The 72,089-nt window shown below is 39.9% G+C and overlaps 1 protein-coding gene across 1 annotated transcript; it reads right to left on the reverse strand.

The window, feature by feature from the left end:
• Positions 1-14,473: 14,473 nt before the first annotated feature.
• On the reverse strand, positions 14,474-37,932 carry KLHL31 (kelch like family member 31). The gene is made up of 3 exons (XM_003404424.4): positions 37,745-37,932; positions 17,163-18,367; positions 14,474-15,363 (listed from the first exon to the last, which is right to left on the reverse strand). Exons 2-3 carry the CDS (start codon positions 18,332-18,334, stop codon positions 14,631-14,633), a joined length of 1,905 nt encoding a protein of 634 aa, XP_003404472.1. The 5' UTR covers positions 18,335-18,367; positions 37,745-37,932; the 3' UTR covers positions 14,474-14,630.
• Between the last annotated feature and the right edge of the window lie 34,157 nt (positions 37,933-72,089).

Raw genomic sequence — 72,089 nt, forward strand, 5'->3', positions numbered from 1 at the left:
TTCTCCTTCAAGCCCTTTCAGGGAATCGTTTAAGATAGCAGCATCAATGAATTTCTTCACATTGCCTTCTTACTGACAGCCTAGGTGGCCTCCATTTTCTATTTTGTCTAATTCCACCATGCCATCAACCATGTGTTGTTAGTTGCTGTCAAGTCGATTCTGACTCACGATGACCCCATGTGTGCAGAGTAGAATTGCTCCATAGGGTTTTCAAGGCTGTGAACTTTCAGAACCAGATTGCCAGGCCTGTCTTGCGAGGAGCATCGAGTTGGTTCAAACTGCCAACCTTTCGGCTAGTAGTTGAGTGTTTAACTCATTCTCCACTCAGGGACGCCCACCATCCATGTAATCTTCTCTAAATAGAGCAAGCAAATTTATCATCTTCAGCATCATTTCAGTCAGAGACTTTAACTGGCTCCCTTTATCATGTTACAACTTGTTTCACTCATGTGTTTGATTTTGCAAGCATTTTCATCTGTTCTTCAGTTTCTGCACTTTTCTCCTTCCATCCCGGTGTTTCTTGGGAAAATAGCGATAGGCTTTCTTGAAGTGAGCATTTTCATCCAAACCATCCATTATTTCTCTCTGATGTTCTACATTTTTCTGAGATGCTTTTAAGATGATTTTAGTGTCATTTACTTGGAATTGGAGGGGTTTTGATGCGTCTTCAAGTAGCTGTGTCTGTACTTGAGGACAAAAGATCATCACTCCTGAAATGTTAAGCTTAGGAGTCTCGCTTCTCTGTGCTTTGCTGAGAAGGTCCACTGTGTCTTCCAGTGAAGAGGTAGACTTGTTCAGATTTTTTTTTAAGTGCTGTGAAACACAGCGTCTGTGACTTCAGAAGCCTGGTCTCCCCTGGAGCTGATTTGAGAGCTTCATAGTCTTGTGTAAGCAGCCTAAACTTATCACTGACTTTACCACATTCTTCAACCCAGGCAGCAAATCTTTTGGGTAGATTATCCCCCGTATGTATGTCATCTCTTTTTTATAAAAGCAAGCATACTAGCAGATACTGGAATCTCCAGGAAACTTACGGAGGCATGGGCCTTGACTCTAGCACTCAGAAAATAGCAGCAGAGCACTGCACAGCTGCTCCAGGGCTGCTGGAGAGACAGCCAGCCTTCCAAGTCTCCAAAGAGCACCACAGCCCTTACTCTGGTTTCCTGTATCCTGTGGGCCACACCAATCTGTGGAGTGTTCCGTTTCCAGCCCAGACAAGTGCCCAGCAACCAGGATAACCATCAGTGGGCTGGGGGGAGGAGGAACCAGGTTCTACAAAACAGTGCTCTCTAACTTTGCTGTGCTTGCTGTTCAAATAGATAAGTGGGACAGTGCACTGGGGAAAAATGGAGAAGGCTGACTGCAGCTGGAGAAGACCAGCCCATGAGCTCTGGCCATTCTAGGCCCTATATGGTCCTACAGCAAAAGTGTTTTTGTTGTTGTTAGTTGTTAAGTCAGTTCCTACTAATGACAGCTCCATGTGTGCAGAGTGGAATTACTCCATAGGGCTTTCAAGTCTGTAACCTTTTGGAAGCAGATTGCCAGGCCTGTCTTCTGAAATGTCCCTGAATAGGTTTGAAGCACCAACCTTTTGGCTGATAGTTGAGTGCTTAATCATTTTATACTACCTGGAGACTCCTATAGCAACTAGGAGGGATCAAAGCAGTGCGGTGCCATAACCCATCCTTTGCACACCAACATGTCAGGGTATCATGGTTGGACCCACTTCAGTGAGGAGTTCCATGCCTACATACCTGAGGGAGGCTTATTCTTTTCCTAAAGTTTCCTTCTGCAGTCTGTAAGCCTGACCTGCCTACAAAGATCACACACACACACGCACACACACACACACAAAACCAAACCCATTGCTGCTGAGTCAATTCTGACTCGTAGTGACCCTATAGGACAGAGTAGAACCCCATAGGGTTTCCAAGGAGTGGCAGGTGGATTCGAACTGCTGACCTTTCAGTTAGCAGCCATGGCTGTTGACCACTGCGCCACCAGGGCTTCAACAAAGGTCACAAGGATCTCATTTCCCTGAAGACTTCCTCCTTGTTTGTGTTTGGTCCAAGCAGGCAGGCGGGGCAGAGTAGCGAATGGCTTCACCAAAGACATTAATTTCTTAACCTGAATTTCAAGCGTAAGAGTTCAGGAGAAGTCAATAGGGAGTGAAAATTTCATGGATTTTTCAGTGGAGCCAGCTTGTCCCCATTCGATCCAAGTGTTCCAAGATGGGGGACACTCTTCTCCAGCAGTGACACAGTGACCCAGCTCTCTTCCACCACATGGCCTTGCCATCTTCACCATATGGCTCCCCAGGTTGCCACGGGGCAGGTCTGCAGTCCACCAAGTCGTCTTCAGGACTGTGCCTCTGCAGAGCATCCTTAAGGAGGGAGCAGGTCCTTCTTTCAGCTGAATTTGCCACCTTTAATTTCTTCATACAGTGTCTCAGTCTCCTAGTATCTCTAGCAGACCCAGGCCCGGAGCCTTCTTGTCCATCATCTGGAACTGTGCCATGAGTGACTTGTTCCCAGTATCTTTACCTCTGAGGGACATGAAAGAGAGAACGACCAGTGGAGGCTGGTCTGGGGGTTTTGAAGGTCACCATGGTTTGGGCCTCAGGCACCCCACTACTAGGAGTCCCATCAGACTCTAATGTCCGTGTATTAAGTTTGACCCAAAAGGGGTCTGTGGGTATCTGGGATGGTCTGTCAGGTGAAGCGTGAAGAAGTGAGACTCATGTAGGAAGGCCAAAAAACAAGATTTAGTACTCACAGGTACCAGAGAGAAAGCTACAGCATGCTTCAGCACAGGGCCACATGGGGGTTGCACCCAGGACAAGACAACAACAAACTGGAATTGTAGGAGAGGGTGGAGTCTAGGGGTTAACACGTGCTGAAGTCTTTTTGGTCAATTTAAAGGCTTTGGGGGTACTAATGTGGGAAAAGGGGAGAAATTTAAGCATGGGAAGCCAGATGGAGCATGGCTGGGAGGGCAGTAAGGAGTGATCACAATGTTAAGACGCTGGGTGACAAGACAGGAATGGTCATGACAGAAAATGTCTGAAAGGACGACTAGGAGGAATTAATAAATGTGGAGGCAGCAAACTATGTAAGCCACAAATTGGCCTTGTGGTTGTCTATGGGTAGGCTCCACCTTCTCAGGTTTCTTTATATGGCCAGCAACATGGCTTCCCTCAAGAAGTAATTTAAAGAAACAAATGTTATCTATTAACTCATTTAGCTCTCAAATAAGGTAAGGGATGGAACCAGAATAGCCATTAATCTCCAAATGCAAACGTAGCAACATGATGCTGAATATATGTGTGTGTAACCATATGTATTCTATCAAATAATATGTGTGTGTAGGTATACATAGAGTCTTGGCACAGTAGTTAAATGCTCGGCTGCTAGCCAAAAACGTTGGCAGTTCGAACCCACTGGCTCCTCTGTGGGAGAAACATGTGGCAGTTTGCTTTCTTAGAGATTTCAGCCTTGGAACCCCTGTGAGATAGTTCTGGTCTGTCCTATAGGGCTACTATGAATTGGAATCAACTCGATGGCAGTGGATTTGGTTTTTTGGTTTGGTATGTATTCATAGACACAGACATGTATGATGTATTTAGTAAGCAGTAAAGGCTTGTTAGCAAAATACTGAAACTAGTGCTAACCTGTATTTGGAGATTTGAGAGAGAATTATACAGAGAAAGCATGCAATTTTTAAAAAATTTAATGGGGAAATAGCTGTAGAGATATTACCAGTATTCTGAGAGTTATTTTTTTTAAAGAAGTGGACAGTAAAGGCTTGATTGCATAATTCCTTTCAACTGTAATGTTTCTTAGGAATTAATTTTTGGCTTCTGGCTAGTTTGGAGAAATCCCAGTTATCATAGCTGTGTACTTTATTGTGCTCATCTCTAGTGACTCATGGAGTAAGGTAAGGTACTCTGAATATAGTAGATATTCAATAATTATTTGTTGATTAAACAAATGATAATGCTGGAAAATGTCTGTAGCAAGCGATAAGTCATGATGATTTTGTTATTTCATTTATTCATTTGCTCATTTACTCAACAAAAGTATATTGAATCCCTCAAACTCACCAGCCATTCCTCAGGAGAAAGATGTGGCAATTTGCTTTGGTAAGGATTTACAGCCTTGGAAAACCTATGGGGCAGTTCTACTCTGTTGCTATGATTTGGAATAGACTCAGTGGCAATGGGTTTGGGTTTTTTTTTTTTTTTGGCTATGTACCAGGCAGGAAACCTTAGTGGCATAGTGGTTAACAGCTATGGCTGCTAACCAAAAGATTGGCAGTTTGAATCCACTGGGTGCTCCTTGAAAACTGTATAGGGTAGTTCTACTCTGTCCTATAGGGTCGCTATGAGTCGGCATCGACTTGACAGCAACAGATTTGATTTTGGTTTATGTGCCAGGCAAGGAGCCCTGGTGGCACAGTGGTTAAAAGTGCTGAGCTGCTAACCAAAAGGTTGGCAGTTCAAGCTCACTAGCTGCTCCTCGGGGAAGGATGTGGTAGTCTGCTTCTGTGATGATTACGGCTTTAGGAATGCTATGGGGCAGTTCTAATCTGTCCTGTAGGGTTGCTATGAGTCAGAATTGAATCGATGGCCGTGGGTGTTGGGTATGTGCCAGGCATCGTTCTGGGTACTGGAAGTGTAGCAGTAAACAAGACAGTGTCCTTGCTCTTAAGGAACATATTCTAAAAGGGAAGGCAGAGCATAAACAAACCAACAGGAAATATCTGGAAGTAGAAAGTGCTACGATGTGAGTAGAAGCCCACAAACATGGAGAGAAGCCCACAAACATCATGGAGGTGCTGTCTGGGTGAGAAGTCTCTGGTTGTGTGGGGTGGGAACAAAAGGAGAATACCCTCCAAACAGAATCAACTAGAAAACTTTTTACCTCTTTTAATTTCCTGGAGGGCAGGCACTAAGTTGGATTTACCTCTCTTCTCCACAGAACCTAGGGAGCACAGAGCTTGAAAAAATCCTGGTGCTCAGTAAATGCTTGTTAATTTAATGGCATTTTGTAAGGTTGACTCTGCCTGATCTAAATGAGTGTGTCTTGGGCATAAGAGTCACCCATGAGGATTGTAGTTTTTCATTGTGCGTAGGAAACACAGTGTCTTATTCATGATGGCTTCCCACAGGATGCTTGCTTCTGGTAGGTGTCCAATTAATATTTGTTAAAGAAGGAAAAGATCCATATTTATGCCTATTCCCAAGAAAGGCGATCCAACCAAATGTGGAAATTATGGAATGATATAATTAATATCACACGCAAGCAAAATTTTGTTGAAGATCATTCAAAAATGGCTGCAGCAGTATATCGACAGGGAACTGCCAGAAATTCAGGCCAGTTTCAGAAGAGGATGTGGAACCAGGGATATCATTCCTGATGTCAGATGAATCTTGGCTGAAAGCAAAGAATACCAGAAGGATGTTTACCTGTGTTTTATTGACTATGCAAAGCCATTCGACGGTGTGGGTCATAACAAACTATGGATAACACCGTGAAGAATGGGAATTCCAGAACACTTAATTGTGCTCATGAGGAACCTTTACATAGATCAAGAGGCAGTTGTTCAGACAGAACAAGGGGATACTGATTGGTTTAAAGTCAGGGAAGGTGTGTGTCAGGGTTATATTCTTTCACCATACCTATTCAATCTGTATGCTGAGCAAATAATCCAAGAAACTGGACTATATGAAGAAGAACAGGGCATAAGAATTGGAGGAAGACTCATTAACAACCTGCGTTATGCAGATGACACAAGCTTGCTTGCTGAAAGTGAAGAGGACTTAGCACTTACTAATGAAGATCAAAGACCACAGCCTTCAGTATGGATTTCACCTCAACATAAAGAAAACAAAAATCCTCACAACTGGACCAATGAGCAACATCATGATAAATGGAGAAAAGCTTGAAGTTGTCAAGGATTACATTTTATTTGGATCCACAATCAACAGCCATGGAAGCAGCAGTCAAGAAATCAAAAGATACATTGCATTGGGTAAATCTGCTGCAAAGGATCTCTTTAAGCTGTTGAAGAACAAAGATGTCACCTTGAAGACTAAGGTGCGCCTGACCCAAGCCTTGGTATTTTCGATTGTATCATATGCATGTGAAAGCTGGACAATGAATAAGGAAGACCGAAGAAGAATTGATGCCTTTGAATTGTGGTGTTGGTGAAGAATACTGAATATACCATGACTACCAAAAGAATGAATAAATCTGTCTTGGAAGAAGTACAGCCAGAATGCTCCTAGAGGTAAGGGTGGCGAGACTGCGTTTTACATACTTTGGACATGTTGTCAGGAGGGATCGGTCCCTGGAGAAGGACATCATGCTTGGCAGAGTACAGGGTCAGTGGAAAAGAGGAAGACCCTCAACGAGGTGGATTGACACAGTGGCTGCAACAATGAGCTCAAGCACAGCAACGATTGTAAGGACAGCTCAGGACCGGGCAGTGTTTCGTTCTGTTGTGCATAGGGTCGCTGAGTCGGAACCGACTCGACGGCACCTAACAACAATGACAACAACAACAAAGAAGGAGGAGATTCTTTTTGCATACAGAATTTCCTTTGGTACCTATATGCAGAATTGGGGTAGAGTAAAATATTTCTCAACTTAGAACCCTGCAGTAAATGGAAAGGTTTCATAAAGGTTAGGAATGAAGGCTCAAGTTTCCCTCCCTTCTGCCCCCGTATTTCTCTCCCTGAGGGATCTTGCAGAGTGATTAAGAATAGCTGCATGGATGTCACCTTTTAAATTCTGCATAATGGTGTTCTCCTCAAAGCATCATGTATTGGGAACTCCATGTATGGCTGAAGTGAGAGGAATTAAGTCACAGACGTACAATTTACAGCCAATAGTGTTCTAGAAGAGGTAAAATCAAGAAGGCTTTAGAGAATTTTAGGGGTAAAGGGTCAGGGAGACTCAGGATAGAAGGGGTGAAGAGGGTGATTCCTGATATTAGATGGTTGTCCTTGATGGTCTGTGGAAACCAGATTTATGAATACACTCAAGATTTACAGAATACATGTAATGCATGGTGAAGGCCTATAAGGGCAAAGAATTGAGAAAAGGCTGAGCGAATTGTCTGGGCTTGTGCTTCTGAAAGGGAAAGGCGAGGTATAATGGGGGGCTCAGCGCAAGGCTTACCACCCAGGAAAGGGCGAGGGGAAAGCACTGTTAGGGTGTGAACGATCCAGAGTGGGGTGGTTGAGGAGGCAGTCTGACTGAAAAGGTACTTGCCCCATTGATAACCAGGAAGGAAGATGAGAGCAATGGTTTCCAAAATGTAGTCATTCATTGTAAAGACACAATGCTATATGAAAACTTTTGTTTTTCCTCCTGGGCTTACAGGAACACTTCTTTTTCTAGTACTGTAGCATCTAAATGGGGCCATGAGACTGGTTCTGGCCAAATGAATGTGGGTGGAAATGTCATAGAACACTTCCATGCCTGGCCCATCAACTCTAGATCTTGTCAGTTTACCCTCTGATTGAGAGTGGAGTTAGCCCTAAGATGGAAGGAGACAGAATCCCTGAGTGTAGAGCCTAAGTGGCAAAGGCCTAAATGTGACTACTAAGCAAAAACAGGCAAAGAAAAAGGCCTAAGTCCTCCATGCATTTCACTGAATTCTGTCTCAATGGTGGGGACAGGAATGGTGTGATGGCTAAGATTGTGTGTCAACTTGGCTGGGCCATGATTCTCAGTGTTTATATGTGATCACCCCCATGATGGGATCTGCTGTGAGTAGCTGATCAGTTGAAAGGGAGTTTCCTTGGGCATGTGGCCTGCATCTGAATATAAGTAGACGGTCTGGCTTTTGCCCTCTCTGGATCCTGCAGCTGTCTTCTGTTTGTCTGACCTCCAATTCTTGGGACTTGAGCTAGCAGCTTACCTGCCAATCTTGGGATTCCTCAATCTTCACAGCCTGCGAGCAAGAGTCCTGCTCTCCGACCTGCCAATCTTGGGTTCGCCGGACCCGGTGGCTATGAGAATCAGGATAAGCCTCTATCCTGATTCACGGACTTGGGACGTTTCAGCCTCTACAATTACGTGAGCTGTTTCCTTCATATTAATCTCTCTCTCTGTGTATGTATTTATACACTTGACTGGTTTTGCTTCTCTAGAGAACCCAGCCTAAGACAGATGGGGAGGAGAGAAGTGTTTGTCACTATAATTAAGGTCTTACTTCTTCCTTTGTGGTATATCACCCCTTCTGGGCCAAAAAACAGCAATGAAAAAAGTTTTTCCCTTTGAATCTTGTAATCGCTTTGATAACTATGATTGGGTATCAAGGCAAAGTCTGAAGCAGGACTTTGAACTTGCTTGTTCTGGTTCAAACCCAGCTGAGAACTTGCATTTCTAACAAGTTCCCTGCTGAGAATTTGCATTTCCACCCCAGATATACTGAATCAGAATCTATATTTTAACAAGATCCCACAGGTGATTCTTATGTGTAACTTCCTGGGAATTTGTTAGAAATGAGCCAGCCTGACTTGAAAAGATGTTTCTTTAAAACCGACAAGAAAAGGAGCTGTATAAGATCATTAGGTGAATCAGAGGCTACTGCATCAGTCCAGAGGTTAGTGCCTTCCCTTCCTCACCGTTCTCTAAGGAGCATGTCTGGTCTGAAGCTAGGTGGGAATTTGGTGTTGACATAAGAAGGAGTACAGCTCAGCTTTCACCTGGGAACGTGGCTAGAAAGGAAAACAAAGGGGCTTAGTAGGGTACTATTAGGGACACTTCAAGGTCTGTTCCCTTTCCTGAAATGGACCTTCTAATGCACTTCCATACCACCCTTGTAAGAGAAAAGACTAGAGGTGGGTTTGAGTATCTTTTAAAAAGTCTCTAGTCTTTCTACCAAGCTTGCCAAATACAGTATGTGCCAAATGGTTATTCCGTTGATACATAGTTGAGTATCTTAGACTTAATTAATGTCACTAATTGGTTTCACGTGTGTCGTGAATTGGTTAGGTGGATTGATGTGTCAGTGTGGGAGGGAATACAAAACTATAAGGAAGCTGGGAGTTACATGGGAGTTCAAAGAAAACTAAAAACAAAAACAAAAACAAAAAAACTGGGGCACCTAGCTGTACACTCAAGAGCGGGAATGTGGCACCAGCTGGTTTTTGTTTTGCTGCTAATCTGGTCTCTTTACATGATTATGGGGCTTGGAGAAGTTTAAGAAAAAGTATTGCTGCTATTAAGGATTTTCTAGAAATGACCACCCATCTGCCAGTTTGTCATGCTATGGTGGTCTGCATGTTGCTGTGATGCTGGAAGCTATGCCATTGATATTTCAAATACCAGCAGAGTTACCCATGGACAAGTTTCAGTGGGCTTCCAGACTAACACTAGGAAGAAAGGCCTGGTGGTCTGCTTACAAAAATTAGCCAGCAAATACCTTATTGATCACAACAGAACATTCTCCAACTTGCCTGTTTTGGACGTGGTATCAGGATTAATTACTGGAGGAGGACATCCTGTTTGGTGAAGTAGAGGGCAAGAGAGACCCTAAGTAAGATGAGGTTTGCTTGACATAATAGCTACAAAATGCAAAATGCTACAAAGATAGACTCAAATATGCCTATGACTTTGACGATGACACAGGACCAGGTGTTTTATTCTGTTACGTGTAACATCTCCATGAATCAGAGTCAACTTGACAGCAGCTGTCTGTCTATCTAGAAATGACTCAAATAGCCTCATCTGAAAGTTATTTAACTACTAACTCAGATTAAAGGTCGAGCATCTTATGTTGCTTATACTTTATTTGCTCACTTGGGAAGGTGAGGTGGGAAAGAAAGGCTGTGAGGATTTGCCTGTAAAGGACTGCAATATCATTTCCTAAAAAGTTGTTTCCTTGCAAATGAGGATGCACTTGACTCTGTGCCAGGTTTGCTGTGACCAGAGTGGAAACAAGACCAAAAACTACACTGAATTTATGATGTCCAGTTGGTCAGGGCTGAGATATTCCAGAGTCGGACTTTCGCTGGAGTTACAAAGCAAGTCACTAACAACGTTTTATACCGTTTAATCCTGCTAGTCTACTTTGCACTATTAGAACACTTTTTCATTTATTTCTTTTTGTTGTTGTTTTAGGTAAATCGTCATGGAAACTAAGTAGAGAAGAAAAAAAAAGCCTCATTCATCACAGTAAGGACACTTCAGAACTGCCCATGTTTTATTATTGGGTAAGGTCTTATTGAATGCAGCTTTATTGACAGTGATGAGGTTACAAAATAACACTACATACAATTTAGTTTGTTGTTCCATATATAGTACCAGAATGTGTTCAGCAAAGAAAATTTTTGCCAAAATCTGCTAAATTTGTAGTTTTTAAAGAGTATCCAAGACAAGTACTATATTTCAAATGCCCTGAGAGGGAAATTTAAATGGTCTTTACCCTGTGAATGTGCTGGAGGGTAAAACTTTAATACTTTAGTGTCTTCACTTCTTGTAATTACCATGGAAGAGGGTTAGGGAAACTATGTTGTTTATTGGTATGAAGAGAAAGACTGGAAAACAATTCCTTTTCATTCTGCTTTGTGCTAGAGAATATATTTATCAAGTGGCTGCGATGGGAATCTGGCTGATTCAAAGAGATTACATACATTCGCCCACTTTGATGAGGGGAAAAGATAAATGAAATGATTCTAGTTTTTTCTGTCTAGTAACTTGGATGAATTGTGAAGACAGCTGGCTAGCATAACAAGAAAATTGACCTTTTAACGTCCATATTTTCAGGGAAACCTCTATTTATATGCATGTTTATAAAATATGCTTACATGTACTATAATTGCTGCTCTGTCTTAAATTGTAGAACCATTCAGTGCATTCTCACTTCCTTATTACCTCACTTATTATACCTCCTCACTCATAACACTCCACTACTATTCATTGTTTAGAATTATATTAATCTGTACCATTACCAACCTCCTATTCATAACCATTCTTACAACATAGGAAGTAAAAAAAACTCAATGCCACTGCTTATCCAAAATAGCAATTAGTACATCAGGGGTGTCAACCTGGCACCAGGAGCCGGACTAGAAATGTAAAGATGACGTTAAATTCTAGCTTCCTTGAGGTTTTCTCTTCAGGTCTCTGGCCTGTTCAGAAAAAGAGAGCTTAGGTTTTATTATTTCAGCTGCTGGGTAACGCGCTATTTCTCTGACACATTGAACTGATGCTTTTATTTAATCACACGACTCTGACATTACAAAAATAACAAGTTCTTTGCCTTCAAAAATATAAAAGGAAATACATGGTTGGCTCGGAGGACTTAGGAGTGTAATTAAATGTAAGCTTAAAATAAAATCAAGATGAAGTAAATTTTCCAGTTGGGAAACATGGAGAAATTGTCAAGTTTTCTAGGAGCAACTGCTTCTATAGTTGGGTTAAGGAGTATGTTTCACTTATTACATGAAAAGTGACACACATCATGTTGATTTTTTCTTTTTTTTTAAACATACTTTTGTGTCTTTCAATTAGCAGTGCAGGTCGTTCCAGGATATAAAGCTTTCACAAACCCTGATGTTCCATGCTCTCTACCAATGTGTTTTGTCAGAAGTCACTGCATTCCAAATTCATATTTGTCTTCATTTCTTGACTTAACTGTTGAAGCAGAAGAAAGAACAGCAGTGAACCCAGAAAACTGGTAAGCTAAGTTATATGTATTTTCTGAGTCTTCATATTAATAATTTAGAAAATTCAATAAATGGTCATTTCAAATGATTTATCCAGCTCTAACACATCTCCAGTTTCATTTCTAGAAAGTCACCGCCAAGTTTTTGCACACCTGTTATCTTACCAAGCTCTGACAGGTGAAAAGTCCTCTAGTTTCAGCAGCTCTCCTCATTCTTTCATGAGAAAATGTTACAGCTGGCTCTTATTTCATTCCAAACCCTAGGTCTTCCTCTTCACACAATGTTTCTAGGATCTCACTGGGAGGCACATCTATTAGTGTGCATCAAGGAGTTACATCTGTTTGCTCACTTGTGATATGTAATCCATAATCACTTTTTTTTTTTTTTTAGCGAAATCCATAATCGCTATTTAAAGGGGCAGGTGCCATTAGAAATTGTAGTTGGTGAAGCTCCTTATGCTCTGTGTGGGATGTGGAAACAGCCCAGTATTTTTACATTAGTAACGTCTTGTTCTTGACTTATATTGTTGATAGCCTTTACAAACTGAGTGTTACCGTTAAACACCGAGAGATTGAGATTTTCGTAAGGGGCAGATATAAAATTGTTCCACAAGTGTACTATATGAACCACTTTTCACAGTTCTAATAAAATATTTTTGATATAAATATTGTAACTCTAGCAATAACTTATCTATCTACATGGTGGGAGAGGAAAGGATTAATGAAAACCCAGTTGTATTTCCATATCGCTCATGTTTAATCCTTTAAATAGCTTTGTATTTTTTAAAATCCAATTGCACATAACCCATAATTGATAGGCCACTTTCTCTTCAAAATAAATAAATTATCAAAGAATAAGTGATTAATATAAGAAAGGAAAATACGTATCATTTACTACAATCATTCCCTTCCCCCCAAACTTGGCAAACATGTAAAAAAAAAAAAAAAATTATAGATATCAGGCAGATACACTTTAATTTTCAAAACTAACTGGGGGCTGTTGTTTGCTGCTGTTGAGTTTATTCCAACTCATGGCGACCCAGTGTGTGCAGAGTAGAACTGCTCAATAGGGTATTCAAGGCTGTGACCTTTCAGAAGCAGACCGCCAGGCCCGTCTTCTGAGGCACTTCTGGGTGGGTTTGAATAGCCAATCTTTTGGCTAGAAGTCAAGTGCTTAACTGTTTGAGCCACCCAGGGACTCATTTGGGACAGATGAGATTAATAAAAATATAACAGAATGAGCATATATTATTTTAATACCTTTATGTGAAATGAATGTTATATTTTTAATTAAGAAATCAGGAGGATTGATGTGAAATGGGAAACAGTGACATTTATAAAGAGAATCCACTCATCCCAGTTAATGGCAGATCCAAGAATCCTGAATGTTTCCTTCATTTTCATCCATATAAAAGAGTGGGAGAAAACAAATTATTGTTATTGGTTGTACAAGCTTCATGTTATATAAGCTTTAAAGTAATTAACATCCTTAAGGACATTATTGGATGCTCTTCCTGGGCTTACATGAGGGTCAGAGTTGCCTTTAACCATGTAGGTGTGGTTTTTAGGGTGAGGGCAAGGCTCCTGTGAGACTTGGATTTCCTTTAATAGGAGCCAAGTGTTAAATTGCAAATACTTCTAAGAGAAAAAACAAAATAATTTAAATTTGCACTATAAATTAGATGACTGATGTTAGTACCTTCTTTGAGAGCAGGGTTTTATGATGGAAAATACACTGGGGCCTGGGGCCTGGTAGAAGAATGAAGGAAATTGGTTCTAAGTCAAATGTACCAACTTGCCAGTTCTTGGGTGGAGTCTGTTCCTTTCCAGTAAGACTTGGTTTTAAGCTTTATAGCTTTGTCATAGATGTCTCTCAAAATCCTTTACTCAGTTTTGTGTAGGGAAAGAAACTGCGTGAAATCAGGGCTTTAAACTGGTTCAGCCAGTTCAGTCATGGCTGATGAAGCCACACCTGAACGGAGCTGAATTTTTAAAATGTCAGTGAACCAGTACACTAACCAGGAACAGGAAAAATTACCAGTCAAGTGCTGCTAGAAACTTGATCTACTGCTTGGAAAACAGGGGCAGCATGTGTGTTGCATAGCAACCAAATCTCTCTCTGTCTGAGTCAAAAACATCAGTGGTGGCTGAAAGATGGTGGCCTAGCTCAAAGTTGGCAGCCTACAGAGCTGCACTGAATGTGTGTCACTCTCCACAGCTCTAGCAGTAATCCATTGTCACACATCAGGCTCCTGAAAGGGCTCACTACGCCTCTTCTGAGTCTCCCGTTCCAGGGCTGCAACCTGTAATTTTTCCCGTTCCGGTTATTGTTCCAGATCACCCAAATTGTAAAAATTCGGGCCCGCACCAGGTTCGCCTTGTCTGCCATGACTGAACGAGTTCAAATCACTTCAAAGCCTTGGCTGAAATACAGAATTAAATCTTCTCCAGGCTTTACTGACACGGATGGACTTCCATTCTTAAATAAATAAAACTTATAAATATTTTCAACTTCCTAATGAAAAAGAGGGGAAGAGAAATTTTTGCACGTGAAACCGCTTACATAAGCTCCACGAGTACTAAAACATAGAAGAAGAATCTCCAGTGGGGGTGTAACTGCTATACGTTTAGGAAGCCTGCCACATTGGAAGAGAGCCTACATTGAATTCCGTCTGCCACCCAGTGGCTGCTGAAGTAAAGCTTCTCTCCTTTGTTGGCTATGGCCCTGTATTTTGCTCAAAAAAAAAAAAAAAAGAAAGAAAGAAAAAGACCCAGAGGTAGATTATGCCATACCAGGAATTTAAAACCATCAAGACATATGCTCATAAACTTTAAAATATAATCATTGTAGTAAATGTTATATATTTCCTTTTCGCTAACTCAGAGGTTAACCACGTGGCTCTACGAATAAATACTACTGCTTCCAGCGTTCCCGCATCTACCTGGGTTCAGATACTGACTGGTACAGAAGACACTGAGCTGGCCCGGGATTCCCGGGTCACACTATTGGGCATGGAGAGGGTACAGCAGGACACACCCACGGTGGCCTCGGGCAGCTCGTCCTCCTCCGTCCACTCGTTGAGCTCAGGTTGGAAGCACTGAATGCACTTCTTGTACTTCTTTTCGCCCTCGTTCCAGCCCCCCACCAGGTAGGCGCGGCCGTGCAGCGCTGAGGCTCCGGCTGTGCTCACGCCCACCTGCAGCGGCGCAGCGTAGCTCCACTGGCCGGTCACTGGGCTGTAGCACTCCACAGTCAGCACATCCACGCGCTCCCCACGCGGCCCCAGCTGACCACCCCCCATCACATATACCCTGTCGCCCAGCGTGACGGCGCAGTGCCAGCCCCGGGGCGTGCTTAGGGCCGGCAGCTCCTGCCACGCATCGCTGGCCGGGTCGTACGCGCACACTGAGCGCGAGTACGCGTTGCTGATGTAGCCACCAGTCACCAGCACGCGGCCGTCGGTGACCGCGCTGGCGTGGCAGCAGCGTGCCACCTCCAGGGGCGCCTTCGGCTGCCACTGATTGGTGGAGGGCACGTAGCACTCCAGCGAGACCAGGCTGCCTTCCGAGTTGCGGCCGCCCACTGCGTAGAGGAGCCCGTTGAACACGCTCAGGCTGAAGTGCGTGCGCTTCTGGTTCATGCTGGCCAGATGTATCCAGGTGTTGAAGCGGGGGTCGTATCTGGAAATGGCAGAGAAAGTGTGACAGCCCTGGACGGTGACAGCCAGGGAACCCAAATTACTCTGTAAACCATAACTATCCCTGGAAAAAGACTAGGGATCTTGGGCATGTTCTCACCTGGAAGCCAGTGTTTCTCTCTTAAAAAGTGAAAAATATGTGACACTTGTAAAGGCAAAGCAGGCACTTGGTGATGTCCCCCCATCCCTCATCCCACTCTCCATAAGACCACTTCCTTTATTAAGCTACTTGGAGAAGAGCCCACAGAGCTGGACCGCCCTGTTCCAGGTCCTCCATATTCAACTATCCATCACCCCAGTACGATTTATGAGCTATGCATGTGGACGCTGGGTATTTGTGGCAACAAAAATAGGAAACACCACCACGTTAAGGTCAATTCTACCTATCTTCAGACCCCAGCCATCCCGAGCTGATTCTCACTGCTTAATTAAGGTAGGAATTGACTGCCTGGATGTCACCGCTTTCTCAATAACCCCTTCTTATTTGTCCTGGCCATTGTAGCAGTAAAAGCTAAACCACTCAACCAGGTCTTCTTTCTTCTATTTAGAATGAGACAGTGGAACTCATGCCCAAAAGCATCAACAAAGGGCTTAACTTTTCATGGCTTCTTTATTTTCTAGAATGTGTTAGTAGGTAAGACTTTTTAGTTTAGGAATATGTAAGTTTTTCAGCGCTCAGTACTACAGTTATTGTACCATAAGCACTGAAATCAACACTGCAAAAACAGCAACTTGACTACTACTAAGTGAGTTATCAGCAGGAGAAAAATAAGCTGTCACAGTAAACTGATGCTTTTCTGTTTTCATAGTTCAGAAGTTTTGTAAACACAGAGCTTACTCCTTCCATCTGATGTTCATCTTTGTCCCGTTTAACCCTCAAATCAAAACTTAACTATACAGTTACAAAGAGTAAAAACCAACTAATTATTGGGAACCTTTTAAATAATATATATATACACACACAGAAACCAAACCAAAACCCATTGCTGTCAGGTCAATTCCAACTTGCACACACACATATACACACAAAATGAAATAATACTTTTTAATGGTATTTAAGTTCCCAGATCTTGCTAAGTAGTTATGTTTGACTTTGTGCTACTACCATGATATAAACATGACTTTCTAAATATTTCATTTGTATGGAAGTTTAATTTTATATCCTAAATACAAAATAATGATATTTGAGTTCATTTTATGAAGGGTTTATTATGCTTTTACTCTTTTTAGTTGCATCAATAATATTGATGTTTTCTTTGCTATTCAGTTTTCAAATAAATTTTAAAATTAGTTGATAACATTTTTAATGATCTCATTCTATTTACCAATTATGACTCTGACAGGCATCAGCAGCAGTCACTTATAAGAAATTTGGCATTATTTTTATCTTTCTTACCACTTAATGTTAAACACTAAATTTGTACCCATTTTCTTTCAGAAAAGCAGTGTATTGTGAAAAGCACCTGACTAGAAATGAGACAATATGAATTGCCACCTATTAGTGGTACTTCTCTGAGTATCGTGTCTATCATATGTAAAATCATAATAATCATATCTTCGCTGCAAGCCTCACAGACTTGTCTCAGAAATCCAGAGTACATAATATATGTGAATGCACTTTATATAATGTGAAGTGCTATACACATATGAGGTGGCATTATTATTATTACTGATTTATTGAGCCCAGGAACTGGGCTAACCAGAGTGATTAATGTACTTTTATATCAAGGCTACTTTCCCATAATATTGAACCATTTCGTTTCCTAACAAAAGATCAAGTACCTGCAGAAATTGCTGACTGCATGCTTGGCTTGATTTCTTGCATCATTCTGGTCTTCACCACCAGCCACGTAAAGAAATCCATCCATCACAGCCACACACTGATTAAAGCTCTTAGCTGGCATTTCTGTAAGCTTGCTCCATCCATTTTCAGGGTCTCTATACAAGATGTCTCTACTGAGGGACTTCTCAGTAAGGCCTGGGCGTCCCCCAACAGTGACTAGGACTCGGCAGCCACCGCGGATTCTCGTGCGTCTAGACTGCAATGTGTTTTGATGATATGGAAGTAAGTGGTAGTTCATAGCATCTACAAGAAGTTTGTGACAATCTGCATCTTGCATCATTCTTGGTACAGACTGAACATAATTGACCAGGTCTTGAGCAGAGATGGTACCAAAGCGAATATTGCTCAGAAGATCTGCAGCATATTTCACTCTCTTTTGGTCAAATTCTAACCATTTCATTGCAATCTGGAATGCTACTATTTCAGAAGGCAACTGTAAGTCATCATCTATAAGAAGTTCATTAATTTGCTCAAATGTAAGTTTCATAAACTGATCTGATTCTGCAAATTCAAGGAAGTTATCCCTGATAAATCTTTGGGCTGCTCCTTTTGCGTTTTTCAGGGAATATGTTTCAGCAATGTTAGCAATGTACATGCAATTCTCAACACTCATCTCCCGTATCAGAAAATCACTGCACATCTTTACAAGAGTATGGATCTGAAGGTAAACAGCAGCAGAAATAATGCTTCCTATTGTATATAAGGAGAGAGTCAGCTTTCCGGTGTAGGCATATGCAATGACCGTGGCCAGGCCCAGCGGTGCGATATCATTGAGATCTACCCTTTGAGTAGATGGGTCTTTTTTCAGGATGTTGTAAAAGTACTCACTGCATGAAGCCATCACTGACTTGTGAACATCAAAGGATTTGGTTTTGGTGCCAATGACTAAGTCACAAAGGAAGCTCTCCTGTCGCATTTTACTTAAACCTTCCAAGAGATTGGGGCCATAAGAAGCATCTGTTAATTCAGAAGAAATGCAACTAAGGCCATTGCCTCCTTCTAGGAGCCCATTCAAAGCATTTAGTTTGTTTAGGGGACTATCTTCTACAATTATAGTCATCTCATTGATATCTCCTTTGTTCTTTTTGATAGTCTTCTTTTTGGGTGCCATGTTGGCAAACACACTGTCACAGGCAAGAGCTTGCTAAAAAAAAAAAAAAGCATAATTTTATTTTAATTGTGGTTTGGACTCTCTAATGCTACACTGAGAAACTTTTCATTTTTATAAGAAAACAGTTTTTTAGTGGCATAAAGTAGGTTAACCTCACAAATAAATACTTACATTTTAAAGACGTACATTAAACTATATGCATATTTTGTTGGTAGTTTATTTCAGTGACAAGCGTTGAAGACAATTCTAGAAAGATTTATATTAAGTAATCCCTCTAGATAGCTGTATTGATAAGTAATTATTATATAGCAGAAATGACCAAATTTTCTCTGATTCAGCTGTATAGTAATTATAGAATAGTAGTTAAACATCATTTGAAAGGCTCAGTTTGCTCTCATGAAAAAGTGAATTGCAACCACTCTGAAGGTTTTCATCAATAAAATGTTAATATTTAGGAAAATTCTACCCATTTAGACAATATTATGGAGGATGATTTTATTTCTAGTAGCAACGAAACCTGTTATATTTTAGGAGATATAGTTGACTAGAATTTAGTGAGGCTCATATGATTTTTTTTTTTTCATATGATAAGCACTGTATGATTTTGCCAGAAGATTTAATAGGGGCTGCACATTCTTATATGGAGAGTTGATGCTAATTAAGTAAAATCCTAGTTATTACCTCCACAAGATGATTTCAGAGTTCAGTGGAAGGAGTTAGATGTAAGAGGACATCCAAGAATTTTGTTTAAAAATAAAAGAATAATGAAGCTGAGACTTGCTCTATCAGTGAAGAAATTAATATGTATGGTAACCCAAATGAGTTGCCGTTGAGTTGATTCCAACTCATGGTGACCCCATGTGTTACAGAGTAGAACTACTCCATAGGGTTTTCTTGGGTGTAATCGCTATGGAAGCAGATCACCAGGCCTTTCTTCCACAGCACTGCTGGGTGGGTTTGAACCACCAACCTTTAGGTTAGTAGTCAAGCGGAAACTGTGCCATCCGGAGAAACATATATATACATATATGTACGTGTATATATATAAAAAAATTTTTTTTTTTATTTTTTTTTAGTATGGGATAAATATGGCACTTAAAACTCAGTGGGTAAAAACTTGTAATGATAACATCGGTTCAACTGGTTTCTTTACATATTCACTAAAGGACTTCCAGATGACTTAATGTCTAAATGATACACATATACACAAACTTATACAAGGGTTAGAAGAAACTAGGATTTAAAAAAAAATTTAAGGTAGCAAAGTTTCTTCTGAGCATGATACAACATCCAGAAGCTATAAAGACAGACAGATCAGAGTATAGAGAAAAATGAGAAATTGTATAAAATAATACCAATTATTTAAAAGAGAAGCAACAGAGTGGAAAAATAAATACTTGCAACATACATAACATAAAAAATTAATTGCCATAATATTTAAAGAGCTTCTACTTTTTTTTTTCTCTACAAATCATAAGAAAAAGACAATCCAATCGAGAAATGAACAAAGACTATGAACAGGTAGATCATAGAAAATAAAATGCAACTAGCCAATAAATATTCTTTTAAAATGCTAAATGTAATACTAATCAGAGAACTGTCAACTGAAACCCAGAGATCCATTTTTTTTTTTCAAATTTTGCTCATCAGACAGTAAAAGTTTCAAGATTCATAATAGCAAATGTTGAGGTATTCTCCATATATTGTTGCTGGGTGTATAACTGATACAGCCTTTTGGATGATAATTTGGCAGTGTCTATAAAAAATCTCCTATTTTTACCCTTTGACACTGAAATTTTAAAACTAGGAATATGCGTCATAGAGATATTCCTATATCTACAGAGCGATAAATTTATAAGGATGCTCACATGTCAAAGATGACAACCATTCTCCCATTATCAATGTTACAAATATTTGAAGAAGCTTTTAAACCTGTATAAAGTGTGGGTTTAGCTCTATAATGTAGCTCTGAGAGGCTCTAGTATTTAAACACTGCTTGAAATATATTTAAGTTTACCAAACATATATATAAAGCCAAACCAAAAACCAAACCTGTTGCCATTGAGTCAATTCTGACTCGTAGTGGCTCTACAGGACAGAGTAGAACTGCCCCATAGTGTTTCTAAGGAGCGGCCAGTGGATTCGAACTGCCAAACCTTTTGGTTAGCAGCCAAACTGCCTTTAAAATATCATGCAGATTAAATTCTGCTTTGGCCTTTCTCAAAAAATTGAGCATAAGCATCAGAAGATGCCATATCACGTGGACCTTTAAGTGGATTTGATTTACAGCATGGTAGCATTCACTTGTGAGATTACTGGTATGCTTCATTTTTTCCTTTTTTAAATTACAAAATCAATGTGCATAATTCAACAGCTCACAGTTTGGTACATATCATCCCAAATAATTGATAAGATTACACAAACTTATATCTCTATACTTTTGAGCAGTGATGTGCTGGTAAACCAACTATCTGGGGAAAAACCTTGATTTATACTGCGCCCGTTTCTTTGGTGCTAATACATGCATCATGACTGATTTGAAGACATCGACTATATATGACAACCAGCTTGCCAAATTTCTGAAAATTTAATAATCAGTTCTCATGAGCCAGTATAAACTAGTGCCAGCATACTACTATATGAATGCTTATATGAAAACAAGTTTATACTATATTGTTCAACAATTTGCTCTTTTTACCTAGCAGGAACTCCTGTGAATCTTTCCATACTAGAGCATACATAAATTTACCTTGTTCTTTCTAATGGCTGTATGCTATCCTGTAGTAAGGATATATAATAATTTATTGAACTGTTCCTTTATTGATGGACATTTAGGTATTTTACAATTTTTTTTTTTGTTTGTGTGTGTGTGTGTGTTTTAAAATCTGGCTGTTGATTTCATTGTGAGGGGTAAAACTTGGCTTTGATCTTCCTTGAAAGGTGCTCAGTTTAGTTAAATGGAATATGTGTTTAAGAAATTCCGTAATGCTAGTATTGTGTTTGTCCCTATTCCCTTTCCACATAGAAGGGGAGCAGCAGGTAGGTCGAAAGCAGAGAAGAATTTTTATCTTCCTCGTTAAGCCTAAATCATCACATTCATATTTATATTTGTTTACAAGACTGTAGCACATTTATCTTTCCTCCTCCTTTTTTGCAAACAATGCAAAATGCATCCTTACCTTGTGACATAGATTTTGAACCCACCATCATTTTGGTCTTCAAATGCATTTGACTTATGTGTTGAGTGTTCTCTTGTTGGCTTTTCTCGGAAATTTTTAAAATTTTTGTTCAGCAAGTGGTTATCAGACACCTACTGCTGTGTAGGCAGCACTGTGCTGGGAAGGACGAAGCAGCACAGCAGGCAATTTATGTTGGAGAGACAAGTCGTGACAAGTACAAAATGATTACAAGGAGCTAGGTACACACAGCAAAGTAAAAAAAAAAAAAAAATAGTAGCAGTTTCTGCCACCTGGGGTAGAGCACAACTGCGTCTTTGGGGAAGCTATGTCTGTGTTCTGTAAAGAACCCCTTTGGCCAATATTTTATTCATGCAGATGTAGGGCTAAGCATCACTCATTGTTTTGGAGGAAACCCTGAACCTGAGCAGTAATCTAATGCTTCAAACAGAAATGCTAAAAATTTTGTTTATCATCATTAAAAGGTTACTTCACTGGTGGTGTGTAGGGGTTATATTTAAAATATTCAACAACTGATAGAGCAGGGTACCTATTAACTAGAATGGGTTCAGACCTATCATAGATTGAATTATGTCCCCCAAAAAATATGTGTATCAACTTGGTTAGGCCATGATTCCCAGTATTGTGTGGTCGTCCTCCATTTTGTGATTGTAATTTTATGTTGAGAGGATTAGGGTGGGATTGCAACATCACCCTTACTCAGGTCACCTCCCTGATACAATGTAAAGGAAGTTTCCCTGGGGTGTGGCCTGCACCACCTGTTATCTCTCAAGAGATAAAAGGAAAGGGAAGCAAGCAGAGAGTTGGGGGACCTCATACCACCAAGAAAGCACCAGGAGCAGAGCACGTCCTTTGGACATGGGGTCCCTTTGACTGAGAAACTCCTTGACTAGGGAAAGATTGAGGACAAGGACCTTCCTTCAGAGCCGACAGAGAGAGAAAGCCTTCCCCTGGAGCTGATGCCCTGAATTTGGACTTGTAACCTGGTAGATTGTAAGAAAATAAATTTCTCTTTGCTAAAGCCATCCATTTATGGTATTTCTGTTATGGCAGCAGTAGATGACTAAAACAAGACCACAGTGCTAGAGCTGGATCCCAGAGGTCTCCCTGTGTAACCCTTCAGTTGCTTGATCATAGTGAGGACAAGGGCTTCCTGGGAGAGGGATGGAACAGTGGGAGGAATTCAGGGGGGCTCAGCCCATTGCCATCAAGTCATTTAAGACTCACAGAGACCCTGTAAGATAGAGTAGAACTGCCCCATGGGGTTTCTAAGGCTGTTTTCTTTACAAAAGGAAACTGCCATATCTTTCTCCTGTGGAGCAGCTGGTGGGTTTGAACTACTGACCTTTTGGTTAGCAGCTAAATGCTTAACCTCTGCACACCCAGAGCTCCTTCAGGGGAAGGAGCACTTAGGGCAGTGTCTATTTGGCTATTTACCAATTCAGTACAGAGGCACCTCAATATTTTAACAATGGGTGTACTGTATTAAAACATACTGGTCTTATATACAGGGTATAATTCTTCGGATTATTTTAATTTTAAAGACGTTTTGCTTCTTCTGTTGGGAACAGAGGTTTCTGGAGAAGAGAGAGAATCCTTCCTCAACAACACAGTGATATGTTGGAGCTAAGGAGGAAAAGGGCCAGCAGGGACTTGCATATGAAGGAACAATAATATCTAATTTTCAATTTTATATCTTCCTTTTCTACATTGTTATTTTCTTATACCATCCTTAAATGAGGTATCCTCAGGTATCCTTAAAGTTTGATAAATAGCCAACTCAATCATTCTTTGCCTTTAGGAATACCATCTAATATAGTTGTGAAGACCTCAGCCTCTGAAGAGGACTGCCTGGGTTTAAATACAGGTAACTTCGTCAGACTCCACTCTGGTATGGCCAAGTAAAGCTCCTATCTGATAAATTATCTCAGAGATATAAACTATTAGCTTGGGGGGCAGAGAAGTGTAGAGCTACCCAGAGACACTGGGTAGTGTAAAAAAGCAGGATAATTTTTTAGGGGAGTCAAGACTTGGAAAAAAGGAAAAGAACAAGGTGACTTTCTACACCTCTATTTTTGTTTGTTTGTTTTGCTTTTAGCCTAAGATCAGGTTGCAATTGGTGTGGCACAAGGTAGCTACAACTCCAATAGAAAAGTCACAGTATTTCTTTGTCAAAGAACCAGAGTTTGTGGCAACCACAGCCACAAAAAAAGAAAGCCAGAAAGGGAAAGCCCCAGATTCCATTTTCAAACTCAGCACATATCTTTGACTGCCCGCTGTACCACATATATGCAGGATAGACTGCAAGCAGCCCAGCTAAAGATAAAAAACCCAACTGAAGTTTAAGCTGCTACCAAAAAGACAGAGTTGGCAGTTTGAGTCTAACCAACTTACTTACTTATTAAAACAACAACATAATATTCTTCAGTGGAAAATAACTGAATTCAGAGTCTTCACAGCATAACATTTACTATGTTCAGGATATAATCCAAAATTAGTTGACATACCAAAAAAAGCAGAAAAATGTCACCCGTTCTCAAGAGAGCTGACCCCAAGATCACTTAAATGTTGGAAGTGGCAGACAAGAATTTTAAAACAATCATTATAACTATTCTCAATTATCCAAAGGAAAACTTCCTCATAATAAATGAACATACAGAAAAGCTTAATGGAAACACAAAAGCCATGAATAAATGGAAATTCCAGAACTGAAAAATATAATATTTAAAATAAAACATTCACTTGATGATAGGCTTAACAACAAAATGGACATGATAGAGGAAAGAGTCAATGAGCTTGATCATAAATCACTAGAGGTTATCAAATCTCTGGAAGAGAGAGAAAAAGAAAGATTGCACAAAAATGAACAGAGCCTCCGGAGCTTATAAGTCAATATGAAAAGGTATAATGTACATGTAACTGGAGTAGCAGAATAGCAGAGAGAGAATGAGGCAGAAAAAAAACTGAAGAAGTAATGGCTGAAAATTTCCCAAATTTTGGTAAATTTGGTAACAGACATAAAAGTACAGATTCAAGAAGCTCAGCAAATTCCAAGTAGGATAAATACAAAGAAACCCACAACTAGGTTTATTATGATCCCCAAGCCAAACCTATTCCCACTGAGTTGATTCCTACTCATGGAACTTCCACATAGGGTTTCCAAGGTTATAAATCTCCGTGAAAGCAGGCTGACACATCTTTCTCCCATGAAGTGGCTGGTGGGTTCAGACCACTGACATTTTGGTTAGCAGCCAAGCAATTTAACCACTGCGCCATGAGGGATCCTTTATTATGATCAAACTGCTAAAAAAATCAAAGATGAAGAGAAAACCTTGAAAGCAACCAGATAAAAATGACACATTATGTACAGGGTAAAATTATTCAAATGACTACTGACTTCTCAAACGAACAATGGAAGTCACAGGACGGGAGACCATCATCTATAAAGTGCTGAAAGAAAAGAACTGTTAATCCATTATTATTTATCCAGTAAATATGTTATTTGAAAAGGAAGGTGAAATAAAGACATTTTCAGATAAAAGAAAACTTAGAAAATTCACTGTCAGCAGACCTGCAGTCAAGAAGTGCTAAAAGAAATTTTCCAGACTGAAGGGAAATGATGCCAAATAGAAACAAATCTTTGGGAAGGGTGAAGAGCATCATAAATGGTAAATATCTTGATGAATATAAAAGACTTTTTTCTCTAAAGTTCTTTAAAATACATATGATTCTTCAAAGCAAAAATGACAACACTGTCTTATGGGGTTTACAATGTATGTAGATGTAGTACATATGACAATTAGAGCATAAAGGATATGGTGATGGTGGTAAATTAATATATACAGTTGCAAGGTTTCTGTTTTACAAGAAGTGGTAAAATATTAACTTACCTAGCCTGTAAAAATTTGACTTTGCATATGGTAATCCCTAGAGTAGTGCTGTTCTATAGAAATATAACATGTCACATATGTAATTTTTAATTTTCCAGTAGTACATTAAAAAAGTAAAAAGAAACAGCTGAAATTAATTTTAATAATACATTTTATTTCACCTAATATATCCAAAATATCATCATTTCAATATGTAATCACTATAAAATTAATGTGATATTCTACATTCTGTTATGGATTGAATTGTGTCCCCCAAAGAGGTATGTTGAAGTCCTAACCCCTGTACCTGTGAATATAACCCTGTTTGGAAATAGGGATTTTCTTGTGTTATCTTAGTGAAGTCATGCTGGAGTAGGGTGGGACCTAAACCTAATCGCTTCTGAGTGGTGTATTATAAAAAGGGAAACAGATGTCAGAGATATAGACACACAGTGGGGAAGATACCACGTAAGTCTCCAAGAAAGACCATGAAATGCCCTGGGCTACCAGAAGCTGAAAGAAATAAAAGATCTTTCCTCTACAGTCCACAGAGAGAGATCATAGCTCTGCCAATGCCCTAATTTGAACTTCTAACCTCTAAAACCCTGAGACAAAAAATTTCTGTTCTTTAAAGCCACCCATTTGTGGTATTTTTGTTATGGCAGCACTAGGAAACTAAGACACATTGTTTTTTTCATATTAAATATTTGAAATCCAGTGTACATTTTATACTTATAGCACATCTCACTTTGGACTAGCCACATTTCAAGTGCTCAATGGCTATTATCACACCAAAAGCCCTAGAGCAACCACTTTAAAAATGCAAAAAAAAGTGTAATTAAAAAGTCAATAGGTGAATTTAAAAGATGGCAGGGACAGAAGAACCAAAATTAGATGAGACAAACAAAAAACAAATAATGGTAAGCCTAAATCCAACTGTATTAATAATTATATTAAGTGTTAATGGTCTAAACACTCTAGTTAAAAGCCATAGATTGTTAGAATAGATAAGAAAAGTAAGACCCAAATATATGTTATCTACAAGAGACTATCTCTCTGTTTCCATATATATAAAAAAAAAAAAAAAATTTTTTTTATGGAGATAAATTGGAAGTAAATAAATGGAAAAAGTTTTCCATGGAAACAAAACATAAGAAGACTGAAATGACTATAGTAACATCAGATGAAATAGACTTCAAGACAAAAACTATCACCAGTGATAAAGAGCGAATTTCATAATGATAAAAAGGTCAATTCATCATGAAGCTATAACAAGCCTAAATGTATATATGCCTAATAACAGAGCTTGAAAATATGTGAAATAACAAATGACAGAATTGAAGGGAGAAACAGGCAGTTTCACAATCATATTTGAAAATGTTAATGTCTCTCAGCAATTGATAGAATAGCTAGGTAAATAAAAATCAGTAATGACACAGATTATCTAAACAACACTATTAATTACCCTGACTTAATTGATGTTTATAGAATATTACACTCAAGAACTGCAGAATACAAATTCTTCTCAAGTGCATATGGTATACTCATCAAGAGAAATCCTAAGTTGTACTACAAAATATTCTCAATAAATTTAAAGGCATTAAAGTCATATAGATCTCTGATTACAATGGAATTAAATTAGAAATAAATAACAATAAGTTATCTAGGAAAATGTCCAATATTTAGAAATTAAACAATACACTTTAAATAAACCATAAGTCAAAGAAGAAATCACAAAGGAAATTAGATAATATTTCAAACTGAATGATCATGAAAATACAACATAAAAACCAGCTCCACTACTTACCACAGCATGACTTTCGGTAGTTTTCCTAACTTTTGGGGGCCTCCATTAACCTATTTCAAGGTGAAGATAGTAATAGTACGTGCTTCATAGGATTTGTTATGAACACTTGATGAGAAAATGTCTGTAGAGCATCCAATAGAGTGCCTGGCAAAAATGAGTGTTCAAAAAATTTGAACTGCTTTTATTAAAAGCAGCAGCCTTTTAGCTATGTCTTCAGGAATAAAGGAAGGAACCTGTTTAAGCTTTGGAGTGAAGCAAATTAAAAAAACAAAACAAAAAAACCTGCCACATCATGGAGAAACAGTCATAAGTACCAGGAGGTGATATGGGGAGAAGCACAGACAGAGACCCAGAATGAGAATTGACAAAGAGCCACCAGGCAGGATTTCTAGAACATGTAAATATTCCTAAGGGATTTTGTATAATACCAGGGAGAGAAGTGGAATTTGTGCAGCCACATAGGCTGAGGAACAGATTGTTTTTATTTCAGTATGAATGGTAGGGGAAACCCCAGAAGCTTAGAAAACTTGGAGACATGTGGTTATAGATTATATCGGCAAAACAACAGATAACATGGAATAGATCAAATCTATGCACCTAGGCTTAAGGATTCAAATTTAGGGGATTCTTACGATGTGGTGGTGTTAGGATGAGGAAGTTTGCAGGTGAGGTGAATCATGCTGGATCCTGATACCTGAAGAGTTTTTAAGAAGCGTAGGCAGAGGAGGGAGAAGGTCATAAAACTAGAGGAAGAACCTCAAGCTGAAGCAGGGCAGCATGATTCAGCATGTTAGGTGCAGACTAAGATGACTGGATTCGTGAGGGAAATACTTGGGCAGGTAATGCTGGACCAACACATAAAGGATGTTGGATGCCAGGACAGTATGAATAGTATGCAATATAGGATTAAGAAATCTTCAGGAAAAGAAAGGGCACACTGAAGCTAGACAAAGTAGTGAAAGCAGTCAAAGTTCTTCCTTAGCCCTCCTCTTTTTCCTGTTGTCACCTTCTCTTTCCTCCATTGCCACATCATGCTGCCCCTGGTGGTAGATGTGTCCTCTCTGTTGCTATGTTGACCTGACCCTGACCTCTCCACCCATGGAAAATTTTATGACCCTCTCCTTATCTAAATTCTCTTGCTCTGGTTCCATTTCCCCAGGGCGCCACTGGGTGACTGCCGGGTCCTTCTTCCTAGTCTGTCTTAGTCTGGAAGCTCAGCTGAAACCTGTTCTCCATGGGTGACCCTGCTGGTATCTGAATACCAGTGGCATAGCTTCCAGCATCACAGCAACACACAAGCCCCCACAGTACGACAAACTGACAGACTAGGAAGAAGGACCTGGCAGTCTACTTCTGAAAAGCATTAGCCAGTGAAAACCTTGTGAATAGCAGCAGAACATTGTCTGATATAGTGCTGAAAGATGAGCCCCCCAGGTTGGAAGGCACTCAAAAGATGACTGGGGAAAAGCTGCCTCCTCAAAGTAGAGTTGACCTTGATGATGTGGATGGAATAAAGCTTTCAGGACCTTCATTTGCTGATGTGGCACAAGTCAAAATGAGAAGAAACAGCTGCAAACATCCATTAATAATCGGAACCTGGAATGTACAAAGTATGAATCTAGGAAAATTGGAAATCGTCAAAAATGAAATGGAATGCATAAACATCAATATCCTACGCATTAGTGAGCTGAAATGGACTGGTATTGGCCATTTTGAATCAGACAATCATATACAGTCTACTATGATGGGAATGACAACTCAAAGAGGAATGGTGTTGCATTCATCGTCAAAAAGAACGTTTCAAGATCTATCCTGAAGTACAACACTGTCAGTGATAGGATAATATCCATACGCCTACAAGGAAGACTGGTTGATATGACTATTATTGAAATTTACACACCAACCACTAGGGCCAAAGATGAAGAAATAGAAGATTTTTGTCAGCTGCTACAGTCTGAAATTGATCGAACATGCAATCAGGATGCATTGATAATTACTGGCGATTGGAATGCAAAAGTTGGAAACAAAGAAGGATCAGTAGTTGCAAACTATGGCCTTGGTGTAAGAAACAATGCCAGAGATCAAACGGTAGAATTTTGCAAGACCAACGACTTCTTCATTGCAAATACCTTCTTTCATCAACATAAACAGCTACTATACACATGGACCTCACCACATGGAACACACAGAAATCAAATTGACTACATCTGTGGAAAGAGAAAATGGAAAAGCTCAATATCATCAGTCAGAACAAGGCCAGGGCCGAGTGTGGAACAGACCATCAATTGCTCACATGCAAGTTCAAGCTGAAACTGAAGAAAATCAGACCAAGTCCACAAGAGCCAAAATATGACCTTGAGTATATCCTACCTGAATTTAGAGACCATCTGAAGAATAGATTTGATGCACTGAACACTAGTGAACGCAGACCAGATGAGTTGTGGAATGACATCAAGGACATCATACATGAAGAAAGCAAGAGGTCACTGAAAAGACAGGAAAGAAAGAAAAGACCAAGATGGATGTCAGAGGAGACTCTGGAACTTGCTCTTGAGCATCAACCAGCTAAAGCAAAAGGAAGAATTGAAGTAAAAGAACTGAACAGAAGATTTCAAAGGGCCTCTCGAGAAGACAAAGTAAAGCATTATAATGACATGTGCAAAGAGCTGGAGACGGAAAACCAAAAGGGAAGAACACGCTCGGCATTTCTCAGGCTGAAAGAACTGAAGAAAAAATTCAAGCCTCGAGTTGCAATAGTGAAGGCTTCTATGGGGAAAATATTAAACAACACAGGAAGCATCAAAAGAAGATGGAAGGAATACACAGAGTCATTATACCAAAAAGAATTAGTCGATGTTCAACCATTTCAAGAGGTGGCATATGATCAGGAACCGATGGTACTGAAGGAAGAAGTCCAAGCTGCTCTGAAGGCATTGGCAAAAAACAAGCCTCCAGGAATTGATGGAATATCAATTGAGATGTTTCAACAAACAGATGCAGCGCTGGAGGTGCTCACTCGTCTATGCCAAGAAAAATGGAAGACAGCTTCCTGGCCAATTGACTGGAAGAGATCCATATTTATGCCTATTCCCAAGAAAGGTGACCCAACCAAATGTGGAAATTATAGAATGATATCATTAATATCACACGCAAGCAAAATTTTGCTGAAGATCATTCAAAAATGGCTGCAGCAGTATATTGACAGGGAACTGCCAGAAATTCAGGCTGGTTTCAGAAGAGGACGTGGAACCAGGGATATCATTCCTGATGTCAGGTGGATCTTGGCTGAAAGCAAAGAATACCAGAAGGATGTTTACCTGTGTTTTATTGACTATGCAAAGCCATTTGACTGTGTGGATCATAACAAACTATGGATAACACTGTGAAGAATGGGAATTTCAGAACACTTAATTGTGCTCATGAGGAACCTTTACATAGATCAAGAGGCAGTTGTTCGGACAGAACAAGGGGATACTGATTGGTTTAAAGTCAGGAAAGGTGTGAGTCAGGGTTGTATCCTTTCGCCATACCTATTCAATCTGTATGCTGAGCAAATAATCCAAGAACCTGGACTATATGAAGAAGAATGGGGCATCAGGATTGGAGGAAGACTCATTAACAACCTGCATTATGCAGATGACACAACCTTACTTGCTGAAAGTGAAGAGGACTTGAAGCACTTACTAATGAAGATCAAAGACCACAGCCTTCAGTATGGATTAGACCTCAACATAAAGAAAACAAAAATCCTCACAACTGGACCAATGAGCAACATCATGAAAAATGGAGAAAAGATTGAAGTTGTCAAGGATTTCGTTTTACCTGGATCCATAATCAGCAGCCATGGAAGCAGCAGTCAAGAAATCAAAAGAAGCATTGCATTGGGAAATCTGCTGCAAAGGACCTCTTCAAAGTGTTGAAGAGCAAAGATGTCACCCTGAAGACTAAGGTGCGCCTGACCCAAGCCATAGTATTTTCAATCGCATCATGTGCATGTTAAAGCTGGACAATGAATAAGGAAGATCAAAGAAGAGTTGACGCCTTTGAATTGTGATGTTGGCGAAGAATATTGAATATACCATGGACTGCCAAAAGAATGAACAACTCTGTCTTGGAAGAAGTGCGGCCAGAATACTCCTTAGAGGCAAGGATGGCAAGACTGTGTCTTACATACTTTGGACATGTTGTCAGGAGGGATCAGTCCCTGGAGAAGGACATCATGCTTGGCAAAGTACAGGGTCAGCAGAAAAGAGGAAGACCCTCAACAAGGTGGATTGACGCAGTGGCTGCAGCAATGAGCTCAAGCATAACAAGGATTGTAAGGATGGCGCAGGACCAGGCAGTGTTTCGTTCTGTTGTGCATAGGGTCGCTATGAGTCGGAACCAACTCGATGGCACCTGACAACAACAAATACTGGGTGACACATTATTAGCTAGTCTGACAAATTAGCCCAAGGTAATCAGTTTATGGAAACCCTGGTGGTGTAGTGGTTAAGTGCTACGGCTGGTATCCGAAGGGTCGGCAGTTCAAATCTGCCAGGTACTCCTTGGAAACTCTATGGGGCAGTTCTACTCTGTGCTATAGGGTTGCTGTGAGTCAGAATTGTCTCAACGGCACTGGGTTTGGTTTTGGGTTTTGGTTTAATCAGTTATTGGGCAAATCTACTCTTTCTCCCAGATAAGCATGGGTAGTTTATCAGTGTCCTTTTATGACTCACATACAAATTTCTGACAGAGTAGCCACTGTGAAGCATATTTGTTGTCTGCTTTTGATTGAGAGTAATTTTAGAGCCTAGAAATCACTTTGTAGAGGTAACTGGCTTCCCTAGCTCTAGCTAGGGGAGGCAGAGGGAGAAAACACACAGGAGACCATTTAAGAGACTATTGAAATCAGACAACTGCCTGAGTGGCTGTATTTTTCCACAAATTCAGTCTTTCTCCATAACAGCGGCCACTACATCCTGTTCCTGAGTCTGCACCTCAGAAACGAGGTGGTCCATATACCTGCACAGGTGGTCTCAATCTGTGCCAGGCTGTTCTGATAAGGACCCCACAGAACTCTCAGACAGTCTGATGATCAAGGTCATACTTTCCAAGCCTGGTCAAAGCTCTGCTGCCAAGTCATTAAGACTGAAGAAATGTTCACTGGCTCCTACATCCCGAGAAGTGCTCTTCCTTCAGCCCTGCCTGGGGCTCCAACCACTGCTTTTCTCAGCCTAAGGAGGGCTGCAGGCCAGAAAGAATGAAAGCACTCGCCTACTAACAGAAAGGCTGGAAGTTCAAGCCCACCCAGAGGTGCCTCGGAAGAAAGGCCTAGTGATCTGCTTTCAAAAGATCACAGCCTTGAAAACCCTGTGGAGCATAGTTCTACTGTGCAACACATGAGGTCACCACGAGTTGGAATGAACTCAGTGGCAACTGGTTTGGTTTGGTTTTGGATCCTGTTCTCCAGGCCCCAGTGCAGAGCAGACTAGCTCCCTCATTGTGGGGGATCAAAGAATCTCTGTTACAGAGGCTCTGTTATCACAGGGAGGACAGCGAACCTTTAACAAACTTCCTAGGCTCCTCACATGAGCCTTTTTGGTGATTATGGATACAAGGCAAGTCACATTGGTATATATATATACACACACTCAACATGACACTTGACCAACAAATATTTTTCCACAATTACATCTAAATGAAGAGCACAGGCAACCTTAAAGGAAAGAAGTTATAAAAGGGCAGCATAAGGCATACATGTGCGTGAAAGGAAAATGGAAGAGTTTAATTCACTTCGATTTATTTATTTGGTCATGGTGGTAGGCTCTAAGCCTGATAGGTTGGGCCAATAGAGGGTGATTAGAAAAGAACTGAATTATTTCGAAAAGTTAATTACTCAGTAACTAGATCATATGTGAACAAGTAGTCCATAGTAATTTGCAGAGGAACTCTTCAACAGTTTTTTCTACCATCATACAAACACTCACTGTGTACCCTCGGGTCATAGGGCACCCACCAATCCCTGGAGTCTGATTTACCCCAGGCCCTTTAGCTGATCATCAGTGATGGTCACAGTGACAGCCCAAAGGTGGCCCTTGGTTGTGAGGAACAGGTGGTACAAAAATGAGTTGCATATATCCGTTCATATATAATCCATGGTATAACCTACATCATGAGTAACACATTTTGATTCAAACTCAAAGTTGGTTGTGGGTTTTACTTATTGTTGTTTTTAAAGGCTTTTTTTTTTTTTTTATTTTTTTGGGTGGAGTGCTTTGTGGCCAGCTGCTCAGGGACTCCTCAAGCTCAGAGACTCCCCAAGAGTGGCAGCTAAAGCAATCACTCTAGTTAGCTTACACTAGGGAGGGCTTTGACCCTGGGTTTTGGGCTGCCTGGGGAGTGCACCGTCACTGAGCTGCCCATGTCTGGGAGAGTTTCAAAACCGTTTCCACATTTTTCCTAATTCACAACAGGCTTGATTCTCCCTTTCTGGGGTGGGGGTGGGTGGTGGGGGGTTATTATAAATTGCTCCCTTGGGCTCAAAGGGAGGAAGAGCTAGCTGTCCTGCCTTCCTCTTTGCCCTTGGGACTGTTAGTGGCTTGCACTTTTCACATGGTCCCTACCATAGTAGGAACACTGGAAAGAGGAGCAGGCCTAGCCTTAGCAGCTGAGGTTGTGTAATGAGATGAGTGGCTATTTGGAGGCACTGCCAATCCCTTCCTCTCCCTTCCCTTTTTGGGTGAAAGAAGAGTTTGCACCGGGTGCAGAGGGTCATAGAAGGGTCCCTATGCTACTGGGGGGAGGTATTCCTTCATCCATGGAGGGAGACCAGAGAATCCCTCTTCTCTCTCTGCCCCACCCACTATCAGCGAGAGCTCGGACCCCATCAAAGAGCTACACATTAGAAACTGAGCACAAGGGCAAAAAAGATGGAATTCCACGCTCTCCTCCCCACCACTCACTGCAGTTCCTGGCTCTTGGGCCATTTCTGTGATGATAGTGTCATGCATCATACACAGCTGGACAGAGTTATATAAATTGTCATATTCTTCATTATTTGTATTTGCCAAGTTTTAATTAAATGGATGGATTATCCAATAAGCAAGGTATGCACGGGTTTAATTGTGCTTACTTATTAATCTCTGTAGTGTGCAATTCAGCCAGGTTTCACTATAGATTACTAAGTAAATACAATTAAGCCTGTGCATCCCTTGCTTACTGTAAGCCAGTGCATACTGTGCTTACCGGTTCTTCCGCCCCGGTTAAGTACACTGATAACCAATTCCTAAATAGAAATCACCAAGCATGAATCTATATTATGTATTTCTACCTAAAATAATAATTATATAGCTAACATTTATTGAGTGATTACGGTGTATTGATCCCTGGGTTAAGTACTTAACATGATTTTATCTTTAAAATTTTAAGCATTACAGCAATCCTAAAAGGTTGGTTATGTAACTATATTCTTTTTAAAAATGAGGAAATTAAGTTTCAGAGAGGGTAAAAAAACGTGTCCAAGGTCACACAAGTGTGTAGTGTGTAGTGGAGGGAAAGATTCAAACCCAGATTGAACTCTGATATGTTATATCGCTTCCTTAAATCCATGGTAGTTTCAAGTCTATAGTAGGTGAAAGAGTTAGCTCTTGCCAGCATGAGAAGGTAGAGATTAAGTGAGGCAAAACTGAGGTGTGTAAAATGGATATGGAGAAGAGAAAAAGTTTCCTGAGAGCTCCAAATACTGAAATAAAAGAGTTGTCTATTTAAATGTTTTGTTTTAGGACAAATAGATCCGATGGATGTCTTTATTCTGTTATGAATAGTATAGAAATGAAACTCCAGTAGATCAGGTAAGCCCAAAATATAAATAGGTTCAAGGAGGTTTGAGTGAATTTGTTGATCAATAATCAAACATTTCCTTTTAGGTGTTAGTTGACTATGACATTACCATCCTTTGTTTAAAAATAGTTCAATACTGTCAATTTCACACGGTTCAATTTAGCTAAAAGCCTGTGCCTTGCTTTTATCTAGAAAGTATATAAAATTAACTGTGGTTCTATTCTCCAAGACTGAAATACAGGATTACAAGGACCCAGTGCAGACATTTTTAGTTCTGGTTTTGTTGGAAATTTTAGAAAAATTGTTTGTTCTCTTTCCCAGTCTTGTGTGTGTGTGTGTGTGTGTGTGTTATATAAATTGTCACATTTTTCATCATAAGTGGAATGGATGGAAATTGAGTTTTCCAGACTGATGTCTCTTTGGTTGTCATAGAACTGAAAATTGGATTCATTTTGCACTAACCATCTGATAGGCCTTGGACAAAACACCCAAACTTTCAGGATTTCAGTTTAATCATCTCTCAAATGAAAAGATGTGTACATTCCAGTTCTAAAATTTTACAGAGAGTTAAGAATACATAGCAGGCTTTTGCTGTCAGAATTGTCAAAGTCTGCTTTTGTATCACTTTTCCCCATAGTATGGCCTACCAGAACCCTAGAATCAACTCATTATCGGCTATGGATGAATGGTCTGAGACAGGGGTTCTAAACCTTGGGTCTATGTGTCTAGGTCTGGGTTGCCAGATTCAACAAATAAAAACACAAGACTTCCAGTTAAATTTGAATTTCAGATAAACAATGAATCATTTTTAGTATAAGTGTGTCCTATGCAATATTTAAGAAGCCCTGATGGTGCAATGGTTAAGCGCTTAACTGCTAACTGGAGGGTCAGTGGTTCAAATCTACCAGCTGCTCCACAGGAGAAAAGACCTGGCAAACTGCTCCTGTAGAGATTAAACCCCCCCAAAAAAACAAACCCGCTACCGTTGAGTCAATGCCAACTCATAGCAACCCTATAGGACAGATTAGAACTGCCCCATAGGGTTTCTAAGGCTGTAAATCTTTACGGAAGCAGACTGCCGTATCTTTCTCCCACAGAGCAGCTCGTGGGTTTGAACTGCCAACCTTTTGGTTAGCGGCCAAGCTCTTAACCACTACACCACCAAGGCTTCTCTCCATAAAGATTACAGCGCAGAGAACTTTATGGGGGCAGTTCTACTCACTCATATAGGGTTACTATGAGTGGGAATTACCTAGATGAGATACCACAACAACATGCAATATTGGGGACATATACTAAAAAAAAAAAAAAAAAAGATTTAAAAAAAGTTTGAAATTCAGATGTAGCTGGGCACCCTGTATTGTGTCTGGCAACCTTGCTTTGTGTTGGGTTTCAGGTAGGTCAGTGAGTTCTGCAGTATTATGAAACACATGCATGTGTGTTTATGTATATTTTCCTCTAGAATGTACCCTGAGCTTTCATGAGGATCTCAAAAAGGTGTAAAATACCAAAATAGATTCAGAACCACTGGACTGAGAATAATGTTGCTAAGAAATGGTGGCATAATTCTACCCTCTTCTGTGAGTGGGCAAGACCATGTGAGAGTATCCTACTTAAACTTAAATCACTTCCCCCTGGCCTGAAGCAGAACCTAGATAAAAGCTTCTAGAGCTGATTTTAGAAAACAATTATCTTTTTATCTTTAAGGATATTCTCTTTCCTGCTGTCCCCAGCCCCCCTTCCTCCTGGAGAGACTCTATACAGGACAAGCTAAAAAGCCATGTGTGCTAAAGTGTCACTGTCACTCTCAGGCCAGAATGAGCTGGGATCCCAGAATGGTTTCTTGCCAAAGGGGCGAATCAGCTGCTTGCGCTCCCTGTCCCTGCCACATTCCAATGGCTGCATCTGTCTGGGTTCATCAGCAGGACCTCCAGGAATAGAAACACTCCCGGCTTCTTCTGCTTGCCATTTTAAGTTAAGTCCAACTTGAGGGGGGTTTTCCACTTTACCATTTCATTTCCAAGATGATATTTAATATAAAACAGATATCAGTATAGTCATATGTGTACATTTAAAACAAAAACCAGTTTTATAATCAAATTTTTAAAAATCTTGTTTTTTTGATGGGGAGATTTCTATTTTGCCAATAAGTTTTATTTCTGGAAATTCAGAGTTCTCTGATTTTTGAGTAATCAATTTAGTTAAAACTGATTACATTTTATTTAAACCTATTAAAATATATTTTATCTTTTTATGGTTAAACATTTTTATAAAACTTATGTAAACCAAATGTTTAAACAGTTTCTGATTTAAAAAAAAAATCTAAGCTTTGTGAACAAAATCTGGAAATTGCATTTTCTCAGTCTCCTCCCCTACAAAAATTGTGGAAGAAAAACATAGTTTATGCTTTACAGACTTAAAATTATTGTTAGAAATTACAAGTAAATTTTTTTTTTGTAGGCATCGTTATCTTGTATTTCTATTAGTGTGACATTCTCCTAATACATCACATTCTTTAGATTTCAAGAAAATGTTTTCTGACTTCCAACTTCAGATCAGGGACATGAGCAATCTGACCCAGCTGTAAACTCCTTTCAGTAGAATAACTGTACAACTTAAGGCGCGCAGACACCCCCCCACCCTCTCACCCACACCCCACTCCCACACCCCAGAATCTAGAAGACAGGATTTGGTGAGGATGGAGCCAGCTCCTTACCCTCCTGTGTGAAGTGGCGTTCCTGAGCTGTGATGATGAAGTTTCAGCAGCAGACTCCTCTTGGGAAGTGACCTGTGGAGAGAGAGAGAGAGGGAGGACAATCCGTAGGGAGCCACCAGCAGCAACCTGACAGTCCCAGCACCAGCAATTTTTAGAATGACCCTTTGCTGTCCCACTGGATAAGACAGGCTGAGCCTGCGCTCTAGCCTAGAACAGTTAGAGTCCTCCTCTACCTCTTTGGCCTTCAACTCCAGGCCACCCAGGGGCAGAGGGCGGAGCTCTGGTTGGTAGAGAGGGGTTGGGTTTCTTGACCTGCCCAGTTGTTTTAAAAAAAAAAAAGTTAAGAGCTCAATCAACCTGGAGAAAAGACAACTAGTTAGGTGGATATTTAATTGTTGGAAGCAGGGACTAGAGAGCATTTGATAAGAAAAAGGGAAGGCTGTGGATAAAAATCAACTTCTAGAAAAGTACATAGTCTGGTCACCTCAGGTCCTTTGAGAAGACTGTGGTTATAAATAGATTGTTCTTTAGAAGAAGAGCACACGTTCACCGGGATGTGGTCCTTTCTACGGCAGCTCTCATGTGGCACCAGCATTATTAGATCCATCTTATAGTTCAATAAAGTGAGGCTAACGACCAGTCCTTGATTGCCCTGTGATCCCTTGGGAGGTCTTACATTAATGCACACTCGAGGACACGCAGGTTGGGGAATATCTATTCTGGCAACACTTCATGTGAAAAAAAAAAAAATCAGAGGATTATAATTGACTACAAGCTTTTAATAGGCATCAAGGTGTGAAATGGCTGCTAAAAAAAGTTAACATGATATTAGGCTGCAATAATAGAAAAACAGATCATGGGAAAATAAGTGGTCTAATTATTCTTCATTAGTCAGATGATGTGTCAAGCATCGCTTTGCTGCCTTGGCACAGTAAGAAATTATTCTGCATCTTGAGGAAGATGGCTGGAATGAGGAAGCTGTGTCATATCAGGGACACATGAAGAAAAGTATGGCTAAGACAGAATTTAGGGCAGATGAGACTCCTGAGTGCAAGGGGTTTAGGGGATGTTGTGCATAAAGGAGATTCAATTAAATTTTTTGCAGCCTTAGATGGCAAAAACTAGGCCCAGTGGTGGGAATTGCAGGGAAATAAATTAAGAACAAGGAAGAAAAGTTCTGATAACAACTGGGTTCTAACAATAAAAAAATAGCCTTGTAAAAGAGCCAATTCCCTATAACTGGAAAGGTCAAAGTAGAAGAAGTTATAAGGATGGTGTTGTGTAGAAGGGACTCGTGCTCTGGCTGGGGATTGGACTGGGCCATCTTGGATATATTTCCAGTGCTGAGAATCTGTGATTCTAGTTCTCCTGACAACTCTCAAGTCATCAGACAGTATCAGAGCCTTCTTCTTATACTTCAGTATGGCTCTCTGCTTTGGGAAACATGGCTGAGCTTGTGGGTGTGGGCCTGAACAGGACATCCTTGCAGCAGTAAGTGAGCCACATGTGCTCAACTACGTCATCATATGGCTGCAACCAAAGCAATGACGGTAACGCAGGCTTTGGAATTTCCAGTTCTCTCAGCCAGGTGTTTGGATGTAGGAGTGATGATGCTTTTTGACTGGAAAAACCCACTTGATGGTGATGGTTGCACAGCACGGTGAACATAATTAATATCACTGAGTTGTGTATGTAAAAAATGTTGAAATGGCAAATGTTTAATATATACTGTGTCCTAATAAGGTCTCCTGTCCTTATAAAAGAGAAGAACAGACATAGAGAGATACATACAGGGGGAAGGTGCCATGTGAAGATGTATGTATGAGCCAAAGACACCAAGGATTGCTGAGGTCACCAGAAGCTAGGAGGTAGGCATGGAACAGTTCCTGTCTCAGAGCCCTCAGGAGGAATCAATATAGCTGATACCCTGATTTGGACTTCCAGCCTCTAGAGCTGTGAGACACCCCCTCTGTCATATTTTGTTATAACAGCCCTGGGATACTAAGACACCTGGTGAGGCACAAAACTTCCAATGGCTGCAACTTAGTTCAAGCCAATTTTGTTTAAATAGCAAAAAGGCTTGGAAACCTCAGCTGACATCTGGGTTACACCAGTATTGCTCAATCTGTCTTCACTAAAAAGGGCTGGCTCAGGGATCGGTCAAAGGGGAAAACGAATGCTGTTTCTCATCTTTATTGCGGGAATAAGTCATCTTTGCCTTAAAAAGGAGCTGTTAGTGACTCCTGAAAATATGGGGAGGGGGAGGAGGGTAGAGCTAGGAAATCTGTATTCCAAGAATTTTCAGATAATAGGCATGAAACATTGCCTTTTCAAGGTGAAGCAAAGGAACATAGTTTATTATTTCAAACACATAGGTTTTAAGTGGAAAGCATTGGCTAAGTTAAGTCCAGCCCAACAATACAGATATGTTCAAAGGTCCCATCAGACTCTTACATTTGGAAACTCAACATGAGGTTGATCAATGAAGTAAAAACATTCATAAAACCTTCAGCTAGTTCAGTGAATTACTACAGCCTAGCACCAAGACGTGCCACTTGTGTTTGGGCTGTGCTCAGTATAGTTAAGTGGTTCTTGACGTAAATGGACATTTGCAAGCCACATGCTCTGTTGTGACATTTTGAAGGGAGCAGTACTGTTTTGGAACAAGATAAACTTGTAAAGAAGAAAACGAAGTATGATATACTTTTAAAAATACAGAATATGGTTCTCCAATGATTATAAGCGTATAACTGACGGATGTTTTTAAGTATCAAATAATATAAATAATATATCAAATCAATGATTATAAGCATATGATAACTGAGGGATGTTTTTAAGTATCAAATAATATAAGCAATCTAGATATGAAAGCTGAAGACTAACTCTAATTCAGTGTGGCACCACCAAAGGGTCAACCCTTCTAGAATGTAGAAGCCTATAGTTCAGAGAACTTGCTTCCGTGGCAGAGTACTTGGCTTCATAAAAATTGGAGACTGGCTCATCTGGCCACATTGAATTAAAATGATAAAATTTTCTTTGTTAACAAGTTTTGAATGATATTATCTTCTTCATCAATTACCCTCTTCCCATGAGACTCCTTTCCTGCCCTCCCTCCCCCACCTATATTCAAGACTGCTAGGCGCTCTCATCTGTTTTCCCATAATGTCATTGGTATGTCTGTGGAAAGAGATGATTGAAAAGCTCAATATTGTCAGTCAGAAGGGGCCGACTGTGGAACAGACCATCAGTTGCTCATATGCAAGTTCAAGGTGAAACTGAAGAAAATCAGAGCAAGTCCATGAGAGTCAAAATATGACCTTGAGTATATCCTACCTGAATTTAGAGACCGTCTCAAAATTAGATTTGACGCATTGAACACTAGTGACCGAAGACCAGAGGAGTTGTGGAATGATATCAAGGACATCATACATGATGAAAGCAAGAGGTCATTGAAAAGACAGGAAAGAAAGAAAAGACCAAGATGGATGTCAGAGGAGACTCTGAAACTTGCTCACAAACATCGAGCAGCTAAAGCAAAAGGAAGAAATGATGAAGCAAAAGAACTAAACAGAAGATTTCAAAGGATGGCTTGAGAAGACAAAGTAAAGTATTATAATGACACTTGCAAAGAGCTGGAGATAGAAAACCACAAGGGAAGAACACCCCCGGCGTTTCTCAGGCTGAAATAACTGAAGAAAAATTCAAGCCTTGAGTTGCAATAGTGAAGGATTCTATGAGGAAAATATTAAATGATGCAGGAAGCATCAAAAGAAGATAGAAGGAATACACAGAGTCATTATACCAAAAAGAATTAGTTGATGTTCAACCATTTCAAGAGGTAGCATATGATCAGGAACCGATGGTACTGACGGAAGAAATCCAAGCTGCTCTGAAGGCATTGGTGAAAAACAAGGCTCCAGGAAGTGACAGAATATCATTTGAGATGTTTCAACAAACAGATGCAGCGCCGGAGGTGCTCACTCATCTATGCCAAGAAATATGGAAGACAGCTTCCTGGCCAACTGACTGGAAAGATCCATATTTATGCCTATCCCAAGAAAGTCGATCCAACTGAATGTGGAAATTATAGAACAATATCATTAGTATCACATGCAAGCAAAATTTTGCTGAAGATCATTCAAAAATGGCTGCAGCAGTATATCAACAGGGAACTGCCAGAAATTCAGGCCAGTTTCAGAACAGGATGTGGAACCAGGGATATCATTGCTGATGTCAGATGGATTCTAGCTGAAAGCAGAGAATACCAGAAGGATGTTTACCTGTGCTTTATTGACTACGCAACGCCATTCGACTGTGTGGATCATAACAAATTATGGATAACATTGCGAAGAATGGGAATTCCAGAACACTTAATTGTGCTCATGAGGAACCTTTACATAGATCAAGAGGCAGTTGTTCAGACAGAACAAGGGGATACTGATTGGTTTAAAGTCAGGAAAGGTGTGAGTCAGGGTTGTATCCTTTCGCCATACCTATTCAATCTGTATGCTGAGCAAATAATCCAAGAACCTGGACTATATGAAGAAGAATGGGGCATCAGGATTGGAGGAAGACTCATTAACAACCTGCATTATGCAGATGACACAACCTTACTTGCTGAAAGTGAAGAGGACTTGAAGCACTTACTAATGAAGATCAAAGACCACAGCCTTCAGTATGGATTAGACCTCAACATAAAGAAAACAAAAATCCTCACAACTGGACCAATGAGCAACATCATGAAAAATGGAGAAAAGATTGAAGTTGTCAAGGATTTCATTTTACTTGGATCCACAGTCAACAGCCATGGAAGCAGCAGTCAAGAAATCAAAAGACGCATTGCATTGGGAAATCTGCTGCAAAGGACCTCTTCAAAGTGTTGAAGAGCAAAGATGTCACCCTGAAGACTAAAGTGCACCTGACCCAAGCCATAGTATTTTCAATCGCATCATATGCATGTGAAAGCTGGACAATGAATAAGGAAGACCGAAGAAGAATTGACACCTTTGAATTGTGGTGTTGGTGAAGAATATTGAATACACCATGGACTGCCAAAAGAATGAACAAATCTGTCTTGGATGAAGTACAACCAGAATGCTCCTTAGAAGCAAGGATGGTTAGAGTGTGTCTTACATACTTTGGATATGTTGTCAGGAGGGATCAGTCCCTGGAGAAGGACATCATGCTTGGCAAAGTACAGGGTCAGCGGAAAAGAGGAAGACCCTCAATGAGGTGGATTGACACAGTGGCTGCAACAATGAGCTAAAGCATAACAATTGTAAGGATGGCGCAGGACCAGGCAGTGTTTCATTCTGTTGTGCATAGCGTCGCTATGAGTCAAAACTGACTCGGCGGCACCTAACAACGGCATCTCTCTGTCTGCTGGCACTTATCATAATATAAATATGGGCTTTTCTCTTCTGTGGCCTTTGAGATCTTTGAAGACAAGGTCCCTGTTGTGTACATTTTTGCATCTCTGTACCCAGCATGGAAACCCTAGTGGCGTGGTGGTTAAGAGCTATGGTTGCTAACCAAGAGGTTGGCAGTTCAAATCCACCAGGTGCTCTGTGGACACCCTTGGGGCTGTTCTACTGTGTCCTATAGGCTTGCTACGAGTCAGAATCTACTCGATCGCAAGGGGTACCCTGCATGATGCCTGTTAGCTGGTCAGTGCTTAAAAAGCTTGTCACTTTGGTGATGACCTTTTTTGCTTACATTAATGACCCCCTGGTGATGCAGTGGTTAAGAGCTCAGCTGCTAACCAAAAGGTCGGCAGTTTGAATCCACCAGCTGCTCCTTGGAAACCCTACGAGGCAGCTCTACTCTGTCCTACAGTGTCACTATGAGTCGGAATCGACGTGGCAGTGATGGTTTTTTTTTTAACTCTGGAATTAAATAAGATCAAAATATACCTTGAATTAGACTTCAAATACCATTCTCTCATTAGTCTCTAGTTCCTATTGTCAAATTATCTAAAAAAGATACTTAAAGGACTAAAAAGCCCCTTTCACTCACTGCCCCAGATAACTGATGGTCCCTGCTATTCTGTCTGCCACATTCCCCCTTTTCGCTCACCCAGCTATGGTCTGAGTTTTGAGTCCATTGAAATATTTCTCCTTTGCCTCACCCTGATCAAGATTTTTAGAAGCTGAAAGGAGAGATGTGATGCTTTTTTGTAAAGTTTTAGCAATCATTTTATTTTTCCTGCTCCCTATTTAAAAAAGAAGGCCAGCAATCATAAAGTCTTGAAACCACAGTGGCTTGTGTTTATGCAGGTTGTCACCAATTTTATGTTGTTTTAAAATAGCTTTAAATTGCATAAGTTGTTTCTGAACAAAAGAATTTATTAAAATTATGTTCTGTAAGCTTGATGGCTGTCTCTGAGTTCTTTCAGACAACACAGTGACTCCTTACTATCTGGAAAGTAAGCCGAAATAATACAATGATCAAAAACGCCTCCGAGCCACTAAAACAGATATTACAGTTTCCTTATTATGAAATCCATGCTCTTTCTATGTAGGTGGTCCCTTCACATCTCACTCAATGCATTTTACCTCCTTTTTGACACGTCGGTCAAGGACAAGACAGGAGGTGTGGCAACTCCGGCCACTTGGAAGTAGCTATTGGGCACAGTACTAGACAGAGAGGTGAGTACATAGGGGAACGGGAAGTACATCGTTACCTACCCTAATACCTATTTTCCTTCACTCTTAATCCTATTTCCTAAGGAGATTCCATAATTTTGTTATTATTAGGTGCTGTCAAGTTTGTGTTTGACTCATAGTGACCCTAAGTGAGAGAATTGCTCCATAGGATTTTCTGGGCTGTCATCTTTATGGAAGCAGATGCCAAGTCTTTCTCTCTCAGAGCTGCTGGGTGGGTTTGAACTACCAACTTTTCAGTTAGCAGCCAAGTGCTTAACCATTGTGCAACTAGGTCTCCTTTGTTTTGGGGATTACTAAGTCAATTTCTTTAAAGGTTTCACAATGGTTGTTGGGTTAAAATATCAATAGGTAAAGTTATTGGCACCATTGAGTTTTTTTAAAAATCTGTTTTTCTCTGCCTGTTAAATGACAGTCACACAGCTACACCTAGCTGCAAGAGAAGCTGGTAAACGGAGGCTTTATTCCAGGTAGCAGGGTGCCTAGCTAAAAATCGGGCAGTGCCAATACTAAGGAAGGGGTCATTGTGGTTCAGCGGTAGAATTCTTGCCTTCCATGTTGGACACCCAGGTTTGATTCCTGGCCAATACACCACTACCTGTTAGTGGAGGCTTTCATGTTGCCATGATGCTCAACAGATTTCAGCAGAGCTTCCAGACTAAGATGGACTAGGAAGAAAGGCCTGGTGATCTACTTCCAAAAATCAGGCAATGAAAGTGGTCCAATCCACAACTGATCATGGGGATGGCACAGGAACAGGTAACGTTTTGTTCCATTGTGCCTGGGACCTTCAAAAGTTGGGGGCTGATTCGACAACCTCTAACAACAACATTAGATATAAGTATTTCTTTTTTTATAGTTGGAATCAACTCAATGGCAACAGGTTTGGTTTTTGTTTATATCAGGATTGCCTATTTATCTATCAGATTGCTTATCTTTTCGATATTAATACTTTGCCTGTTATGTATTTTGCAAATATTTTTCTCCCAGTCTAGTGTTCATCTTTCAATTTATTTTACAATATTTTACAGGAGTGTTTCCTTTTTGTATCATTATGTCTGTCAATTTTCTTTCATATCTTTTGAGTTTTACTTCTAGCTTAGGAAAGCCTTCATCACCCCAGGATTATAAAATATATTCCTGATTTTTCCATCTACTCTCTGAATAGATTTGTCATTTACTAATCAATCTGATCATCAATCCATATACAATATATATATTTTATGTATGAATTGAAGTAGGTCCCTTATTTTCTTTTACTTCCAAATACCATTCTCACCCTCATTCATTGAACAGACTGTTACTCCCATATTCAAAATGCTTCCTTTATCATATAATCATTCCTACATATACAAAGGTCTGGTCTCCTCCTTTTTTCATCTCTTTTCTTTTTCTGTGACTGTCCCAAGTTGTTTTAATTACAATAGTTTTATGGAACTTTCTTGAAAAGATAAGCTTTTCCTCATTATTTTTTCTTATTTAAGAATTTTCTTCTCTATTCTTCTCCAGATGGAATTCTTCTCCATGTTAGAATCTCACATGTCAGGTTCTAAAGCAAACTCTTTTTGGAATTTTTATTGAAATTACATGTTAATGGTCCACTCATGTGGCAAAAATTGACATCTTTATAGTATTGAGTATGCCATGTAGAAACAAGGTATGTCTCTTCATTTATTCAGATATATATTTTATATTTTCTTCATAAACATAAATCTTGCACATTTCATCTTAGGGTATATTCCTGGCTGTGAGATTACACCTACTCCTCACTTATCAACTATCTCATTATCCGACATTTCACATTTATGACAATAGTAAAAAAATCTTTTGTTGTTGTTAGGTGCCATTCTGACTCATAGCAGTGCTATGTACAATAGAATGAAACAATGCCAGGTTCTGCACCATCCTTAAAATCGTTGTTACACTTAAGCCCATTGTTGTAGTACTGTGTCAATCCATCTTGTTGAGGGTCTTCCTCATTTTCGCTGACCCTCTAATTTACCAAGCTTGATGTCCCTCTCCAGGGACTGATCCCTTCTGATAACAGGTCCAAAGTATGTGAAATGTCTAACAATCCTTGCTTCTAGGGAGCATTCTGGTTGTACTTCTTCCAAGACAGATTTGTTTGTTCTTTTGGCAGTCCATGGTATCTTCAATATTTTTTGCCAACACCATAATTCAAAAGCATGAATTCTTCTTTGGTCTTGCTTATTCATCATCCAGTTTTCACATGCATATGAGGCAATTGAAAACACCATGGCTTGGGCCAAGTGCACCTTAGTCTTTAAGGTAATATCTTTGCTTTTCAACACTTTAAAGAAGTCTTTTGCAGCAGATTTGCCTGATGCAATGCATCATTTGATTTCTTGACTGCTGCTTCCACTTGGATCCAGTGCTGCCTGATTGTGGATCCAAGCAAAATGAAATCCTTGACAACTTCAATTTTTTCTCCATTTATCATGATGTTGCTTATTGGTCCAGTTATAAGGATTTTTATTTTCTTTATGTTGAGGTGTAATCCATACTGAAGGCTGTGGTCTTTGATCTTCATCAGTAAATGCTCCAAGTCTTCTTCACTTTGAGCAGGTAAGGTTGTGTCATCTGCATAATGTAGATTATTAATGAGTTTTCCTCCAATGCTGATGCCCCATTCTTCTTCATATAGTCCAGCTTCTTAGATTATTTGCTCAGCATACAGATTGAATAAGTATGGTGAAAGGATCCAACATTGATGCATACGTTTTCTGATTTAAACCACACAGTATCCCCTTGTTCTGTCCAAACAACTGCCTCTTGATGTATGTACAGGTTCCATATGAGCACAATTAAGTGTTCTGGAATTCCCATTCTTCACAATATTATCCATAATGTGTTATGATCCACACGGTCGAATGTCTTTGCATAGTCATTAAAACACAGGTTAACATCTTTCTGGTACTCTCTGCTCTCAGCCAGGATCCATCTGACATCAGCAGTGACATCCCTCTCTCCACATTCTCTTTGGAAGCCGGCTTGAATTTTTGGCAGTTCCCTGTCGATATACTGCTGCAGTTGCTTTTGAATGATCTTCAGCAAAATTTTACTTGCACGTGATATTAATGATATTGTTTGATAATTTCCACATGCAGTTCTGTCACCTTTCTTGGGAATAGGCATAAATATGGATCTCTTCCTGTCAGTTGGCCAGGAAGTTGTCTTCCAAATTTCTTGGCATAGATGAGCGAGCACTTCCAGCACTGCATCCATTTGTTGAAACATCTCAGTTGGTATTCTGTCAATTCCTGGAGCCTTGTTTTTTGCCAGTGCCTTCAGTGCAGCTACTATCCAACTACTTTGTGGATTAACAACATACGTCTGGCAGTAAAGAATACTGAGATACAAGATGAGAGTAATGCTGGCTGTGAAGGTTGTTATGTGTCAGCTTGGCTGTGCTATGATTATCAGTGATTTGGCAGTTAGTACTGATATAATTTGGCAGCTATGTAATGATACAGTCATCCTCCATTTTTGTAATTTGATGTGGTCATCCTCCATTTTCTCACAATGCCAATTGTCACATAACAACCTGGTTGCTGGAACCTAGCCATGTTGATAACTCAGAAGTGGGTGTATATAGTGTGACATCTTTTTCCAAATCCTTAATATATGCTAGTTACTAAGTTAAATATATTAATCTCCTAATTATACAAATTAATAGACTCTCATAAGGTCTAATAATTTGTTTTGGGAACTAGAGAGCTCTGATTTCACAAAATTTATCCATTGAAATTTCTCTTTTCAAGTATGAAACTAAGTACTCAATAGAAAAAAATTAGAAATGTAGAAAACAATTATCCAACAGCCAAGAACAACAATTATTATCATTTCACTTGTATCAGCTTTCATTCTTTTTATATTTGCATAGTTTTTTCAACATAATTGTGATCACACTGGATAATTATCTATACTCTTAAAAAGAATAAAATGTATTCAGTATGCAAAATCATTTCATAGCAGGTTTGTTTGTTTTATAAGGAACTGTGTGCTTCTCACATGTACAGAAATGCTAATGTAATGGCTGCTACTGAAAGTTACTGAGTTCAGTCCCTTCTTTTGCCTAGCTTGCTGGCATTTATATCACCCAATAATAGCTCGGCATAACAGAGCCCTCTCTCCTTTGTACCACACATAGCTGCTGACCTCACTGCACACTCAGCCATTCCATTTCAGGCCTCTGCAGGGATGGCTCTTATAGCACAGGTGACATAGTGGCTGGTAGGGGTTAATAACTCCATTTAAAAGTCTGAATAGATCATGATCCAAATAATTGAGATTTCCTAAGAACATTTTCAAAAACCATTTCTCCTGTGGCTCTCACATGTCTAAGGTTTGCGTTTGGGTTGATTGGTTTGCTTTTTCTTCTGTATCACTTTAAATTTGATTTTTTCATGGCTGTCTTTCATTTCTTCAGCTCTATACTCATTCACCTTAACAAAGAGGATTTCTTTGCCTTACTTATATAAAATAGGATTAGTTCCAGTTGTTGTTGAGTTGATTCTGACTTATGGCGACCCCAAATGTGTCAGAGTAGAACTGCTCCATAGGGTTTTTAGTGGCTAATTTTTTGGAAGTAGATTGCCAGGCCTTTCTTCTGAGGTACTTCTGGGTATACTGGAACCTCCAATCTTTCAGTTAGCGGCTGAGAACTTTAGCTGTACTACCCAGGACTCTATATATCAACAGACAAAACTATGCATTAAATCCCTTAACTTTCTGCATCTGTCATTCCTTAGTTAAATGCCCCAATTTATGTAACAGTAACTGGTGATGTTGTTGTGAGAATTAAACAAGATAGCATATGGGTGTAACCTGACTTTTTTCCAATTGTTCTGATTGATTTACTGTAATATACAAGCTTCCCCCACTTACTGGAAATGCTTCTTTATTAGCATAAATTAAACTAAATTAACATAAATAGATTCTCATATATATAATGTTGTATTGATCTATTTATCACCTTCTGAGCCAAATACCACACTGTATTAATTATAATAGCTTTCAAGTATGTTTTGATATAACAACGAGGGCAATTGTCCCCTCACAGTTTTTCTTTGTCAGAGTTTCTTTGTCCACTCTTGTGAATTTTATCTTTCATACTCGTGAATTTTATCTTCCATACTTGTGAATTTTATCTTCCATATGAACTTTGCAACCATCTTGAAAAAATTAGAAGATAATCCTTTTCATAATTTTTAGGCATTGTCTTAGTTTTCTAGTGCTTCTATAACAGAAATACCACAAGTAGGTGGCTTTTATGGACAAAAATTTATTTTCTCACAGTTTAGTAGGGTAGAAGTCTGAATTCAGGGCATTGAATCTAGGGAGAGGCTCTCTCTCTGTCCACTCTCTGGGGAGAAATCCTTGTCTCAGCTTCTCTAGCCCTGCTTTCCGAGGTTCCTTGGTACTCTCCATGTGGCATCTATTTTTCCCCCATTTGTGTTTGCTCCTTTCTGCTCCTAACCTGCTCCTTTTATGTCTCAAAAGAGATTGGGTTTAAGACACACTCCACACTGATTTGGACTCATTAACATAACAAAAAAAACAACTATTCCCAAATGATTACTTCCATAGGTATACCAAAAACCGAAAACAAATCCATTGCAGTCCAGTTGATTCCAACTCATAGTGACCCTATTGGACAGAGTAAATCTGCTCTGTAGGGTTTCCAAGGAGTGGCTGGTGGATCTGAACTGCCGAACCTTTTGGTTAGTAGCCAAGCTCTTAACTACTGTGCCACCAGGGCTTCAGGGAAGTATTGATATCTTTGAATATTCAGTCATACCATGCTTCATTTAGGTATTCTTAAATAAAGTTGATTTTTTTTTTTTTAATACAGTGATTGCTCATTTCCTGTTGGAATTATTTTTGTGGCTTAAAAGAAAATCTCTGTTATCTTTCTTCCATTATTTTATTTATTTGATTGTTGTTGGCTGTAGTAAGATAATTCTAGCCATTTCCCAGTATCTGTTCATCCCTTCTTTCTTTCCACCCTTCCTTCTCCCTTTTTGCTAAAAGATTATTTTCTCCAAACTTCCTTGGCCATGTGACTACATTCTCGCCAGTGAGTTGGCTGTGGAAAGTTTAATGTAGAATTTCCAGAAAATCACATTTAAAAGGGAAGCACACATCCCTTCATTTTGAAGGGCTATCTTTATTAGGGAGCCCTGGTGGCAAAGTGATTAAGCACTTGACTGTTAACCAAAAGGTCAGCAGTCCAAATCTACCAGCTACTCCTTGGAAACCTTATAGAGGCAGTTCTACTCTGTCCCATAGGGTCACTATCAGTTGAAATTGACTCAATGGCAAAGGGTTTGGCATCTTTATTACAGGTAGATGATTAACCATCACTTCATTTTCTCCTACTCTTGTTCTATTCAGCTATTCTAAGTCTTTTTGAGTTAATCTTAACAATTCATGACTTTCTTGGAAAAACATGTAAATATTCAAGTTTATTGATATTAAATTGGATACAGTATGCTCTTGTAGTAGTAGTATGACCTTGTAATTGTTTTATTGCCCATTGTTTTTGCAGTTATAGACCTCTTTTTATCCATAATGATGGTTTATATGGTATCTCTCTTTTTGTTTTGATGTATTTGCCAGTTTATATTTGTCTATCTTATTTGTCTTTTCAACTTTCAATTTCGTAATTCATCTTCATTTTTTTTTTCTTTAAACTTCCCATTTGGTTAGTTTCTGCCTTTATCTTTATTATTTCCTTCCTTTTCTCCTTTCTTTTATTTTCTACCTTCTCAATTTTTGTGCTGATTCATTATTTAGCTTTCCTTATTTTCTAATATATACACTGAAAGGCATACATTTTCCTTTAAGTATGATTTTGGTCACATGAGATAGCATATGTAAAGCACTCACACAAGTCCCTGGCACACAGTAGGCACCTCCAAACTGGTAGCTTTTTAGAAGTATGTTTTCATGTAACAGGTAAAAGGTCTTTAAAAGTAAAATAGCTGCCCAAATCCATATTGTCTTTCTATCTTAACTAAACTTTTTACATATTTATTCACTTTTATTATCACCAAATTAAAGATGAATTTTTATATTACTTTTTTAGTTCTCAACCTTGGTGGCTCTTTAGCATTGGCTGGGGAATTTTTAGAAATCCTGTTACGGAGGCCCCAACCCAGACCAATTATATCAGAATCTCTAGGCATGAGTCCCAGACTTTGGTATTTTTTAAAGCATCCCAGGTGATTTCAAGGTATGCCAAAGGTTGATATTTACATTGATCTTAACTCTGTCCCTCTCTCCTAATCATAAACTGCAGCTGTCAGGAACAGCTAAAAGTATAATAAAATGAGCTCGGCTTTTCTCAAGCTGAAAGAACTGAAGAAAAAATTCAAGCCTTGAGCTGCAATAGTGAAGGATTGCATGGGGAAAATATTAAACGACGCAGGAAGCATCAAAAGAAGATGGAAGGAATACACAGAGTCATTATACTAAAAAGAATTAGTCGATATTCAACCATTTCAAGAGGTGGCATATGATCAGGAACCAGTGGTACTGAAGGAAGAAGTCCAAGCTTCTCTGAAGGCACTGGCGAAAAACAAGGCTCCAGGAGTTGATGGAATATCAATTGAGATGTTTCAACAAACAGATGCAGTGCTGGAGGTGCTCACTCGTCTATGCCAAGAAAAATGGAAGACAGCTTCCTGGCCAGCTGACTGGAAGAGATCCATATTTATGCCTATTCCCAAGAAAGGTGATCCAACCAAATGTGGAAATTATAGAACAATATCATTAATATCACACGCAAGCAAAATTTTGCTGAAGATCATTCAAAAATGGCTGGAGCAGTTTATCGACAGGGAACTGCCAGAAATTCAGGCCGGTTTCAGAAGAGGACATGGAACCAGGGATATCATTGCCGATGTCAGATGGATCCTGGCTGAAAGCAGAGAATACCAGAAGGATGTTTATCTGTGTTTTATTGACTATGCAACGCCATTCGACTGTGTGGATCATAACAAATTATGGATAACATTGCGAAGAATGGGAATTCCGGAACACTTAATTGTGCTCATGAGGAACCTTTACATAGATCAAGAGGCAGTTGTTCAGACAGAACAAGGGGATACTGATTGGTTTAAAGTCAGAAACGGTATGCATCAGAGCTGTATCCTTTCACCGTACCTATTCAATCTGTATGCTGAGCAAATAATCCAAGAACCTGGACTATATGAAGAACGGGGCATCAGGGTTGGAGGAAAACTCATTAGCAACCTGCATTATGCAGATGACACAATCTTGCTTGCTGAAAGTGAAAAGGACTTGAAGCACTTACTAATGATGACCAAAGACCACAGCCTTCAGTGTGGACTGGACCTAAACATAAAGAAAACAAAAATCCTCACCACTGGACCAATAAGCTACATCATGATAAATGGAGAAAAGATTGAACTTGTCAAGGATTTCATTTTACTTGGATCCACAATCAACACCCATGGAAGCAACAGTCAAGAAATCAAAAGACGCATTGGATTGGGTAAATCTGCTGCAAAGGTCCTCTTTAAAGTGTTGAAGAGCAAAGATGTCACCTTGAAGACTAAGGTACGCCTGACCCAAGCCTTGGTATTTTCAATTGTATAATATGCATGTGAAAGCTGGACAATGAATAAGGAAGACCAAAGAAGAACTGATGCCTTTGAATTGTGGTGTTGGCAAAGAATACTGAATATACCATGGACTGCCAAAAGAACGAACAAATCTGTCTTAGAAGAAGTACAGCCAGAATGCTTCTTAGAGGCAAGGATGGCGAGACTGTGTCTTACATACTTTGGACATGTTGTCAGGAGGGATCAGTCCCTGGAGAAGGACATCATGCTTGGCAGGGTACGGGGTCAGTGGAAAAGAGGAAGGCCCTCAATGAGGTGGATTGACACAGTGGCTGCAGCAATGAGCTCAAGCATAACAGCGATTGTAAGGATGGCTCAGGACTGGGCAGTGTTTTGTTCTGTTGTGGATAGGGTCTCTATGAGTTGGAGCTGACTCAATGGCACCTAACAACAACAACAACAAATGTAATGCAGAATTTTTAATACCTTCTGTAACACTCTACCAATATTTACTCATTGTCCTGGATTGAATTGTGTCCTCCCAAAAATATGTGTCAACTTGGTTAGGCCGTGATTCCCAGTATTGTGTAGTTGTCCTCCATTTTGTGATTATAATTTTATGTTAAGAGGATTAGGGTAGGATTGTAACACCACCCTTACTCAGGTCACCTCACTGATAAAGGGAGTTTCCCTGGGGTGTGGCCTGTACCACCTTTTATCTCTCAAGAGATAAAAGGAAAGGGAAGCAAGCAGAGAGTTGGGGACCTCATACCACCAAGAAAGTAGCACCAGGAGCAGAGTGCATCCTTTGGGCCTGGGGTCCGCGCACCTGAGAAGCACCTCGATCAGGAGAAGATTGAGGACAAGGAACTTCCTCCAGAGCCAACAAAGAGAGAAAGCCTTCCCCTGGACCTGATGCCCTGAATTTGGACTTATAACCTACTAGACTGTGAGAGAATAAATTTCTCTTTGTTAAAGCCCTCCACATGTGGTATTTCTGTTATAGCAGCACTAGATGACTAAAACACTCATTGATGTTGGAAGTCCCTAATATATAATTGAATATTATCCTAAATGTATATATTTAGGTCAGTTTCCTTGGGAACTTGACAGGTCTATTATATGGAAAAGGAATGTAAAGGGCTGAAAGGGTTTCACTAGCTCAGGAAAGTCTTTATAACTCACACTGTACCAAAACCTATTGCCTTCAAGTTGATTCTAACTCACAGTGACCCTATAGGACAGAGTAGAACTGCCCTATAGGGTTTCCAAGGATAAGCTGATGGATTCAAACTGCTGACCTTTTGGTTAGCAGCCAAACTCTTAACCACTGTGCCACCAGGGCTCCTAACCCACAATGTAGCTGAAATATTTGTTTAAACAGAAAAATATTAGGTGCAATTGAATTCAAGACTTAGTTTATTTTCTTAAATGCTGGTGATTAAGTAAAAGCAGCATTAATTAGAAAACAAAGATGTAAATACAAAATTATTTTTCCAGTCTTTGAAAGAAGCATGGGGTAAGTAGCAATGATCTTCAGAGCTGGGAAGTCCAGGATTTTAAAACTAGCTTGATTAACTACCATTTAGATGAACATATTTAGGCCAGGTGCCTAAATCCTCTAAGATTTAGTCTCTTTATATGTAAAATGGGGATGACCTACCTTGAGGGTTCTTTGGAGGTTAAAGGGCACTTAGTAGGTCCTTGGTGAAAGTTTCCATAAGACATTGATAGCCCTGCTTCACACTTAGGGTTTTGGCCCGGATCCAGACTCCTAATATTTATGTGTCATTAACATCTAAAATAAAGGTATAACATTAGTATTTATTGGCTTTTGTTTTCTCACGCCCTTTTGTGCATCACATTCTTGGCATGATGTTTGACAAGAGTTGGATTCACTTATCAGTCTAGGATTGGAAGGCTAGATACACTGGTATGTTGGACCAAGATTGGATCATTTTTATCAAAACTTTTCCAGAGAACTGACTCTAGATCCTACAGTCCATCATTTTTAATTTCTCTGATAATAATCTTCATCTTCAAAGTATACCCTCAGGACAAACTCAGACATAAGCCTGGTAAGAGAGGTGGCTGGCCTATTGAGGGGCAAATACTGGCTTTGTTGAAAAATGAGATGTGTGACTCAATATGTCTTTGATTGAAATTTTAAAAGTTCGCACAGTTGAAAACATAAAAATTTTGCTTAAAAAACACAAATTACTTTGTATGTTAGACTACATTTAAATATTTATAAATATTTGCATAACGTAAATTATGTTATTACATAATATTTATAATAATATATTATTTAAAGGTTTCTCAACCTGAAAGCATTTACTTATGGGAACAAAATCTTGGTACCATGAGAATAAAACTCAGGCTGCTGGCACAAGTGCTATGTGGTCCTTTTTTGTTGGTATCGTTAACTCTATCTAGAAAAGTGTTGACAAACCACATGGGCCAAATCTGGCCGGCTGTCGGTTTTTGTAAATAAAGTTTTATTGGAACACAGCCATGCTCATTTGTTTACATATTGTCTGTGGCTGCTATTGTGGTAGAGTTGAGTAGTTGTAATGGAGTCTGTATGGCTTGCAACGCCTAAAATATTTGCTATCTGGACCTTTACAGAAATAGTTTGCTTACCCCTAGTCTAGAAGTTCATGTAGGCAGCTGTGAGAGAAAAGGCTAAGGCTAGTGAGAGCCTGAAATGTTCCAGCACTGCCATAGGCCCTTGACCCATTCATTGTTTCATTTAGTCATACAAGCCTGTAGGATGTAAGGTATTTTCCCTATTTTCACAGGAAATAATATTCATTGTCAAGACTTGATCAAGAATGCATGGCTGATGAATAATGGGGTTTGAAGTCCAGTCCAAGTCTGTCTGATGCCAAAGTCCTTTTATTTCTCTCAGCAGTGTTTCTTTGTTCTGGGTAGGCACTGTCAAAAAAAAAAGCATCCAGTTTCTGGATTCATGTGCACTGAGATGCAGTCCAAAGTCAAGAAAACTAATGGCAAATGTTCAAGCAAAGAAAAGTCAGGATCCTGGGCTGATGTTAGAAATAGGGACATTGGAATCTTGGTGAAGATGAATAGGATATAAGTTGAGAGGCCCTAAAGTGAAAGAAGGCTAGGACTGAGAAGCAGAGAAGGATATACCTGGAGTTCTCCCAGGATGCTCCCGCTTTAACCAGTCAATTGAAGGATGCTTCCAGTAGACTGGTTGTTGTTTGCTGTGGAGTCAATTCTGACTCATAGCAACTGTATAGGACAGGGTAGAACTGCCCCATAGAATTTCTTAGGTTGAAATGTTTACAGGAGCAGATTGCCAGGTCTTTTCTCCTGCAGAGCCAGTGGTGGATTGAAACCACTGACCTTTCAGTTCGCAGCTAAGTGCTTAATGATTGCATTATCAGGGTTCCTTCTCCATTAGACTAATTGACATGTCAGGAATTCAATTCTAATCACTGCATAAAAGCATTTTCTTGACCATAACTAGTTATTTTCTAATCATCTCTCTTGATTTCACTATCAGATACCAGAAACCAGGCTGGATAATATGCAACATCATATCAGTGCCACTGGAGTCCCTGGGTGGTGCAAATGGTTACGTGCTCGACTACTAGCCCGAAAGGTTGGTAGTTTGAACCCACCCAAAGGCGCCTTTGGAAGTCAGGCCTGGCGATCTGCTTCTGAAATGTCACAGCCTTGAAAACCCTATGGAGCAGTTCTACTCTGCACACATGGGGTCACTGTAAGTCAGAATCAACTCGATGGCCACTAATATAATCAATGGCACTGACACTGCAGCTGAGATGGAGTGTCTGCTTGGTCTTGACCTCACATGGGACCTGCCCCTTAGTGAAATCACTGTGAGTCCAGGGTCTGGCGATCTGCTTCTGAAAGGTCACAGCCTTGAAAACCCTATGGAGCAGTTCTACTCTGCACACATGGGGTCACTGTGAGTTGGAATCAACTCCATGGCAACTGACATCGTCAACGGCACTGACGCTGCAGCTGAGATGGGGTGACTGCTTGGTATTGACTTCACATGGGACCTGCCCCTTAGTGAAACCACTGTGAGTCCAAAGTCTGAAACTGAACTTTGCAGTCTCGGGAACTATATTTTCATCAGTTCATCCAGTACTGATCAGGGTTTACTGGGTAGATTCGTATTAATGACAGTCAGCTGACTGATTAAATTTATAGCAGAGCAGAACGGAATGCTCATGTCTATTGATCAGAATACATATCCTCCTGTTCCCCTGGATGTTCTTCTGATTCACGTAGACCCCAGCCTTTCTGTAACACATTTACACTGGATGTTATGCTAATGTAACACATTTACACTGGATGTTATGCAGTTGTTGTGAATGAGGATTCTGGAGTCAAATCCACGGTTTAGAGTATGGTTTCCTTACTTTCAAGCCCATGACCTGGGAAAGTTGCTATCTAACTTTTTTAAGCCTCAAATACCTCATCTGTAAAATGAGGATGATGATAGTAATTACTTCACACGACTGTTATGAGGCTTAAATGAGAAGATACCTGAAAACAATGCTTAACACAGAGCCTGGCACATAGTAAACACTTAAAAATGTTAGCTTTATTTATTTGCCTATGTATTTAATTTTTTTTAATTTATCTCTTAAAGGAGGCAGAGGACTTCCCCTCACCTGAGTCTTTCCAGCACTATTAGAAATTACAACTCTACTGCCCCCTCTCAACCCCACCATCTCTCTCAATTCTCCTTCCCCCTGCTCAGCCTGGGGCAGATCTGTTTAAGCAGAGGAAAAAGAAACAAGGCTCCCTTTCTGTCCAGTTTGGGGATAAGGGACTACCTGATTTTCGTATGACCTGCGGGGGTAGGTGGGTTGTGTGGGCAACAGAGCTGATCCTTGAACTGGCACATTTCCATCAGCCTTGTGAGGAGGTGACTGAATCCAATTGCTTCTGTGTCACTCAAGCCAGAAGAAGTAGATGATTTTCCAATGTAGCTGCAATCACACAAGTGACCAATGCTAGCAGTGAACTCTGGGCATGAGCGCAGGCCTCCACCCAATCTCATGTGGAAATGAGCAGAAATGTTTGCAAGTCACAGCTAAAAATACTCAAAGTCTAGATGAGGTCTTTGCCATTTGGAAGTGAGCCAGCCTCCATGAATGGGTTTACACCTGTTATCTGAAGGATCTTAAAATCATAATTCCAAGAGAGCAGAGATATTTATACACTTGGATAAGTCAGGGTTTGTGAGTGGAACAAAACAACCACACGTGTGGATGAAACAATACAAAAAAACTAAACCAGTTGCTATCAAGTCAATGCCAACTCATGGTGAACTCATGTGTGTCAAAGTAGAACTGTGCTCCACAGGGTTTTCAATGACTGACTTTCTGCAAGTAGATCACCAGGCCTTTCTTCCAAGGTGCCTCTGGGTGGACTCAAACCTCCAACCATTTGGTTAGCAGCTGATGGCATTAACTATTTGTACCACCCAGTGACTTGGTGTGTTTTAGAGCCAATATTAATTGGCTCTAAAATTGGAGATTTTTCATGTTTTTTCTTTTTTTTTTTTTTTCAAGTCAGTTAAAGAGACTTCACTTTTTTCCCCCCTAATATAAGGGTCTCAGTTCATTAGCATCACTCCATATGAGGTTTACTAAGTGATGATCTCAGCTTCAGGTTTACATATCTAAAAACTCTGCATGGAGCATATCCAGATTTATTTATAAAGCAGTAATAAGGATGATGAATTCTATGGTACAGATCAGACTGAGTACATCCTCTAATAGACACCATGATGAAATCCAGAAGAGTAGTTTGAATCTATGTCTTTCCTAACTAGCAAATTAAATTTTCATTTGAGGGAGCTGAGCTGGGCAGCCCAACAGAGAGTTTAACAGGGGTAAAACATCCTTGAGCCTTACCCTGGCTATTTCCTGTGAAATTTCCTAGAATATTATAAATTAGGAAACAAAACTATTTGCTCACAGCTGGTATGAAGATAAGGCGTCTTTATTTGTGGTAAATAGTTTGCTAATGCTAAATAATAATAATAATCCCATTTCATCAGTATGGCTGCTTTTACCCTGTTGTTTTAAGAGGTCTCATGATGTTTCTCTCTCAGGCGTTCCTTCCTCCTTTCACTGTACATTCTTTTTTACTGTTCACTCAGCCACAAAATCCAATTGTTTTGGAGCTGGGCCCTGCCCATAGTTTTTGTAGAGAGGGTGCCAGACTGAATCAGGAGACCTGGCTTTATTCCACTCGGCTCTTGACAAGCTGTGTGATGTTGGACAAGCCACTTCGGAACTCCGGCCTCTACCTCACCATCCCAAAGTGAAGGTGTGAGGGCAGATGAACTGTGTCCTACCAACTGTCACATGCTACACTTTTCTGACTTTTTTGCCACAATCTAAATAAAAGGAAATGGCAAGAAAAATGTAACACCCGTTTCCTTCGTTCACCAGTGAACACAGAGTAGCTGCTGGGGATACAGTGGTGAACAAGAGAGGCAAGGTCACTGCCGTTATTAGAGGGAAGACAGTAAGCAAATAAACCAGGAGTGTCAGAATGTGATAAATGCCATGAAGTGAAGTAGCCATTATCATCAGTAGTGAAAGTCATGAGTATAATCTAATGGGCTCTCCACCAGGGGCCTGCTATCAGGTGATGTGTGTATGAAATGGTGCAGGTGGCTGGCTGTAGGACAACAGATGGGCAGACACTCTGGCAGGCTGTAGAGGGCATACCCTGACTGTAGGCATTCAAATACATTTTTTAATCACTATACAGAACAAATATAAACTTTTTATGGGGTTGGACTCAGCCCAGGAGCAGCCAGTTTGAGTCCCCGGATCAGAACTCACAGAATTTGGGTTGATGCTGGGATTATATCAAGTATACAATGAACTTAACTTGTGGTCTAGTGCTGAGCCAGGAGATCTACTCTGATGGGAGAAATGATAGAAGAAGCCACTGAGTGACCAAGTTCCTTCTAAATCTAAGTCATCTTCTGTTCCTCCCAAAGCCATTCCCAGGGTTCTGTTCCAGCAATGGCAGGGAGACAAGGGGGTTGGCTTGTTGGCTAGTACTATGCGTATGCACTCTCTACACACGTACTTTTGCACACACACACCATTATTTTCCTTCTTATGGTCTCCAGACTATGACAGATTGTGTCTGGAACGTGAAGAGTGTCAAACAGTCTGCAAACTGGTCACTCCTGGTCTCTGGGGTGGGACCCTAGAAGTTGTCATAAAGTTAACACAAGTTTCCTGAGTGGCACAAATGGTTAAGTGCTCAACTACGAGCTGAAATGTTGATGGTTCAAATCCGCCCAGCAGCACCTCAGAAGAAAGGCCTGGTGATCTACTTCTGAAAGGTCACAGCCTTGAAAGCCCTACAGAGCAGTTCTACTCTGTACATGTGATGGCAACTAACAACAACCACAATAACAAGAAGTTTCCTAGGATTGCTGTAACAAAGTGCCACAAATTGGGTGACGTATAAGAAGGAAAATTTATTGTCTCACAGTTCTGGAGGCTAGTAGTCTGAATTTGGGTGTCTGCAGGGCCATGTTCTCTTTGAGGGCACTAGGGAAGATCTTTTCTTGTCTTTCCTGCTTCTGGCAGCCTCAGGTATTCCTTGGCTTGCAGCTGCAGCATAACTGTCATCACATGGCCATTTCCCTCTGGTCTCTGTGTCTCCTCCCTTTTACAAGGATACCCTTCAGATTGGATTAGGACCCACCCTACCCTAGTGTGACCTCTTGTTAATTTAACCCATAACATCTTCGAAGACCCTATTTCCAAACAAGATCATATTTATAGGTGCTAGGGGTTAGGACTTCAACATAAATTTTAGAGAGACACAATTCAACCCATAACATTTAGTTTGGAAATCCAGGATTTGGTTGAAGAGCAAGGATAAGAGAAAAGGTCAGGGACAAGTGTTCTAGGCATTAATATCAAAGATGGATATAGTGTGAGGAATTTAAAAAATAGCATGTAATTAAGGGGAGAACCCTGCTTTAAAGGACCTTTGGAAGGTGAGAAGACTACTAATTTCTCAGGATTACAGCAATCTACATTAAAACAACAAAAACAACAGTTGCAGTCAAGTTGACTACAACCCATGGCGACCCCATGTGTATCAGAGTAGAACTGTGCTCCACAGGGTTTTCAGTGGTTGATTTTTCAGAAGTAGGTTGCCAGGCCTCTGGGTGGACTTGAACCGTCCATGCTTTCCATTAGCAGTGCAGCATGTTAACCTTTTGTACACCCAGGGATTCCTAGTCTATGTTAGTTGATGAGGTCTGATTTATTTCCGCTTTTTAATAGTCTGTGGGGGATGTTTCAGATAAAATTGTTTAAAAATCAACCGAACAAAAAACCTATACAAAGGACCCACTGAAGTAGTATCAGCTTTCTTTGTAGGTCATCCTGCCCTCAGAGAAATTTTCAGAAAAATAGCAAGACTTTGCTTGTTTTTGGTGGCAAAGCTGTTTGGAGTACAACAGAACTTCCCGTAACTCACTGCACTGTTTGCCAATGACCACTGCTGTTAGTTAAACTTCATTCTGACTAATAGAAGATGAATGTCTTTAATACACCAGGAGGGTGAAAAGTTAAAGAGTAACAATTGCTTTGTGGCAGGAGAAGCTGTACAACCTCATGTGTCCCCGTCCCTCTCCTGCCTGATCCCTTAAATAATACATGTGCTAGCTTGGTGGCCTTTCTTCTTGACTTTTATTGCCTATTTGACAATTCAGATAAGATCACCAGCTGCCAAGCACTGTGAAGAGGCTGTCTGAGTGAAGGGGTGGCCTGTCACAGGGTTCGTAGCCCAAGTAGGGTAAGGCAGTCTGTGCACAGTGGGGTAGTTTGAGCTGAGAAATTGGAGCTCAAGTGGAGTAAAGATGGCATCCATGTGGAAATGCTGCCTGGCTCAGGGTATTGGTACCCACACAGAGTGAGGAGGGTGTCTATGCAGGGGGTGGCTCAGCGCAGGTCATCTGAGCCCAGGTGGACTGAGGAGAGCTCCAGCCCACCAGTGTGGCCTGGAAGGGATGTTGAAGGGAGTATACGTGGCAACAGCAATGAGAAATTGGTTATAGAGAGGGGGATTCATTAGATAAGTAAATGTATCAAGGATACTGGGCCCTAGGTTTCTTACTGTCAGCAAGGGAAGTTACAAATATGGAAAAGGAGAAAAACAGAATGAACTCTGTGATTGGAATTGGAGTTCTTGGTGTAAATTCATTGTGTGTGTGTGTGATATAGAATATATCTATGTTTGTGTGTAGGTGTAGATAGATAGAGCTCTGCTGACTGAGAAAACTTGAGAGTAGTTATATTCTATTAGCAACAGGATTCTAAATTCTAAATACCTTTCTTTGAAAGTCAACTGCCCACTGACAGTGGAGGTCTTCCGGGAGAACAGGTAAGTGGACAATGCCAAAGTATGACAGAGTCATGCATAGAAACACACCTGATCCTCACCCGCATTCCCTAATTCTCTGTCACCCAAGACAGAAAACTACTGGCTGTCATAGGTTTCTCCCTCTACTTTAGAGGTGTCATGCCTCCTGCAACATGCACACATTTTTACCTTATAAGTATTGCTTATCCCTGCCCAGAACCAGCTTCATGGACGTGCAACCAGTACAGCTGCACTGGGCCCGGCTCTTGGAAGGGCTCCATACTTGAGTTTTAAAGTCTACAGTTGTTGTCTTGAAATTCTTAGTAATTTTATCTTTGAATTTATGTTTTGTAAGTGAAAGTGAAGTCCAGTGGGCCAACAGAGGATGCTCAAGGCTTGCAGCCTTAGTTTGTACATGTTCCCACCTCCACCATCTCCTCTGGGCGGGTTCTTGGCCAGCTCTCTCACTCCCCAGTGCCTGAGTGCCTGGCCCGCCCAGCCTTCTCCTCCCCACTCAGAGGCCTGGGCGCAGGCCTGGGGAAGGGCTGAGTCAGGAACCTGTGGGAGATGTGATGGCTGCTGTCCCTGCCCCAGGTTGGCAGCACCACACACATCTGGTGAGTGGCTAGGCACAGGTGGTGTCTTGGTGGGAAGTCTTGGCAAAAGCAAGCTTCAGGTCTACTCCCAACCAGTACCAAGGGCATGCTGGTACAGAAGTTTAAAGATCCTTGGGACTTACCAGGGGTTGGGCTGCAGGCAGTGGGCTGAGGAGACACCTGGCTTGATTTCCCCAGAACCTATGCCCTCTGGGGGCAGCACACTTGTCCAGTTGCTGATAGAAGGAGGAATCCAGCAGCTATCAGACTCCAGAAAACCCACGCATACCTCACGTCACCAGGTGAGGTCTCTGGGGACCTATGAGGGTCTGCACTCCCCCAGGGGTGTCTCTGTGCCCAAAAGTGCTCCTTCAGTAGTTCTCTGCTTGGGGGGACCTCTTTCTCTGTTTCCAACCTTCCTGAGTCTGGCTTATATATTCTGTCTGCTGTCCAGCTCAAGACATTCTCTGGGAATCAGCTATGAAATACAAACTGTGTAATTTTGGTAATTCTGGTCAGATATTTGTATTTAACACTAGTATTGTACAATATTCAACACATGGATACAGTGCTCATTTGTCTACGCCAAGAAATTTAGAAGACAGCTACCTGACCAACTGACTGTAAGAGATCCATATTTATGCCCATTCCAAAGAAAGGGTGACCCAACAGAATGTGGAAATTATTGAACAACATCATTAATATCACATACAAGTAAAATTTTGCTGAAGATTATTCAAAAGTGGCTACAGCAGTACACTGACAGGGAATTGCCAGAAATTCAAGCCAGATTCAGAAGAGGATATGGAACAAGGGATATCATTGCTGATGTCAGATGGATCCTGGCTGAAAGCAGAGAATACCAGAAAGATATTTACCTGTATTTTATTGACTATGCAAAGGCATTCAACTGTGTGGATCATAACAAATTATGGGTAACATTATGAAGAATGGGAATTCCAGAACACTTAATTGTACTCATTCAGAACCTGTACATAGACCAAGATGCAGTCATTCGAACAGAACAAGGGAACACTGTGTGGTTTAAAATCAGAAAAAGTGTGCGTCAGGGTTATATGCTTTTACTATACCTATTGAGTCCGTATGCTGAGCAAATAATTTGAGAAGCTGGACTATATGAAGAAAAACATGGCATCAGGATTGGAGGAAGACTCATTAGCAACCTGCGATATGCAGGTGATGCAGCCTTGCTTGCTAAAAGTGAAGAGGACTTAAAGCTCTTATTGATGAAGATCAAAGACTACAACCTTCAGTATGGATTACACCTCAACATAAAGAAAACAGAAATTCTCACAACTGGACCAATAAGCTACATCATGATAAACGGAGAAAAGATGGAAGTTGTCAAGGATTTCATTTTACTTGGATCCACAATCAATGTTCATGGAAGCAGCAGTCAAGAAATCAAACAACACATTGCATTAGGCAAATCTGCTGCAAAAGACCTCTTTACAGTGTTAAAAAGCAAAGATGTCACCTTGAAGGCTAAGGTGCACCTGACCGAAGCCATGGTGTTTTCAATTGCCTCATATGCATGCAAAAGCTGGACAATGAATAAAGAAGACTGAAGAAGAATTGATGCCTTCGAATTATGCTTTCAGCAAAGAATATTGGGTATACTAGCTAGAATGCTCCTTAGGAACAAGGATGGCGAGACTTCTCATGTACTTTGAACACTATTATCAGGAGGGATCAGTCTTTGGAGAAGGACATCATGCTTGGTAGAGGGTTAGCAAAAGAGAGGAAGACCCTCAACCAGATGGATTGACAAAGTAACTGCAATGATGGGCTCATACATAGCAACGATTATATGAAGATGGTACAGGACTGGGCAGTATTTTGTTCTGTTGTAAACAGGGTCACTGTAAGTCAGAAGCAACTTGATGGCACCTAACAACAACAAAAAAAAGTTAAGCATTTGCCTCTTCCTTTTCTTAGCTGGCCTTTGTGTATTTTTATTGTAGCATATATTACATTGTATTATCTTTTTTTTTTCCTTTGCTTTCTCTTTTTCGGGTCTGTGAACAACTTGAAGACAAATTCTATTTCTTAATTTCTTCCTATCAGTTAATTAGTTTATTCAGATAAAATTTGTTGGGTGTCTGCTATGTCCTAGGTACTTCTGGGTTAAGAATACAATGCAGAACAACAAAAATTATATATAGTCTTTGAGTTCATAGAGCTACAATTCAGTAGTAAAGACAGAACTGTAATAAGACAATCACATAGTAGATTAAATTTCAACTGAGAGAGGTGATCTGAAGGGAGCTCCATGGTGCCCAGTTTGTTTCTGTTTTGACCCCCTGCTGAGAATTTAAATTTCTACCCCAGATGTACTGAATCAAAATCTACAGTTTAACAAGATCCTCAGGTGATTTTTATGGATCCCTAGGTGATTCTTATGTATACTGTTAAAATGTACATTCTGATCCAGTATATCTGGGGTGGAAATGTGAATTCCCAGCAGGGGGTTGAATGGACAGGAACTGGTTTGACCTCCTGGTTAATATTCAGCATCATGGGACTCAGTAGGGCTCTATCAAATCGTAAATGAGACCTTACTCAATGCTAGGATTCAAGAACACAGGTGTTACCTATTTCCGGCATTTACCTAACTAGAAAACAAGAGATAAATTAATTTCTTTGAACCTCAGTTTTCTTATCTGTGAATTGGAGATAATAATAGTATCATCCTCCTCAGGTAACTCATAGGGATTAAATGAATTAATACGAAGAACTAAGAGCCATACCTGGCTCACCATAATCCTTAACTATGTCAAATATCCCCATTCATGGGATAAGACAAACATTTCCAAATTAAAAGAAATTTTTAATCCACTGGGAGAAAACTATTATCGAAGAAAATGGATCCATGTTTAGGTATGCTCTTGAAACTATAGCTTCAAGCAACCTCATCTTTTTATTACTAGCCAAAAAGGGATGGAAGCAGAACTACTAGCTTGGAGGAATGGAGAAAGGAGGCAGGGTAGGGTGTGGCACAGGCAAGTGGCTCGAGGTAATAATATTGTCCTGGTGGGGAGGTTATGGGAGAAGGCTTGTGGAGGCAAATCTGAAGGAAGCAAGATTTGTCTTGACATAAAGGACAAATGGTTACGTTGGAAGAATTCTCCTCCAGATAGCCACAGGCTACATGATTTTCCAATAAGCATAAGCTTCTAAAATCCTAATGCCTCTCCCTTCTTACTAGAGAGTCTATGTCTTTTCCCAGTGCTTATTTCGTATCTTCCAAAGAGAATTTGTGCAGGTTCGGCTTACAGATCCTGGAGTCAGAATGCCTGTATGTGCATCCTGCTCTGCCACTCTCTTAGCTGTGTGACTTTGTTGCTATTGTTAGCTGCCTTTAAGTCGATTCTGACTCATGGTAATCCAACATGTGCAGAGTAGAACTAGTCTAAGGTTTTTTGGGGGGTGAGGTGGAGGGGGAAGGGGAAGAACATTTTATTGTATTTTAGGTGAAATTTTACACAGCAAATTAGTTTCCCATGCAACAATTTATACAAATTGTTCATAACATTGGTTTCTATCCCTGCAATGTGTCAGCATTCTCCCAGTTTCCACACTGCCTTCCCCGCTTCCATCCCTCCAATTTCCCTGCCCCTCCTTGCCTTCTCATCTTTGCTTTTGGGTAAATGTTGCCTGTTTGGTCTCATATAGTTGATTGTTCTAAGAAGCACATTCCTTACAGTTGTTATTGTTTATTTTATAGATCAGTGTATTATTTGGCTGAAAGGTGACCTCTGGAGTGGCTTCAGTTCCAGGTTAAAAGGGTGTCTCAGGGTGATAGTCTCGGGGTTCCTCCAATCTCTATCAGTCCAGTAAGTTTGGTCTTTTTTTTTTATGAATTTGAGTTTTGTTCTACATTTTTCTCCCATTGAAACAGGGACCTTCTATGTCCCTATCAGAGTGGGTGGTAGTGGTAGCCGAGCATCGTCTAGTTCTTCTGGTCTCAGGCTAGAGGAAGCTGTGGTTCATGTGGGCCATTAGTCCTGTGCACAGATTGCTTCTTTGAGTCTGTGGTTTCCTTCGCTCTCCTTTGCTCCATATGGGAAAAGACCAATAGTTGTATCTTAGTTGACTGCTTGCAAGTTTTTAAGACCCCAAATGCTACTCACCAAACTGGGATGTAGAACATTATGAACTATGTTATGTCAATTGACCCAGATGTCCCCCAAGACTATGGTCCTTAGCTTTCAAGCCCAGTAACTCAGTTCTATGAGGTGTTTGGAAATGTCTAAGACATTTCCCTAACTGTCCCATGTGTGCTCTACTGTATATATGAATATATATGCAGTACCTATTTTTTTTTAACCTACAAATAGGTATATACAAAGGCCCACAACTATACCTACATATGCACGTGTATGTACTCCCATACACCCTCCCACACCTATGTAGCATACGTATCTACCTATATAACCACTCACAAATTTTTGGTTGTTATTACTGTTGTTATAGACTTGTATATGCTATAGCATTTACCGCAGTTGTCCTTTATTCCTGCATACCTCACAGTGTCTTCATTTACCTTGGTCATGTTGTGCTGACTTCCCCCATATTGAGTATTGCCTTTCCCTTCACCAGAATTAAGTGTGTCTACTATTTTTTTTTTTTTTTTTTACTATATGAAGAAGAACGTGGCATCAGGATTGGACGAAGACTCATTAACAATCTGCGATATGCATATGACACAACCTTGCTTGCTTGCTGAAAGTGAAGAGGACTTGAAGCACTTACTGATGAAGATTACATCTTCAGTATGGATTACATCTCAACATAAAGGAAACAAAAATCCTCACAACTGGACCAATAAGCAACATCATGATAAATGGAGAAAATACTGAAGATGTAAAGGATTTCACTTTACTTGGATCCACAATCAATACCCATGGAAGAAGCAGTCAAGAAATCAAATGACACATTGCATTGGATAAATCTGCTGCAAAAGACCTCTTTAAAGTGTTAAAAAGCAAAGATGTCACTTTAAGGACTAAGCTGTGCCTGATCCAAGCCATGGTATTTTCAATCACCTCATATATGTGTGAAAGCTGGACAATGAGTAAGGAAGACCAAAGAATTGATGCCTTTGAATTAGTGTGTTGAATATTGAATAGACCATGGACTACCAGAAGAATGAACAAGTCTATCTTGGAAGAAATACAGCCAGGGTGCTTCTTGGAAGTGAGGATGACAAGACTATGTCTCACATACTTCGGATGTGTTACGAGGAGGGCTCAGTCCCTGGAGAAGGACATCAAGTAGAGGTTCAGTGAAAAAGAGGAAGACCCTCAACAAGATGGATTGACACAGTGGCTGCAACAATGGGCTCAAGCTTAACAACAATTATGAGGATGGCACAGGACTGGGGAGTGTTTTGTTCTGTTGTACATAAGGTTGCTATGAATCGGAACTCCATAGCACCTAACAACAACTAGTCTCCCTTCCCCTCACATCCTTGGTAGCCATCAAAGAATGTTGTTTTCTGTGTGTAAACCTATTCTTGACTTTTTATAAAAGTGCTATCATACAATATTTGTCCTTTTGTGATTGACTTTATTTCACTCAGCATAATATCCTCCAGATGCATCCGTGTTATAAGATGTTTTGCGGACACATCGTTATTCTTTATTGTTGTATAATATTCCATTGTATATATGTACCACATTTGCTTTATCCATTCATCTGTTGATGGACACTTAGGTTGTTTCCATCTTCCTGCTATTGTGAGTAATGCTTCAGTGAACATGGGTGTGCTTATGTCTATTTGTGTCACTGCTTTTATTTCTCTAGGATATATATCTAGGAGTGGGATTGCTGAATCATATGGTATTTCTATTTCTAGCTTTTTGAGGAAGTGCCATATCATTTTCCATTTTACAATCTCACCAGCAGTGTGTAAGAGTTCCAATCTCCCTAGCATTTGTTGTTTTCTGTTTTTTAATCAGCACTGTTTTTGGAGGAGTGAGATGGTATCTCATTGTGGTTTTGATTTGCATCTCTTCATGTGTTTGTTAGCTGTCTGAATGTCTTTTTTGGTGAAGTGCCTAATCATATCCTTTGCCCATTTTTTGATTGGATTGTTTGTCTTTTTATTGTTGAGGTGCTGAAATTTTCTATATACTTTAGAGATCAGACCCTTTCAGATAGGTTGTTGCCAAATTTTTTTCCCCAGTCTGTAGGTTCTCTTTGTACTCTTTTGGTAAAGTCTTTTAATGAGCAAAAAAAGACTTCTTCTTTGATAATGCTTTAGCTATTTGGGGCCTCTTTCTTTTCCATATAAAGTTTGAAATTAGTTTTTCCATTTTGTTAAAGAACATTGTTGGGATTTGGATTGTGACTGCCTACCTTGCATACCTGGCATAAATCCCACCTGATGATGATGTATAATTTTTTGATATGCTGTTGAATTCTGTCATCTAGGATTTTGTTGAGAAATTTTGCATCTATATTCATGAGGGATATTGGTCTGTAATTTTCTTTTTTTGTGGTATCTTTGCCTGGCTTTGGTATCAAGGTTATGCTGGCTTCATAGAATGAATTAGAGAGTATTCATTCCTTCCTATTCTAAATTCTGGAATAGTTTGAGTAGAATTGGTGCCAACTCTTCTCTGAATGTTTGGTAGAAGGAGACTCCAGTGAAGCCATCTGGGTCAGGGATTTCGTTGGGAGTGTTTTTTTTAATGACATCTTCAATTTCTTCTTTTGTTATGGGTCTATTTAGGTTTTCTGCTTCTGTTAGTTTAGGTAGGTAGTGTGTTTCTAAAAATTTGCCCATTTCTTCTAAGTTTTCAAATTTGTTAGAGTAAGATTTTTCATGATATTCTGATTCTTTTTTATCTCAGTTGGTTTTGTTGTAATGTCACCTACCTAATTTTTTATTTTGGTTATTTGCATCTTCTCATTTTTTTCCTTTGTCAGTTTGGCCAGTGGTTTGTCAGGTTTATTGATCCTCTCAAAGAACTAACTTCTAGTCTTGTTGATTCTTTCTATTGTTTTTCTGTTTTCTAAATTTCATTTATTTCTGCTCTTATCTTTAGTATTTCCTTTCTTGTGACTGTGGACTTCTTTTACAGCTCCTTTTCTATTTGTTCAAGTTGTAGGATTAAGCTGTTGATTTTAGCCCTTTCTTCTTTTTTGATGTGTGCATTTATTGCTATAAATACTCCTCTGAGCACTGCTTTTGCTGTGTTTCAAAGTTTTTGGTATGGTGTGTTTTCATTCTCATTTGATTCTAGGAATTTTTTAATTTCATTTTTAATTTCTTCTGTTACCCAATAGTTTTTAAGTGTTATTCAGTTTCCATGTATTTATTTTTTTCCTTGTTCTTTCTGTTATTGGTTTCTAGTTTTATAGCATTATGGTCAGAGAAGATGCTTTGTATTATTGCGAAGTTTTCTAATTTATTGAAGTTTGCTTTCTGGCGTAAAATGTGGTCTATTCTGGAGGGTGATCTATGTGCATTGGAGAAGAATGTCTACTGTGCTGCTATTGGGTAGTGTGTTCTGTAATGTCTGTGAGGTCAAGTTGGTTGATTGTGTTATTTAGATCTTCTGATCTTTGTTGAGTTTCTTTCTAGTTGTTCTGTCCATCATTGAAAGTGGTGTGTTAAAACTTCTGTTTTGTAGAACTATCTCTTTGTTTTCAATTCTGTTAAAATTTGTTTTACATATTTTGGAGCTCTGTCATTGGGTGCATAAATATTTATTATGGTTATGTCCTCTTGGTTGATTTACCCTCTAATCATTATATAATGCCCTTTTTTGTCTTTTAAAATGGATTTTGATTTAAAGTCTATTTTATTAGAGAATTTTATTGCCACTCCTGCTCTCTTTTGGTTACTCTTTGATATATTTTTTCCATTATTTGATTTTAACCTATTTATGTCTTCGTATCTAAAGCATGTCTCTTGTAGGCAACATATTGATGGGTCATTTTTTTTTTTCTTTTATTAATCCACTCTGCCACTCTCTGTTAACTGAAGCATTTAAACTATTTACATTTAGGTATGCATTTACTGCTGCCATTTTGTTATACTTTTTCTTGTAGTGGTAACGATTTCTTTGTTCTGCTTAATTTTCTGTGCTGAGTTCTTTTTGTTTATGGATTCTCTTTTTGTATTCTTCATTGTTGTTGATTTTGTGTTTACTGAGTATTATTTTCTTTTTTATTTTGGTGAGTAGATTTATTAATTTTCTTTGTGGTTACTCTGAAACTTATCTTTATCTTCCTAAGTTTAAAACAGTGTTATATCATGACATCGCCTTGACTTCCTCTCCATATGGAAGTTCTGTAGCCACCATTTATTTCCCCTTTTTGTTTTGAAGTTGTCATTGTTTACAGATTGATATCTCTGGTTCCCTGTTTTCAGTTATGCAGCTTTATTTTACTTTTGAGAATTCTTTATCTGAGTTGGTATCTGGGTGATGTCATGTCTTAATCTCAGCTTGTTGTCTGATGTCATTGGTTCTCTGTCTGAAGGACTCTCTTAATATTTCTTGTAAGGTTGGTCTGGTTTTTACAAATTTCCCTTAATTTCTGTTTATCTGGGAATGTCCTAGTTTCACCATCACATTTGAAAGACAATTTAGCTGGATATGATTCTTGGTTGGCAATTCTTTTCTTTCAGGGTTTTATGTGTGTCATTCCACTGCCTTCTTCCCTGCATGGTTTCTGCTGAGATATCAGTGTAGAGTCTTATTGGTGTCCCTTTGTAGGTGATGTTTTGTTTTTTTCATGAGCTGCTCTCAGAATTCTTTCTTTGTCTTTGGTTTTGGAAAGTTTGATTATGGTGTGCCTTGGTGACTTTCTTTTGGGGTCTATCCTGTATGGGGTTTGTTGAGCTTCTTGGATGGAAACCTTCATGATATTAGGGGAGTTTTTTGTCAATAAATCAAAAATTCTACCTGTGCTTTTTTTCTCTCTCCTCCTCTTCTGGAATTCCAATTATGCATAAATTCTTCCTCAGCACAGGAGTGTGTGACCCAGGTCACTGGTCTGGGGGGGAGGGGGCCTCACT

This window comes from Loxodonta africana, chromosome 1 (assembly GCF_030014295.1).
Source record: "Loxodonta africana isolate mLoxAfr1 chromosome 1, mLoxAfr1.hap2, whole genome shotgun sequence".
Taxonomy (NCBI): domain Eukaryota; kingdom Metazoa; phylum Chordata; class Mammalia; order Proboscidea; family Elephantidae; genus Loxodonta; species Loxodonta africana.

What these genes read in the sequence shown, in the direction of transcription:
- KLHL31 (XM_003404424.4), bottom strand. Translation starts at nt 18,334, where the DNA reads ATGGCACCCAAAAAGAAGACTATCAAAAAGAACAAAGGAGATATCAAT. An exon ending in GCAGTCAGCAATTTCTGCAG is followed by an intron (nt 15,364 to 17,162) that starts GTACTTGATCTT and finishes TGCCATTTCCAG; the next exon opens with ATACGACCCCCGCTTCAACA.